The following is a 53,789-nucleotide window of genomic DNA, read 5'->3' as shown; positions in this document are numbered from 1 at the left end:
GATGCACTGGTGACTTCTTCATGATATGTTAGTGATCATAATTTTGAGTTCCTAGCTTAGTTTCATGCTCCTATGAAAAGTGCTTGAACTGTATATGTATAGCCTTGATATCATCATATGCATAATATGATTTTTTTAGAGAAAATGATTTGAAATTTAACTACTCTCAAGTTGAATTAATTACACTAGCAGGTTCAGGTAACTAGTTATTGGCGTGCATTTTTTTTATGATGATAAATATGTGTATGAGATAGGATGCTTTAGTTGTAATGTTAATTTTCTGTCAGATTAGAGATTTTTTTTTATGGATGTCTAGGTTACTTCTTTTAACTAATTGAAGGTCAGATGTATGAAGTCCTGTTGATTAAGTCATTTTGGTTTTGTCTTTATTGATTTTATTACTTTAATTTCTTTAAAATTCTGCTAATATAATAATTTACCTTAGCTTTAAATACCTTGGCCTATAAATTACACTTGTTCATAGATAACATGCTAAACCTTTCATTTGATTCATGGATTTAACAAGCTCATGGATTCTTCAGCTGTCTGTCATTTTGAAATATGTCATCAACCTTATCAGTTAAAACAATGATGAACACACTTGTTTGTTGTAGCAAGAAAGATAAGTTGAGCTGTGTGGACCCCGATCCGAGATAGAGGTGAGGGAACGAGTACCCTAACACCCTCTGGATCATCCACGTGAATGGAGAGCTTTGCCAAGGAACTCTCGAAACGGATGCCACCCTCATAGCATAGCACGAGTGGCGATATAAAAAGAAAGAGATATGTCTTGATCCGGAGCCAAGGCTCGAAACCGAGACATACCTAAAATAAACTCAGAGTCGCCATCCATGGATATGCCATGGAACCCTAAAATCAAATCCTCTGCGCAATGGATAACCAGAAATATATATGGGTTCGTGCCTGGTTACAAATGGAGAAGGTCTGAGAGCACCCCCAATTCGTCCGAGTGCAAGCACTTGGTCTCTTATGCCATTTTAATTAACTCCAAAGAAGTTTGAATAAAAATCATGTGAAATGGGAACAATCCTCAGGAGTCGTCTACCTAAGTATGCATTTCCTGAGAATACAAATAATAAGCACACATAAAATAAAATAAAAGATGTGTCACCTAAGCATAGCTAGATTATGAGTGACATACCTAATGTGTGCCTAAGTTCTGATGTGCAAACACATGCAAGCTATAGCTAAAGGTATAAGATCAGTACAAGAAAGTAAGAAAACACATCAAAAGAAATATAATAACTACACAACAAATCCTAAGACTCTAAATGATTAGCCCGAGTCCTCAGATGACCTAGTATTCATCCAAAGAAGCCTACGTATCCCCGCCTCCACGAGAATCAAGGCAACGTAGTTCTTCGCGCCTATTCTAAGCTAGGATGCCTAAGACACCTAGACCTCTATCATAGACTCGATCTAAAAGACCAGACCAGTTATTAAAATTTCTTGTACGATTATTTAAATTCCAGTGAATTGTGGATTTTAGGACACCCTATATGCCCTAACTAAATGCAGATTAGCCCTAGGCTAATGCAGGTGATTCCTACAACCTATGTGTAACTAGGCTGTATTTTCTAAAGAAAACCAAGGGTGAACTAGCGTATCCTACTTTAGTCATCACTCGGCGATGTAGATCGCCGACTGACCAGACGGAGGCGCTCCTATAACTCTAGGACAGACCCCTAACTCTAAAGCAAGTACACAACAAACAAACAAACAAACAACCTATCAAAAAAACTCCTAACTCTGAAACTCTCTATCTAGGAGAAACTCCTAACTATAGAGGAAGATCTTTTGAAAACAAGATTTTAAAGGTTTTTAAAGAAAGTTTAAAACATTATTTACAAAAAATTTGGCTGGACTTGGGATATGGATCCCAAGCTGCACTACGTACCTCGGAAGAGGATCAAGCCAACGTAGTTTGAATCGAACTCTCCTAATTACTACTTCTAAAACACTCAACACTTTAAGCTTTTTTAAGGTTTTTCAAATGTTTTTGATGTTTTAAATTTCTAATGTTTTTTTTTTAGTTTTGAAATATACAATGTTTTTGGATTTAAAACTATTTCTAATGTTTTTGAAAATACAAAGAGTTTTCACCCTTTTGGTCAAAGACCTAAGTGAATATACAAAGCAAAACCCTAGGGTCAAACCCTAGGGCTAACAGGGGAAACCCCTAAACCGAATAAGCTAGCTATCAAAAGATGACGAAATGATCTAAGACCCAAAAGGCAAAGCTCTAATGAGACTGGACAAGACCTAAGCAAAGAAGAACGAAGATAACACTAAGGAGAAACTCCCAACCATTGAAACTAAAGAAAGAGCTCAAATGAGTCAGAGACTCTCTAATGACACTATCAAAGGGATGAACGAGTCAAAGACTTCCTAATAAAAACCACTAAAGAAGATAAATGAGCCGAAGGCTCTCTAACACTACAACTTAAAGGAGCAATGAGTCAAGGACTCTCTAAAAGGAGCTGCTCTAATATAAGGCTAGATAAGCCTTCTAAAAATAGAAACCCTTAAATGAGACAAGGCTTGTTTCCAAATAGGGGCTCCACAAATAAGGCAAGGCATGCCTCCTAGGGGTACACTGTCTATCAAAATCAAGGCAACCTCTCCGAGGGTAGGCTTTAAATGAGGCTTATCTCCAAAGGAGCAAGGCCTAATGAGACATAGCATGTCTCCTAATAGGGGTCTACTTTCTACCGGCGCCCAAAAGACTAGTAAAGTCTACTATACAAAGGAGGGGAGCTCTACTCGGACTGAGCAAGTCCCCTAAGGATGGGCTTGAGCTAGCGCCTTCATCGCCCTTGCCAACATTCTCCCCTTCTTGAATTTTTTTACTTTTTATAACCTTTAAAATTGCTGATAACGGCACCCCACTAATTGATGAGCGCACCAAACGTGTTGGGCGCGCGAAATTGGCTCGATTTTAGACGGGCTAATCCACCCCCCATCATGGCTTATGTGTAAAAAATGAAATTTTAATCCCCCTCCATTTCATCTGGACAACCCTCTCTATATACATATTTATGACTATCTTTACTTACCAAGGAAGCGGCTCGGGCAAAGTAGATGGGATAACATTCTACCTCTTCTTCATTGTACAATGGATTGATATTAACACACCCCTTGTGCAGATAACTCATCCCTCTTTTCAAACACATTTTCATTCTTACTCGGTGCGCTGGCTAAGTGAATGAGCCCGGATCTCGACGAAATTTTGTGAGGATCTAGACGGGACCATAATCTACGCTGGGGTTAAATTTGGGGCACCCATTCACTCTTTGGACGGGGTTTTGGACAATCAACACGAACCTGGGTCCAGTCAAAATGGGGTGTCTACAGATGCCCCTCTTTGGCAGAGCGTGCTTGTCACTCGAATGGCAAAGCTGAACAGACGACCCATTTTGACTGATCCGAAAGCAAAGCAAATTTTTGGATTTTTGGTTCTAAGAACGGCATTCACAAGGGTAAGACCCTACTAACAATAGAGAGATAGCCTCTCACTGACTCTTAACTCGGCAACTAAGACATCTCAAAGAGATAGTCTCTCACTAATACTCATGACTCAACTATCTAAACTAGTCAGCAAAGATGAACGAACAGTAATAAAAACACAAACACATTTTTATATTTTTTTATCAGGCTAAACCAAAGTAAACATAACAATTGCTCAAAGAGCACCAACCAAACAAACAAACAAATCATTTCAATCACTCAAAGAGTTTTCATTTTCATTTTTTTTTAATTTTTTAGAAACCACGATGCAACTTGTCTAAGACAAGCATAAATCCAAACACTCAAAGAGTTTTTCCTTTTTAGAAACCTGCAAAAATAGGCCAAAGACCACTATAGTGAAACTCGTCCAAAACAAGTTCAAAACCAAACACTTAAAGAGTTAAAACAAAAATTTATCATGCCGATCAGTCTAAAACTTGATCAATTATTAGGATACTCGAATATTTGAGCTAAACTCAAACTTCTTATACCGAGGCGAAACTAAGTCTCAAGCCTGACGATAGATATATAGATCATTGCTGAAAATAAATCTGTTTAACTATCCGAGTAACTCTGACTCTTCTCTTTCAAGGTAGCGAATCACTCCGGATCACGCGGTTCTGTTAAACAGTTCCACATAAACCCAAATTCGTATGTCCTGCTAAACAGTCCCATACAAACCTCTTCGCAGATACGCATGACTCCTAACTCGTTAGGAAGCTGCACATTGCGGAACGATGATTAGGTAAGTCACTACTTGACATTACATTACTAATCATCAGGGTACTAAATACTCGGGCGAAGGAAGGAAAGACCAATCTGCGTAACGCTGGATCGGATATATTTTCCTTATTGCAACCCTCAAAATGATCGAAGAAAATTCCAAACCGTGTAACACAGGTTTAGCGAGTTCCTCCATTAAAAATCTTTCAAAAAGACCAAACCGCGTAACGCAGGTTTGATAATTTCCCTTTCTGTTAAAAACCTTTCAAAAAGACCAAACCGTGTAACACAGGTTACGTAATTTCTATCTCTGTTAAAATCTTTCAAAAGGACCAAACCGTGTTACACAAGTTCGGTAATTTCTATCTTTGTTAAAATCTTTCAAAAAGACCAAACAGTGTTACACAAGTTCTGTAATTTATCTCTGTTAAAATCTTTCAAAAGGACCAAACAGTGTAACACAGGTTCGATAATTTCTATCTCTGTTAAAATCTTTCAAAAAGACCAAACCGTGCAACACAGGTTCGGTAATTTCTATTTCTGTTAAAACCTTTCAAAAAGACCAAACTGTGTAACACAGGTTCGGTAATTTCCATCTCTGTTAAAATCTTTCAAAAGGACCAAACCGTGTAACACAGGTTTGGTAATTTCCAATTCTGTTAAAATGTTTCAAAAAGACCAAACCGTGTAACACAGGTTCGGTAATTTTCATTTCTGTTAAAATCTTTCAAAAAGACCAAACCGTGTTACACAGGTTCGGTAATTTCCAATTCTGTTAAATCTTTCAAAAGGACCAAACTGTGTTACACAAGTTCGGTAATTTCTATTTCATCGATTGGTCTAAAACTTACTCGACCATTTATTAGGGTATTCGAATATTCGAGCTAAACTTAAACTTCTAATACCCGAGGCGAGATCGCTCTATTTCCAAGTTGATGCAAATAAATGGAAGTAGAGATGCAGAACTAGAATGATGTTCATGTATTATGCAACACTTCAAATCATGATTTTAGTATCCATGCTCAATAAGTACAAGCCACGATTTCAACATGCGTGATCTTACAAGTTCCTTTCCAGCCAAAAAATCATATGCAAAAAGTCTTGAGGTCCATTAATCCATAAATGCCGTAAGGCCCAAACCTCAAGTTCATTTTATATTCTCTACCAAACCGAGATGTCCTAATGTAGACACCCCATTTTGACCGTATCCTAAACCTCCCATGTTTGAGCAAAACCTAACCAAACCAATGTTTTAAAATTCCAAAGTTCACCCTAAGCTAGGGTAGGATCCTACCAAGCTCCCTGCAAAATTTTGTCAAATTCCGAGCTTGTTTACCTAGCGAACGAGATGGGAGAGTGTCCGTAGTGTAAACCACAAGAGGGGGGTGGATTATCCTAGATGGGGCTGTCTAAGGTAATAGAGGGGGTGCGAATTTGGCATCTCCTTATATAAAGCCCATTTTCGTTATAACCAGAGGTTTTTTCATTTTTTCTAAAAATCAAAAATCGCAAAGGAGAAATCCCCCAAATTACGAAACCCTAACCTTCGTTCCTCTTCTTCTCCGATTCATCTTCTCCGGCGTACATAATCTCCGGTTGAAACAAATACTTCTTCCGAAAAAAATGTCTCCTCACCGGCCAAGCTCCGACTGGATTCCTAGCTCCGGCCATCTTCTCTGGTCGAAATTTTTGCTTTGGCCAAGCATTTGATTGTCCGATCATCTAATTTTCCTATTTTGTGGACCTCAAAACCAATGCTCTCTCTTTCAACCTTTCTAAACGTAGCTCAAAGCTTCCAAAGACCCTAGAACCTTCATTTTCTCAGTTAAAACCCTAGATCCGTGACATTTCTACTCTAGAAATCCTAACCTGAATTCATCTTTCATTCAAGCATAGAGTTAATAGATCTGTCGTTTTAATCTTCTTCTTTATTGATTTTGATTTAGGATTTATACAAATTAGAAAGAGCAGAGTGTTTAGAGAGGTAGAGAGAGAGAGAGAGAGAGAGTTTCTCACCAAATTTCTGATCCAAACCCTAACCCTCTGTGTCATCTTCTCCGGTCAAGCTCCGATTGAACTTCGGCAAAGCTCCGGTCCGATCTGGTGGATTCTGGTTAGAAGACCTGTGTTCTCTTTGCTATTTGTTATCATCTCAGAGCTTCAGATCTCAGAGCTTCGGATTCTGGATTAGGCCTAAATCGATCGGATCATTGTCGTTTTAACAGGTATTTTTTCTCGCATGAGCGTATTCGAGTAGAGCTCTAAGTTTGTTCCGATGTTGAGAAAATTCTCACTTGGATTATTCTCATTCGAAGCTTATTTTCGCCATATAATTGAAATTCAAATCAGATCCTTTGGCTTGGATATCCTACATCCACAAACCAATTGGCTTTGTAGTTTAGATTCAGGTCAAAGCATTTGATTTGAATTTCTCTTTTCTGGACTAATTGAGCTCCTTGATTCGAATCCTAATAATATTTTTCGAGTTGAATTTATGATATTTTTAGCTCAGTTGTGCATTGAATGTATCATATTTTCTTTTCTTTTTTATTTGGATCTGAATCAAATTCTTTAATTGAATTCGTTATATTGAGGGTTCATGTCACATTATAATTAGAAATTAAGACAAGGCTTTTGGTTGGGTAAAAAAAGAGATAAAAAGGATCTAGTTTAAACATTGAAACTTGGCAAATGTAGATGTCATTAGGTGATATTGTGCTATTCTGAAAAGGGAGTTAGCTCATGCTATTATTTTTCATCACTTCCCAAAGTTCTGTTCATAAATCATATGATTCTCTTTCTAAACGGCTCCTGACCCCATTTTTATAAGGTAGTTACATCATCTTTTTCTCAATTACCATTTTCACTTTTATATTAACAGTTCCTCTATCTATTGAATTTTAGGCCTTGCTGTCATTGTGCTGAACTAAAAATAAGTGTAGCTTATTTCTATTATGTTGAAATGAAAAATCTGTGTATTTCATTGGTATTGTGCTGAATTAAGAGTTCTTGTAGTTCATGTTCATCATGTTCAACTGTATGCTCTTGTAAATCGTTTACATTGTGTTGAGTTGAGACTTTTTGTACCTTATTTATGTGTGCTGAATTATTGGCTGAAGGTCGTTGTGTGAGCTCATGAATTCTGCCTGTCTAGTTCACTGGATGATTATATTGTCAGTGATTCCATCAATTGGTCTCATTGTGTTGACTATGCTAGTTTAGTTTTTGTGAACCCTAGTAATTCATAGAGAAATCATCCATAGAGGACTCGCTTAGTCCAAGTAGCTGTCTCCTCGTTTATTTTCAAGACTTACCCAGTCTTTTGTATATCCCTTAAGCATTAGGAGCCTTTTTTCATTATAAGGGCGATGAAGGTGCTAGCCCAAGCCCATCCTTAGGGGACTTGCTCAGTCCAAGTAGCATACCCCTCCTTTGTATAGTAGACTTGCCTAGTCTTTTAGACTCCTTTTAAATATTAGAACCCTTCTCATTGCAAAGGCTATGATGGCGCTAGCTGGAGCCTCCCCTTTTAGAAGACATACTTTGTCTCAATAGGTTGTTTCCCTCTTCAGAAGGCAAGCTTTTTCTTGTTTAGAAATTTTTTCCTTTTTTAGGAGATCTTCTTGGTCCCATTAATAAATTGTACCCCCTTTATTAAAGAAAGATTAATCAAGTTTTGGATATTCTTACCTTGGTTATCATTGTAAGGGCGATGAAGGAGTCATCCCAAGCCCCTCTTTTAGGAGAAATTGTTTAAGTCCTGTAGCATCCGTTTCTCTTCTTTTTAGAAGACTTTTCAAGTCTTTCAGATATTCCATTTAGACATGTTTTATCTTATTGGCATTTCATTTGTTTGTGATCATGCTAGTTTACTTGTTTGTGACCACGCTGGTGTACCTGTTTGTGAGCGCGCTAGTTTACTTGTTTGTGAATCACACCTGTTTACTTGTTAAACATCTTTATCTCGGAATATGTTTCGAACTACGTTGGCTTGATCTTCTTTCACGAGGTACGTAGTGCAGCTTGGGATCCATATCCCAAGTCCAGCCAAACTTTTTGTAAATAGTGTTTTAAACCTTCTTCAAAAACCTTCAAAATCTTGTTTTCAAAAGATCTTCCCCTAGGGTTAGGAGTTTCTTTTGATATGGTGTTTGATTGTTTGTTTGTTGTGTGCTTGTTTTAGAGTTAGGGGTATGTCCTAGGGTTATAGGAGCGCCTCCGTCCGGTCAGTTGGAGATTCACATCGCCGACTGATGACTAGGTCTTGGATACGTTAGTGATCTCATTACACATAGGTTGTAGGAACCACCTGCATTAGCTTAGGGCTAATCTGTATTTAGTTAGGGCATATAGGGTGTCCTAAAATCCACAATCCGCTGTAATTTAAATAATTGCATAAAAAGATGTAATAACTAGTCCGGTCTTTTAGGTCGTGTCTAGGATAGAGGTTTAGATGTCATAGGCATCATAGCTTAGAATAGACGCGAAGAACTACATTACCTTGATTCTCGTGGAGGCGGGGATACGTAGGCTTCTTTGGATGAACATCAGACCATCTAAGGACTTGGGCTTAAACATTAGAGTCTTAGGGTCTGTTGTTAGCACTTAGGGCTTGTGTTTGTATATCGATTTTTACATAAGATCATGATAGTTTGTGTTCATCTCCTTGCTTACTTACGTGCTTAGTTGTAATATTTACCTGCTTATGTGTTTTACCTAGTTGCTTAGCTATAGTTCTTACCTGCTTAGCTGTAGTCCTCTATTGTTATTAGGTTATTGATTATTATCTTTTACTATCATCTACTGACGTTTGCTCATTGCGCAGGTTTATCTTCTTAGCTGTAACACTTTACGGTATTACCGCATTTCCTATCTGTCATTTACTGCTTTCTAGATGAGATGTGTTAGGATTTTATATTAGGCGCTATGTATTCGCCCCATTGTAGATAAGCGCTATGTGCACGCCATAGGTTTTTATTATTGCAATTGCTATCTGTCATTTACTGCTTTCTAGATGAGATGTGTTAGGATTTTATATTAGGCGTTATGTATTCGCCCCATTGTAGATAGGCACTATGTGCACACCATAGGTTTTTATTATTGCAATTGCTATCTGTCATTTACTGCTTTCTAGATGAGATGTGTTAGGATTTTATATTAGGCGCTATGTATTCGCCCCATTGTAGATAGGCGCTATGTGCACGCCATAGGTTTTTATTATTGCAATTGTTATCTGTCTTTCTAGATGAGATGTGTTAGGATTTTATATTAGGCGTTATGTATTCGCCCCATTGTAGATAGGCGCTATGTGCACGTCGTAGGTTTTTATTTCATTATTCTGCTATTTGCCTGACATTTTGTTTATTCCTTATTTCATTTACTATTCATGATTAACTGTTAATTTTAGATTTACTTTCATGTACAGATCCTATACTTTTAGCTATAGTGTGCATGTGTTTGTCCACCGGAACTTAGACACTCATTAGGAATGTCACTCATAATCTAGCTATGTTTAGGTGGCACACTTATTTCATTTATCTTTTATATGCTTATTATTTCTATTTCTCAGGAAATGCATGCTTAGGTAGACGACTCATGAGGATTGTTCCCATTTCATATGATTTTACCCAAAATTCTTCGGACCTTCTCCATTCGTAATCAGGCACGAACCCATTCATTTCTGGTTATCCATGGTATACAGAGCATATTTTTTTAGGATCCATGGCCGTATACCATGGATGGCGACTCTGAGTTTTGTTTTTATTTCGAGAGCTCCCTGGTAGAGCTCTCCTTCACGTGTGGATGATCCACTCTCCCGGATCGGGGTCCACACCTAATGGCAGCTTGAATTTGTTCAATTAATTGGCAAAAGCTTTGCACGAACTCTTCTTAAAATAATACCTGGAGGACTAGAAGCTTTAATAACTTAGAGACATTTACACAAACAGTGTATGTGAAACACTAAACAAATCCCTTTGATTACACAAATTCAAGGTATGCTAACACATTTTCTATAACTGAGTTTGAAATGAAGCATCACCACCCAAGGATCCATGAAGGTTGATTCCATTCACCAATGCCAATGACTTGAGTTAATGATGACCGAGTGGTTTACTCGTAAAACCCACTCCGATCCATAAGAGTCAAATCAGTTTCTAATTTCCTTGATCGAATATATGAAGGTGGTGACGATCTCTTTGACAAGGACCGGATTTGGAATACAAGCAATTGCATTAAAGAAATGCTTACATGTAATCAATCTACCTATGAAATGGCATTAAAATCCCACAAAATCCTCAATGGATGAATACGTTTCTTTACAGGGGTGTAGGCATCTCCGTCTCAGGTCTTTGCAAAGGAATTTTAATTCCACACAACTTTCAGGAACTTCTCTCCATGACAAGCAGCATGAAAATATCGAACAATCATTTATCAACAGAAAACAACATATGTTCATCTACAATAGATTTAAGTATGGATGGCAAATGAATCACACTCTGAAAATAGGGAATTGAGAGAACCGAAACTCGATATTTACTTTCAAGTGAATCTTACCAAGTTCTTCAAGAGGATATAAATTTCTGCTTGCAACAGGGTAAATGAGAGAATCCTCAGGCAACAAAGCAAGGTTCTGCTCTCCTACTCCAGAAGAGCAGCCCAAATCAAATTCCAAATCCCTATCCTTTTAAATAAAAAGTCCCCCAAATGAAAATAAAAACCCCTATTTATACTAACCCTAGCTAACACCGAAGACAAGAATGCCCTCATATAGGCTATTATATGCACCACACTATAACCCCTTCACACAAGAATGAATAAAAACCACCATCTACTGTCCGAAAAGCAACACTCAGCAAACAAAAAAACAAATCAGGAATAGAAAAAAAAGCCCATTGAGCCTGTGAAGAATTCTGATGAAAAAGACTTGAATGAAGAGCCAATCTTGGCCCCTTATCTGGAGATTGTCATTGTGGTAGAATCTTCTTCATCATTAAAAGGAGTAGTCAAAGCAAAAGGGATTACAGAGAATAGCATTCAGACCCACAATAGTTTCAACTTGTTAGAAGAGCATGAAGAAGAAGAGGGCCAACCCAAAAGCTTTAACGAATACTCTAGTTTAGACGAAGAGAGTGAAGACGAAGACGAAGAGTGTGAAGACAACTCTGGATCAGAGGAACCTTAAGAGACTCTCTCACTTCAAACAAGCATAAAAAGCCCTGGAGTCTCTCCAAAAAAGAATGTATCCTGGGCGGAAGAACTCAATGAAGTCCACCTGATTCAAGCCAAACATGAGGATAACGGTGAAGAGGAGACCCCGGATCCTGGACAATCAAATTGGCAGAAAATTCCCAGGAGAACCTGGCCAAAGCGCTCACAAAGAGCCCATCTCACTCCCTCAAAATTAGATGATTATGTAATTCAGAAGTATTGATCATTTTGTTCTCTTAGGCTTGGTGCTTGTCGCTCTTATTTGTAGAGCCTTGGTTCCCCCTTCTTGCTTCTTCCGAGTTAGGGTTGGTTTGTGATCTTATTGTTCGATCTTTTTCTTTATCTAATAAATCGGTAGGGGTCCCCGTTGAACCCCAGCCTACCCATCAAAAAAAGAAGAAAGTGAAACCCATGTTGTACCCATGCTCTTTGGCTGGGACACGCTCTACGTTACATTTACACCTCATGTTTTTGAGCAGGTGGGGCCCACTATCATGGGCCCAGAATGATATATACCACTACTCTTATTTCTCTTGTTAAATGATTTTGTTCATAAATACTTAAATCTACCTCTCATTTAAAGCATTGCGGATGGTTAGGAAATCATTTATTTTGTCTTATTTTATACTCACACAAGAAAGAAATTAAAAGAGTCTAATGGATCAAATATCAAGGGCCTTACTTTTATCTTACCACCCACACTAGACTTGACGGTCGGGCAATGTATAATTTCTCTTTCGTATCATGTATGTAGAAAGAGACGTCTGGGAAAGTAAAAGAGAATATAATAGAGGAGCAAGCAAACATCTCATCTCACTTATTATTATAGATAGAAGGTAGCTAAAGTACACGCACAAAAGGCTTTATTTACTCTTTCTCACACTAGTCTAGTAGCCTCACAGACAGAAACTAAAAAACACTACATTTCTATTTTCATCATGCAGAAGCCCTACCCCTTCCTTGGGACGAAGAGCGGCTTGGAGAAAGGATCTGCATCTCCTGGTCTCTGTTGTACTTCAATCTCCTTGCATCCTCTCTTGAGATCCTATATGAGTTCATTATCACTTCTTCCGGCATTCCTCGGAGAGCCGACGTCTTTCCGACGATCGGATTGGTCATGGCATTGTCATTGGTTTTGAACGCGATCCACTCCAAGCCATCATTCCCAGCTTGTTTCACGACTGCAAACATTTGTGGGATGATCAGCAGCTGACCTTGACGGAGTTCACCATCATAGACTGCATTCCCCTGGTTTCCGACCACCTGAACTCGCCCATTTCCTCCGGTCACATACACCACACTATGCGCGTTCATGTTCCAATGAGGTGCAACAAGAGCATTCTGCAAAATTTGAGACTACTTTACAAAAAAAATGATAAAAAATGTCGGATTCCACTCGGGTCGGGTGGCCCAAATCCTCAACTCAAACCCTATCCAAACTCAACTCGGGTTGGGAAAACTCGACCCGAACACAATCCTACCTGACTCGACTTTTATTATTATTATTATTTTTTCGGGTTTAACCCGACCCGAGTTGCACCCCTAGGGATACTTATTGTCTCCTCTTTACTCATGACCTATGCAGGACTAAAGTACTTTTAGCCTTCCCATAAGCATTAATTTCTACAACTCCTTCAAACACATGTTCCAAAGAAAAGAACTTTTGATTTTCAAAAACTACTTTCAAAAGAGAGATGCAAGGGCTAAAGAAGGGCTCTTGCATAGATCACGTCATTAAGTGCAACTGAATTCAGTTTCTCAACCGATTTTAAAAATGACATGGATCTATTCAAGGGCCCTTCTCCCACCCTTGCATAAAGAGGACCCTTGCATCTATCATTCCTCCTTTCAAATTACGTTCATTTTTTAAATCTCCAACATAATTCCTACACATTTGATGGTAAATACGAAGACAGGTTGGGTGTTGATAACTTTTCCCAACGGACAAACTAGACAGGTTTTCCCACCGGGCACCGTGGGCACCTTCCTATTAACAAGCCAACACTTAATTACCAAAGAAATGAAAACCAAGAGAATCGAGGCACCGATAAAAGAAAAAAGAAAAAAGAGAATCCTTCAATGTCTATTTGTTCGGTGTTATTTTGATCGTCCAACGTAGATTTTATATCAATCATCTAACCATCCACTTGTCTTTATGACAAAAATAGATGGAATATTTTTAGTAGACTCTTACTTTTCGTCTCTGTCATCCTGCTTAATTAAATTGAAGGGATTTATACTACTAAGACCTGTACCTGTAAAATATATTAATTCCAAGTACTCGTTGTGCAACATTTGGCCAGAAAATAAAATAAAATAAAATCCAATAAGCCCGTACAAGGAAAAATGATTTTAGGCAAACAGTCAATGACTTAAACTAGCGTCCATGGCAAAAGGCCACACAGGCTCACTTTTCAAAAGATTTTGTGGTCATTCACGAGGTGGCTGCTCTGACATGCAACAAACCATCCGTGAAATGCCGCGAAATGCCTTTTGCCATGGACGCTAGCAAATCCCATTTAAAAACATTTTCTTTATTGGCCATTTGATCATTTCCAAAGGGTGAGTTTGTTCGCAAACAAGGGTAGCTTTTGGTAATCCTCTACCAACTGTGAGTGGCATCCGAAACCGGATTTTTATAAAGTGGGCACCTTGTTTTGTTTACTTCTTACTTCTTTGGACTACCCACCATAACTGATTTATCATGCGGCAACACGAGTGCTCAGAGATGCGACAAAGTACCATGCAAAGCACCATGCAAAGCGAAGAGTGGCACCCCATCTCTCACGCATCACCTCTTATGTGTCAATACTCTCCCTGGTTTTTAGCCTATAAATACCACCCCCATCTCAACACTCTCCTCACACCATCATCCCTTCTATCAATGGCTACTTCTTTGTTTCCACTTATTGCTATCTCCTTCCTCCTCATCAATGGCTCTCTAGGCCAGATAGAGCAGACAAGAGAAAGGGAAGGGCAGCAAAGACGACTGAGAGAACAAAGCGAGTGCAGGATCCAGAGTCTGAGTGCTCTCGAACCCAACAGGCAAGTTGAGGCCGAGGCCGGCCTTACAGAGCATTGGGACGAAAATAACGAGCAGTTCCAATGCGCGGGTGTGGCTGCCACTCGATATACCATCCAACCCAAAGGCCTCCTCTTGCCCTTTTTCTCCAATGCCCCACAACTCTCCTATATTGTTCAAGGCACGTCTACTATATATCTCTTAAACATTAATCTTTTTTCTCTATTGTTATGATCCTTAAGAATAATGTAGAAATAACTCTGACCCTTAATTAAAAATATGTTTATATTGATGTAGGTAGGGGAATCAGTGGACCGGTCATACCTGGATGCCCTGAATCATTCCAACAGTTTGAACAATCTAGACAGTCAGAACAAGAACGGGGCCAGAGATACAGCGACCAACACCAGAGGATCCAACATTTCCGAGAGGGAGACATCCTCGCCTTTCCCGCCGGAGTCTCTCACTGGTGCTACAACGACGGTGAGGAACCCGTCGTTGTCGTCGTCGTCCATGACACCAGTAGCAATGCCAACCAGCTCGATCAAAATCTCAGAGTAATTAACCCAAATTAAGACATCCTTTTATTATTAATAGTAGTAGAACCCCATGTGCAATGTCATCTTCATATGGTATCAGACCCACACCATAGGATTATCCAAAAAATCATTTCTATAGTATGATCCTATTCCTAGCCCTCCCATCAATAGAGGAACTGCATATTATGAAAACCTCAGTAGATCGAAGGGCTGAGATGATCCTATGAAAATAATTTTGGGGAACAAGCTATTTACTTTGTCGCCCACTGTATAGTAAATATAAAAATATAATAATAATGGATTATACTATCTTACACCATATAAAACTTCCAAACTCTACAACCTAAATCTTTTTGAGTAATTGGTTTGTTTCATGAGCAAAAGAGACTGATTATTGTTTTGATTAATCTGATGAATTGATGAAGAGATTCCAACTAGCCGGTAACGAACGATATCAAAGCGAGAAATCCCAACAGTACAAACGTGAGCCTTCCCGCCGAGAGAGCTCAGGTAATGACAATATCTTAAGCGGGTTGGACGAACAGACCATATCGGAGGCCTTCGACGTGCCCCTAGACACTGCAAGGAAACTCCAAAACAGGGATGACAAGAGGGGCAATATCGTCCGTGTTGAAAATGGGCTTAGAGTTGCAAGACCACCAAGAAGCCAAGAGGAAGAAGAAAGGAGGAGTCGTGAAAACGGGTTAGAAGAGACATTTTGCAATAGAAGGCTCAGGGAGAACATTGCGGACCCCACCCGTGCTGACGTGTTCTCTTCTCAAGGTGGACGTCTCGCCACCCTCAACAGCCACAAGCTCCCCATTCTCCGAAATCTTCAGATGAGTGCTGAGAGAGGAGTTCTCTACAGGGTAAGTTATTTATTAAGCGCACAAACCCATCTTGTCTTTTCTACAGTAACCTCTGACATCTCTTTAAATAATAAAAGAAGACAAGATGGGTTAGTGCAATTTTCAATACATGGTTGTGGCAATATTAGAAACCTTATTATATCTAAGTAGTATGGCTTGTTCTTGAAAATGACAATTATGTCCCACCCACATTGACCAAAATGCCCTCAATGTGTGCAGAATGCTCTTGTTGCACCTCACTGGAACATGAACGCCCACAGTGTGGTGTATGTGACCAGAGGAAATGGGCGAATCCAGATAGTTGGAAACCAGGGGAACACAGTGTTTGATGGTGAACTCCATCAAGGTCAGCTTCTGATCGTCCCACAGATGTTCGCGGTCGTGAAACAGGCTGGAAATGATGGGTTCGAGTGGGTCGCCTTCAAGACCAACGACAATGCCATGACCAATCCGATCGTCGGAAAGACCTCGGCTCTCCGAGGTATGCCGGAAGAAGTGATAATGAATTCTTATAGGATCTCAAGAGATGAAGCAAGGAGATTAAAGTACAACAGAGATCATGAGATGCAGATCCTTTCTCCAAGCCGCCGCTCTTCTGCGTGATGAAAACGGAAATCTAGTTTTTTTTAGTTTCTGTTTGCGAGGCTAGACTAGTGTGAGAATGTTATGAGAGTAAATAAAGCCTTTCCTGTGTGTACTCTTATGCCATTTTAATTAACTCCAAAGAAGTTTGAATAAAAATCATGTGAAATGGGAACAATCCTCAGGAGTCGTCTACCTAAGTATGCATTTCCTGAGAATACAAATAATAAGCACACATAAAATAAAATAAAAGATGTGTCACCTAAGCATAGCTAGATTATGAGTGACATACCTAATGTGTGCCTAAGTTCTGATGTGCAAACACATGCAAGCTATAGCTAAAGGTGTAAGATCAGTACAAGAAAGTAAGAAAACACATCAAAAGAAATATAATAACTACACAACAAATCCTAAGACTCTAAATGATTAGCCCGAGTCCTCAGATGACCTAGTATTCATCCAAAGAAGCCTACGTATCCCCGCCTCCACGAGAATCAAGGCAACGTAGTTCTTCGCGCCTATTCTAAGCTAGGATGCCTAAGACACCTAGACCTCTATCATAGACTCGATCTAAAAGACCAGACCAGTTATTAAAATTTCTTGTACGATTATTTAAATTCCAGTGAATTGTGGATTTTAGGACACCCTATATGCCCTAACTAAATGCAGATTAGCCCTAGGCTAATGCAGGTGATTCCTACAACCTATGTGTAACTAGGCTGTATTTTCTAAAGAAAACCAAGGGTGAACTAGCGTATCCTACTTTAGTCATCACTCGGCGATGTAGATCGCCGACTGACCAGACGGAGGCGCTCCTATAACTCTAGGACAGACCCCTAACTCTAAAGCAAGTACACAACAAACAAACAAACAACCTATCAAAAAAAACTCCTAACTCTGAAACTCTCTATCTAGGAGAAACTCCTAACTATAGAGGAAGATCTTTTGAAAACAAGATTTTAAAGGTTTTTAAAGAAAGTTTAAAACATTATTTACAAAAAATTTGGCTGGACTTGGGATATGGATCCCAAGCTGCACTACGTACCTCGGAAGAGGATCAAGCCAACGTAGTTTGAATCGAACTCTCCTAATTACTACTTCTAAAACACTCAACACTTTAAGCTTTTTTAAGGTTTTTCAAATGTTTTTGATGTTTTAAATTTCTAATGTTTTTTTTTTTAGTTTTGAAATATACAATGTTTTTGGATTTAAAACTATTTCTAATGTTTTTGAAAATACAAAGAGTTTTCACCCTTTTGGTCAAAGACCTAAGTGAATATACAAAGCAAAACCCTAGGGTCAAACCCTAGGGCTAACAGGGGAAACCCCTAAACCGAATAAGCTAGCTATCAAAAGATGACGAAATGATCTAAGACCCAAAAGGCAAAGCTCTAATGAGACTGGACAAGACCTAAGCAAAGAAGAACGAAGATAACACTAAGGAGAAACTCCCAACCATTGAAACTAAAGAAAGAGCTCAAATGAGTCAGAGACTCTCTAATGACACTATCAAAGGGATGAACGAGTCAAAGACTTCCTAATAAGAACCACTAAAGAAGATAAATGAGCCGAAGGCTCTCTAACACTACAACTTAAAGGAGCAATGAGTCAAGGACTCTCTAAAAGGAGCTGCTCTAATATAAGGCTAGATAAGCCTTCTAAAAATAGAAACCCTTAAATGAGACAAGGCTTGTTTCCAAATAGGAGCTCCACAAATAAGGCAAGGCATGCCTCCTAGGGGTACACTGTCTATCAAAATCAAGGCAACCTCTCTGAGGGTAGGCTTTAAATGAGGCTTATCTCCAAAGGAGCAAGGCCTAATGAGACATAGCATGTCTCCTAATAGGGGTCTACTTTCTACCGGCGCCCAAAAGACTAGTAAAGTCTACTATACAAAGGAGGGGAGCTCTACTCGGACTGAGCAAGTCCCCTAAGGATGGGCTTGAGCTAGCACCTTCATCGCCCTTGCCAACATTCTCCCCTTCTTGATTTTTTTTACTTTTTATAACCTTTAAAATTGCTGATAACGGCACCCCACTAATTGATGAGCGCACCAAACGTGTTGGGCGCGCGAAATTGGCTCGATTTTAGACGGGCTAATCCACCCCCCATCATGGCTTATGTGTAAAAAATGAAATTTTAATCCCCCTCCATTTCATCTGGACAACCCTCTCTATATACATATTTATGACTATCTTTACTTACCAAGGGAGCGGCTCGGGCAAAGTAGATGGGATAACATTCTACCTCTTCTTCATTGTACAATGGATTGATATTAACACACCCCTTGTGCAGATAACTCATCCCTCTTTTCAAACACATTTTCATTCTTACTCGGTGCGCTGGCTAAGTGAATGAGCCCGGATCTCGACGAAATTTTGTGAAGATCTAGACGGGACCATAATCTACGCTGGGGTTAAATTTGGGGCACCCATTCACTCTTTGGACGGGGTTTTGGACAATCAACACGAACCTGGGTCCAGTCAAAATGGGGTGTCTACAGATGCCCCTCTTTGGCAGAGCGTGCTTGTCACTCGAATGGCAAAGCTGAACAGACGACCCATTTTGACTGATCCGAAAGCAAAGCAAATTTTTGGATTTTTGGTTCTAAGAACGGCATTCACAAGGGTAAGACCCTACTAACAATAGAGAGATAGCCTCTCACTGACTCTTAACTCGGCAACTAAGACATCTCAAAGAGATAGTCTCTCACTAATACTCATGACTCAACTATCTAAACTAGTCAGCAAAGATGAACGAACAGTAATAAAAACACAAACACATTTTTATATTTTTTTATCAGGCTAAACCAAAGTAAACATAACAATTGCTCAAAGAGCACCAACCAAACAAACAAACAAATCATTTCAATCACTCAAAGAGTTTTCATTTTCATTTTTTTTTTAATTTTTTAGAAACCACGATGCAACTTGTCTAAGACAAGCATAAATCCAAACACTCAAAGAGTTTTTCCTTTTTAGAAACCTGCAAAAATAGGCCAAAGACCACTATAGTGAAACTCGTCCAAAACAAGTTCAAAACCAAACACTTAAAGAGTTAAAACAAAAATTTATCATGCCGATCAGTCTAAAACTTGATCAATTATTATGATACTCGAATATTTGAGCTAAACTCAAACTTCTTATACCGAGGCAAAACTAAGTCTCAAGCCTGACGATAGATATATAGATCATTGCTGAAAATAAATCTGTTTAACTATCCGAGTAACTCTGACTCTTCTCTTTCAAGGTAGCGAATCACTCCGGATCACGCGGTTCTGTTAAACAGTTCCACATAAACCCAAATTCGTATGTCCTGCTAAACAGTCCCATACAAACCTCTTCGCAGATACGCATGACTCCTAACTCGTTAGGAAGCTGCACATTGCGGAACGATGATTAGGTAAGTCACTACTTGACATTACATTACTAATCATCAGGGTACTAAATACTCGGGCGAAGGAAGGAAAGACCAATCTGCGTAACGCTGGATCGGATATATTTTCCTTATTGCAACCCTCAAAATGATCGAAGAAAATTCCAAACCGTGTAACATAGGTTTAGCGAGTTCCTCCATTAAAAATCTTTCAAAAAGACCAAACCGCGTAACGCAGGTTTGATAATTTCCCTTTCTGTTAAAAACCTTTCAAAAAGACCAAACCGTGTAACACAGGTTACGTAATTTCTATCTCTGTTAAAATCTTTCAAAAGGACCAAACCGTGTTACACAAGTTCGGTAATTTCTATCTTTGTTAAAATCTTTCAAAAAGACCAAACAGTGTTACACAAGTTCTGTAATTTATCTCTGTTAAAATCTTTCAAAAGGACCAAACAGTGTAACACAGGTTCGATAATTTCTATCTCTGTTAAAATCTTTCAAAAAGACCAAACCGTGCAACACAGGTTCGGTAATTTCTATTTCTGTTAAAACCTTTCAAAAAGACCAAACTGTGTAACACAGGTTCGGTAATTTCCATCTCTGTTAAAATCTTTCAAAAGGACCAAACCGTGTAACACAGGTTTGGTAATTTCCAATTCTGTTAAAATGTTTCAAAAAGACCAAACCGTGTAACACAGGTTCGGTAATTTTCATTTCTGTTAAAATCTTTCAAAAAGACCAAACCGTGTTACACAGGTTCGGTAATTTCCAATTCTGTTAAATCTTTCAAAAGGACCAAACTGTGTTACACAAGTTCGGTAATTTCTATTTCATCGATTGGTCTAAAACTTACTCGACCATTTATTAGGGTATTCGAATATTCGAGCTAAACTTAAACTTCTAATACCCGAGGCGAGATCGCTCTATTTCCAAGTTGATGCAAATAAATGGAAGTAGAGATGCAGAACTAGAATGATGTTCATGTATTATGCAACACTTCAAATCATGATTTTAGTATCCATGCTCAATAAGTACAAGCCACGATTTCAACATGCGTGATCTTACAAGTTCCTTTCCAGCCAAAAAATCATATGCAAAAAGTCTTGAGGTCCATTAATCCATAAATGCCGTAAGGCCCAAACCTCAAGTTCATTTTATATTCTCTACCAAACCGAGATGTCCTAATGTAGACACCCCATTTTGACTGTATCCTAAACCTCCCATGTTTGAGCAAAACCTAACCAAACCAATGTTTTAAAATTCCAAAATTCACCCTAAGCTAGGGTAGGATCCTACCAAGCTCCCTGCAAAATTTCGTCAAATTCCGAGCATGTTTACCTAGCGAACGAGATGGGAGAGTGTCCGTAGTGTAAACCACAAGAGGGGGGTGGATTATCCTAGATGGGGCTGTCTAAGGTAATAGAGGGGGTGCGAATTTGGCATCTCCTTATATAAAGCCCATTTTCGTTATAACCAGAGGTTTTTTCAATTTTTCTAAAAATCAAAAATCGCAAAGGAGAAATCCCCCAAATTACGAAACCCTAACCTTCGTTCCTCTTCTTCTCCGATTCATCTTCTCCGGCGTACATAATCTCCGGTTGAAACAAATACTTCTTCCGAAAAAAATGTCTCCTCACCGGCCAAGCTCCGACTGGATTCCTAGCTCCGGCCATCTTCTCTGGTCGAAATTTTTGCTTTGGCCAAGCATTTGATTGTCCGATCATCTAATTTTCCTATTTTGTGGACCTCAAAACCAATGCTCTCTCTTTCAACCTTTCTAAACGTAGCTCAAAGCTTCCAAAGACCCTAGAACCTTCATTTTCTCAGTTAAAACCCTAGATCCGTGACATTTCTACTCTAGAAACCCTAACCTGAATTCATCTTTCATTCAAGCTTAGAGTTAATAGATCTGTCGTTTTAATCTTCTTCTTCATTGATTTTGATTTAGGATTTATACAAATTAGAAAGAGCAGAAAGTTTAGAGAGGTAGAGAGAGAGAGAGAGAGAGTTTCTCACCAAATTTCCGATCCAAACCCTAACCCTCTGTGTCATCTTCTCCGGTCAAGCTCCGATTGAACTTCGGCAAAGCTCCGGTCAGATCTGGTGGATTCTGGTTAGAAGACCTGTGTTCTCTTTGCTATTTGTTATCATCTCAGAGCTTCAGATCTCAGAGCTTCGGATTCTGGATTAAGCCTAAATCGATCGGATCATTGTCGTTTTAACAGGTATTTTTTCTCGCATGAGCGTATTCGAGTAGAGCTCTAAGTTTGTTCCGATGTTGAGAAAATTCTCACTTGGATTATTCTCATTCGAAGCTTATTTTCGCCATATAATTGAAATTCAAATCAGATCCTTTGGCTTGGATATCCTACATCCACAAACCAATTGGCTTTGTAGTTTAGATTCAGGTCAAAGCATTTGATTTGAATTTCTCTTTTCTGGACTAATTGAGCTCCTTGATTCGAATCCTAATAATATTTTTCGAGTTGAATTTATGATATTTTTAGCTCAGTTGTGCATTGAATGTATCATATTTTCTTTTCTTTTTTATTTGGATCTGAATCAAATTCTTTAATTGAATTCGTTATATTGAGGGTTCATGTCACATTATAATTAGAAATTAAGACAAGGCTTTTGGTTGGGTAAAAAAAGAGATAAAAAGGATCTAGTTTAAACATTGAAACTTGGCAAATGTAGATGTCATTAGGTGATATTGTGCTATTCTGAAAAGGGAGTTAGCTCATGCTATTATTTTTCATCACTTCCCAAAGTTCTGTTCATAAATCATATGATTCTCTTTCTAAACGGCTCCTGACCCCATTTTTATAAGGTAGTTACATCATCTTTTTCTCAATTACCATTTTCACTTTTATATTAACAGTTCCTCTATCTATTGAATTTTAGGCCTTGCTGTCATTGTGCTGAACTAAAAATAAGTGTAGCTTATTTCTATTATGTTGAAATGAAAAATCTGTGTATTTCATTGGTATTGTGCTGAATTAAGAGTTCTTGTAGTTCATGTTCATCATGTTCAACTGTATGCTCTTGTAAATCGTTTACATTGTGTTGAGTTGAGACTTTTTGTACCTTATTTATGTGTGCTGAATTATTGGCTGAAGGTCGTTGTGTGAGCTCATGAATTCTGCCTGTCCAGTTCACTGGATGATTATATTGTCAGTGATTCCATCAATTGGTCTCATTGTGTTGACTATGCTAGTTTAGTTTTTGTGAACCCTAGTAATTCATAGAGAAATCATCCATAGAGGACTCGCTTAGTCCAAGTAGCTGTCTCCTCGTTTATTTTCAAGACTTACCCAGTCTTTTGTATATCCCTTAAGCATTAGGAGCCTTTTTTCATTATAAGGGCGATGAAGGTGCTAGCCCAAGCCCATCCTTAGGGGACTTGCTCAGTCCAAGTAGCATACCCCTCCTTTGTATAGTAGACTTGCCTAGTCTTTTAGACTCCTTTTAAATATTAGAACCCTTCTCATTGCAAAGGCTATGATGGCGCTAGCTGGAGCCTCCCCTTTTAGAAGACATACTTTGTCTCAATAGGTTGTTTCCCTCTTCAGAAGGCAAGCTTTTTCTTGTTTAGAAATTTTTTCCTTTTTTAGGAGATCTTCTTGGTCCCATTAATAAGTTGTACCCCCTTTATTAAAGAAAGATTAATCAAGTTTTGGATATTCTTACCTTGGTTATCATTGTAAGGGCGATGAAGGAGTCATCCCAAGCCCCTCTTTTAGGAGAAATTGTTTAAGTCCTGTAGCATCCGTTTCTCTTCTTTTTAGAAGACTTTTCAAGTCTTTCAGATATTCCATTTAGACATGTTTTATCTTATTGGCATTTCATTTGTTTGTGATCATGCTAGTTTACTTGTTTGTGACCACGCTGGTGTACCTGTTTGTGAGCGCGCTAGTTTACTTGTTTGTGAATCACACCTGTTTACTTGTTAAACATCTTTATCTCGGAATATGTTTCGAACTACGTTGGCTTGATCTTCTTCCACGAGGTACGTAGTGCAGCTTGGGATCCATATCCCAAGTCCAGCCAAACTTTTTGTAAATAGTGTTTTAAACCTTCTTCAAAAACCTTCAAAATCTTGTTTTCAAAAGATCTTCCCCTAGGGTTAGGAGTTTCTTTTGATATGGTGTTTGATTGTTTGTTTGTTGTGTGCTTGTTTTAGAGTTAGGGGTATGTCCTAGGGTTATAGGAGCGCCTCCGTCCGGTCAGTTGGAGATTCACATCGCCGACTGATGACTAGGTCTTGGATACGTTAGTGATCTCATTACACATAGGTTGTAGGAACCACCTGCATTAGCTTAGGGCTAATCTGTATTTAGTTAGGGCATATAGGGTGTCCTAAAATCCACAATCCGCTGTAATTTAAATAATTGCATAAAAAGATGTAATAACTAGTCCGGTCTTTTAGGTCGTGTCTAGGATAGAGGTTTAGATGTCATAGGCATCATAGCTTAGAATAGGCGCGAAGAACTACATTACCTTGATTCTCGTGGAGGCGGGGATACGTAGGCTTCTTTGGATGAACATCAGATCATCTAAGGACTTGGGCTTAAACATTAGAGTCTTAGGGTCTGTTGTTAGCACTTAGGGCTTGTGTTTGTATATCGATTTTTACATAAGATCATGATAGTTTGTGTTCATCTCCTTGCTTACTTACGTGCTTAGTTGTAATATTTACCTGCTTATGTGTTTTACCTAGTTGCTTAGCTATAGTTCTTACCTGCTTAGCTGTAGTCCTCTATTGTTATTAGGTTATTGATTATTATCTTTTACTATCATCTACTGACGTTTGCTCATTGCGCAGGTTTATCTTCTTAGCTGTAACACTTTACGGTATTACCGCATTTCCTATCTGTCATTTACTGCTTTCTAGATGAGATGTGTTAGGATTTTATATTAGGCGCTATGTATTCGCCCCATTGTAGATAAGCGCTATGTGCACGCCATAGGTTTTTATTATTGCAATTGCTATCTGTCATTTACTGCTTTCTAGATGAGATGTGTTAGGATTTTATATTAGGCGTTATGTATTCGCCCCATTGTAGATAGGCACTATGTGCACACCATAGGTTTTTATTATTGCAATTGCTATCTGTCATTTACTGCTTTCTAGATGAGATGTGTTAGGATTTTATATTAGGCGCTATGTATTCGCCCCATTGTAGATAGGCGCTATGTGCACGCCATAGGTTTTTATTATTGCAATTGTTATCTGTCTTTCTAGATGAGATGTGTTAGGATTTTATATTAGGCGTTACGTATTCGCCCCATTGTAGATAGGCGCTATGTGCACGTCGTAGGTTTTTATTTCATTATTCTGCTATTTGCCTGACATTTTGTTTATTCCTTATTTCATTTACTATTCATGATTAACTGTTAATTTTAGATTTACTTTCATGTACAGATCCTATACTTTTAGCTATAGTGTGCATGTGTTTGTCCACCGGAACTTAGACACTCATTAGGAATGTCACTCATAATCTAGCTATGTTTAGGTGGCACACTTATTTCATTTATCTTTTATGAGAGAACTTTTCCTACACACTGGAGTAGGTAACGTTCCTACGCACTACTCCAGCAGCCGTCGGATGATTTCATCGCACGCGTCCATTCCAAATGAGAGAGAAAACGTCGCTGGTCTCTCAAAACTCAAAATCAAAACCCAAATCCGAATGCGATCTCCCTCTCAAAACTCAAAATCAAAACCCAAATCCGGCTGCTGGTCTCTCCTTCCCCCAAAATCAAAACCCAAAATCGCGTTCCTACGCACTCTCAAAACCCAAAATCATCGGCTGCTTGTCTCTCCTTCCCCCAAAGCAGATTTTCCAAGCAGATTTTGAGAAAACCCAAATCGATGGTCGCTGGTCTCTCCTCCCCCAAGCAGATTTTCCGTCGGAGCCGGTCTCTCCCTCTCACAGGTATTTCTCTCTCTCTCAGACACTCTATTACTCTCTCACGGTTTTTGGTTATGGATTTTCTTCGATCCTTGCTGCCTAGAACTTGTTGAGGACCAAATTAGGAAGAAAATCTGCTGAAAACCGTAACTACTTTGCTCATTTGATTTAATCATAGATTTTGGGCGGATTTTTTCTTCTTAATTTCGGATTTCTTGAACCGAAATATGATTTTGAAATGAAATGTTTATTCTGATTTTAGGGTTCTTATTTTCTGATTTTAGGGTTCTTATTTGGGTTGAAATCTGATTTAGGTTGTTGGGTTGGAATTTAGGGTTCTTATTTTAGGGTTTTGGGTTCTTTTTTTTATTTGAGTTCGAATTTAGGGTTCTTATTATTCGGATTTAGGGTCCTTTATTTTTTGATTATAATTCCCTTGATTAGAGTATTTTCAATGTTCAAAGTTGAAACACATTTTTTTTTTGTGTTTTTTTTGTAGAATGTTGGCTGGTGTGTAATTGTGTTTTTTTTTTAAGGAGTTTAAGCATAGATTTTGTTGGGTTTTGTGGTCTGGCGTGTAATTGTGTTCTTTCTGTGTGTCTTGTTTATTTTGTTGGGTCTTGTTTATTATGTGTTGCAGAAAATATTTTTGTTCAATCATTCAAAAGTCTTCTGCTTTATTTATTTTGTTAACAGTTTTGTAGAATGCAAACTTTCTACTTCTTTCTTCATTTCTTCTTTACTTTTCAGGGGTTTTACATTATGTCTCCATACATTGCCATTGCATTCACCTGTGGATTTAATTTATGAAATTCTAATCAGCTGCCTTATTCGTTTTAATAGTTAATTTTGTTTGATGTTTCTAGGTTCGATCTTTGGTTTACTCGTTGAGTTTATATTTTTTACGTAATGGATCCGTTAGGGCTATCTATTGTAGAGGTCGACGCAAATGGGTTAATTCCGCTTGATGATACATTGTCGCAAGCCGACGGATTATATGTGGCTGAGGGTAATAGATTAGAGTTGGTTGATGAGGAAGAATGTCAAGAGGCTTCAGTTGAAGTTGGTAGTGGTGACGGATGTTGTGATGGTTTGGAGACGCCTATTAAGGAGGATTGTGGGAGCATAGGAGCTAACAAACCATTTGAAGGCCAGCTTTTTAATAACTGTGAAGATGCATATGAATTCTATAATCTTTATGCTTTGGCCACAGGTTTTGGAATCAGAAAATGGAGGACCAATAAGTCGATGAAGACAGGGGAACCTATACGGAGGAGTTATGTTTGTGATAAAGAGGGGAGGAAAAATGAGAATGACAAGAGAGACATTGATAGGGAAGTGAAGCGACGTCGAATTGTAAGAGAGGGGTGTGAGGCAAAGATGGACATCAAGTTGACAAAAGATGGAAAATGGGAAGTGAGATGTTTTGTAGAGGATCATTGTCATGATCTTACTTCTCCTAACAAAGCACGTTTGCATCATTCGCATACTACATTCCATAAGAAAGCATCATGTAAGAATTTGATGGAGAAAATGCATAGTGAAGGGTTTGGACCTATTACTATTGCAAGGGCAATTAATATTGCATCCGGTGGTTCATGTTCTGATATCACAACAGATCAGGTGTCGTCTCATTTGAGAAAACAAAGGACTAACAATATGGGGAAAGAAGCTGTCACAGTAGTAAATTGGTTCCAACAAAAACGAGCAAAAGATCCGGATTTTCAGTTTGCCGTGGAGGTAGATGTTGAGGACAACTTGAGATCGATGTTTTGGGCGGATTCGAGAGCGAGAGAGGCATACCTAACCTTCAGTGATGTAATTGTATTTGACGTCACGTACAAAACAAACAGGTACAGGATGCCATTTGCACCATTTACCGGAGTCAACCACCACAGACAGTCTGCACTATTTGGGTGTGCCCTACTAGCAGATGAGAGGGAAGAGACATTCATTTGGTTGTTTAGGGAGTGGTTAAAATGCATGTTTGGCAAGGCTCCTGGTTGTATCATAACTGATATGGATGTGGCCATGCGAAATGCGATTAGGATTGTTTTTCCAAATACCAGACATCGCTTTTGTAAGTGGCATATCGATAGGCATCTAGTTGAGCATGTTCCAGCCATGAGAGAGGAAGACAGTGACTTTGCAAAGGCCTACCATCATTGGTTTTATAGGAAACATAAAATCGACAGTGAGAGGGAATGGAGAACTTTGGTGGAGAACTTTAAAATCGAGGAAAGAAGTTGGTTAAGTAAGATGTGGGATTTACGATCGCACTGGGTTCCTGCTTATTTTAGAGACACATTCACAGCTGGAATGACCTCTAGTTCCCGTAGCGAAAGCATTAATGCTTTCTTCGATGGATTTGTTAATCAGAGTACCACTTTACAAGAATTCGTGGTACAATATGAAAAGGCCGTTGTGGATCGCAGGAAAAAGGAAGCTGAAGAAGATTGGAGGACGAAACAATCACGTGCTGTATTGAGGACAAAGAGCACATTGGAAGCAGATGCTGCAAAGTATTATACCAGGGTAATTTTTGACATGTTCCAACTTGAGTTTGTAGCCAGTATTGATTGTTGGGAGGACATAGAGAGTGAGAATGGGAACATGACGGAATACAAGGTAGGAATGCGAAATGAGGAGGAGTGGCGAAGGTACAAGGTTGTATATGATGCATCCACAAGGTTGTATATGATGCATCTGAAGGTGTTAATGCTACTTGTGAGTGTGCGATGTTTGAAACCCAAGGAATTTTATGCAGACACATACTTCGCGTAATGGATATGAGGCGTTTACGTACCTTTCCCGAGCGATATCTCTTAAATAGGTGGACAATTGGGGCAAGATATCGAGTGAATGTTTTGGAATCTACAAGTAAAGGCGATAGTAATGAAGTAACTCCATTTGAGAAATGGTGCATTACATCAAAGGTTCAGAGAGTACTAGATGAACATCCGAGAAAAAAGAGTATTTCTAAGAAGCTTGAAGAAGACTTAAATATATGGTTGGCGGAATGTGAACAGTCAACGAAAGACAGAGAGATTGTCTTGGAAGGCAGTGGCAGTCAAGTACAGTCCAATCATCTGATTGAAACATCCGAGATATTTATTCACGACCCCAAAGTTGTGAGAACTAAGGGTCGACCAAAAAATGCTACAAGATTTAAATCTCCATTAGAGGTGTCACAATCTCAACCCAAGCCAAGGACGTGTAAAAAATGTGGAGGAAAAGGGCATTATGCAAGCACGTGCAAAAACAAACCCAAGGGTGACGATGATGGAGAGAATTTGAGTGCGCATTGAGGTAATCAAGATCATTGTAATTTCTATACATTTTATATTTGTCTTTATTCAATTTGTTTCTTCATGTAGCTTCTTCTACTAGGCTGGACAATTTGTTTATGTATATATAGTTCTCTAGGTACAAATGTATGTGTAAAAACACTGTTGCTTGAGGGTCCCATTATTGATTACTATTGTGAGTTATTGGTTTGAGTGGCTCCTCCCAAAAAACATCAAAAGGTTAAGATTGACACATATATTGTTGTGATCAGGACCATTGATTTTGTATTTATATTTATGCAATGTTTTTGTCATTATGCATTCCATATAATTTTGATTCATCTGGAATGCTCACTTTAAACTCTCATGCAGTTCCCCTGTACTGTACTAAGAAGGCATGCAAAATTACTCTCTTTAGTTGGCTACCAAAACTGGTGTAGATGTTCAATGGTATGAGTACTCGTCTCACATCAAAACTATTCTCTTTGTATGAGTACTCGTCTCACTTCATTTCTCTTACAGTTTTTTTTATTGACAGGGTTGGACATTGTTTTTACTCGTACTTGATCATGGGATGCATGGAGTTGAGGATTTCTCTTACAGTCTTTATAGTTTTTACACTGGAAGGGGGTGGAAGAGTTTCTTTACACTGTATTTGTGGCTTTTCATATGGAGAGTTTCTTTTTTTTTTCTTTTTGGATTGTCAAACCTGGTGGCATTAGAGATGTATTTATCTTTAATTATCTTGTCTAAAGCTGGTAAACCCTTGATATTTCCGACCCGAGTCATGGCTGACTCTTATGGAAAGGTGACCAGAACTTATGGAAAGGTGTTGATTTTGTAATCTTTTATTTTTTTGAATGGTAGTTGGTTTTGTAATCTTATGTGACCTAAAGCTGTGGCTAGGTAAAGTTATCATGTATCGGTGCTGGCATTGAAGAGGGATATCAGTGAATTGAAATGCCATATAGATATATTATGTGCTTTTCTTGAATACGATTAAAACTTAGTCGTCTGCATCAAGTAGCACTGTAAGATATTATGCTTTCATTTTTTTAAGGTTAAGCTATTATGCTTTGTAGTTTATTGTTTTCTTTTTATGCCTCCTTTGAATGAAGTAGACTGTCTGCTTCAATTTGAATCTCTTCATTGATGAACTCCCCCTAGATTGAAGGGATTTGTTGCTGATTTTCCATGCAGGATTGCTTTCGTTGAACAGTTTTTTGAGACAATTGTGTAAAAGAAGTGAACGCAAAAACAAAAAAAAGGACAATTGTGGAAGAGAATTGAAACGCTCCAAAGAGACTTACTTTGGTAAGGGAAGGATGAAAAAAAGTGGATGGAGCACTTGGAATTCTAATTTTTGATAGTAATTCTAATTTTTGCGAGAATAGCTGTGAATTTATAAGAAAATCTCTTCAAATGCATGCCATCAATGAATATAGGGGTTGCTCTTTTTTATTCTGTGCATTGTTGCTGGATAATTTTGTGGAGGTTGGGAGAGGAATGTGATGCTCTTTGGAGAAGAATCAAAATGGGGAAATACGGGGAGTAATGATCCGGACCCTTGTAAAATAATGAGCCAGATTTCTTCAATTTTGATAAATCATGATTTTGGTTTCAATGTCTTATTGCGATGTTGGCTTAACAGGCCTCGTCATATTTCAAACTATTATCAGTTGCAAAGACGCAGATACACTTGTAAGGGCGAAGAGTAGTGGCAACTACTGTTCGGTAGTCAACTAAAGTACTTTTATGGTGTTGATTGTCACTATCAAAATAAGTGGCAGTAGGGGTGTCGTTAGTTTAAATTAAAAAGCACTAGTAGATGACTTGGTAACCCAAAACCAATCCGCATAATCAAAATGGGAAAAAATTTCCCAAGGAACAATGCCCTCTCTACTCAAGTGGTTGAGTAATGACTCCCTTGGCAGATTTTGAGAAAGTTATGCTTGTGAAATAACTCCCTTGGCAGATTTTGAGAAAGTTATACCTTCGCACTGTGGGCCTTCCACAGATTACTAATGCCATCCATGTGTGGACCCCGATCCGGAGAGGACGAGTGTGGCGAGGGACGCGAGGTCTCCACAGCAATCCTCTAAGATCTCCACAATGTGAAGGAGAGCTCTGCCAAGGAACTCTCGAAACGGATGCCACCCTCACAGCATAGCACGAGTGGCGATACAAAACGAATGAGATACATCCTGATCAGGAGCCAGGGCTCGAAACCGAGATGTACCTAAAAAGAACTCAGAGTCGCCATCCATGGATAGGCCATGGAACCCTAAAATCAAATCCTCTGTGCAATGGATAACCAGAGATATATATGGGTTCGTGCCTGGTTACGAATGGGGAAGGTCTGAGAGCACCCCCAATTCGCCCGAGTGCAAGCACTTGGTCTCTTATGCCATTTTCATTAACTCCAAAGAAGTTTGGGTAAAAATCATATGAAATGGGAACAATCCTCAGGAATCGTCTACCTAAGCATGCATTTCCTGAGAATGAAGAAATAAACACATAAAATGAAAATGTGTCACCTAAGCAAAGCTAGGTTATGGGTGACATGCCTAACTCTAATGCAAGACTGGACTCGGACCAGAATGGCCATCCATCCTAGCTGCACTACGTATCCCGGCCTCGGGAAGAATCGGAGCCCACGTAGTTCGATGCCCTATTCAAAATTATGATGCCTAAGACACCTAGACCTCTATCCTAGACTCGATCTAAAAGACCGGACTAGTTATTAAAGCTTCTTGAACTATTATTTAAATTCCAATGAATGGTGGATTTTAGGACATCCTATATGCCCTAACTAAATGCAGATTGATTAGCCTTAAGCTAATGCAGGTGGTTCCTACAATCCTATGTGTAACTAGGCCGTGCAACCTAATGAAAACCACGGGATGACTATATGCCTAGTCTAGCCATCGGTTCGACTAAATGTCTAACCGATCGACTCGAGGCCTCCTAACTCTAGGGACACTCACACGACAGGACATACCATATCAATACAAATCAAGACAAACTCCTAACACAACCTAAACAGCTAGGACATACTCCTAACTCTAGAGGAAGATCTTTTTGAAAATGGTTTGAATATTTTTGTAACTTTGAAAGATTTAAAATTTTTATTTTTAAAGGTTTGGCTGGACTTGGGATGTGGATCCCAAGCTGCACTACGTACCTCGTGGAAGAGGATCAAGCCAACGTAGTTCGAAACAAACTCTCCTAATTACTGATTCTAAAACACTCAACACTTTAGGCTTTTTAAGGTTTTTCAGTTGTTTTTCATATTTTTAAAGTTTTTCAAAAGTTTTTAAAGTAAAGAGTTTTCACCCTTTTGGTCAAAGACCTAAGGGAAAACACAAAGCAAAACCCTAGGACCAAACCTTAGGGCAAATAGGGGAAACTCCTAAACAAGGCAAACTAGACTATCGATGACAACAAAAATGATCTATGATCTCAAAAAGCAAAGCTATAATGAGACTGGGCTAGTCTCCAAAGAAGAAGAAATGACAACAAGACTATGGAGAAACTCCTTACTAACAGCACTCAAGAAGACAAATGAGCCACAGGCTCTCTAATACTACAACTTAAAGGAGGAATGAGTCAAAGACTCCCAAATAACACCAACGGAAGAACCAACGAGTCAAAGACTCCCTGGTAATATCACAAAAGAACAAATGAGTCAAAGACTCTCTAATGATACCAACTAAGAAAACGAAGTGAGTCAAAGACTCTCGAAAAGAAATGGAAACACGAGTCAAAGACTCCAACAATACCAACTAAAAGATAAATGAGTCAAAGACTCTCTAAAAGAAAAGAAACACGAGTCAAAGACTCCACTAACACCAACTAAAGGATAAATGAGTCAAAGACTCTCTAAAAGAGATGAAAACACGAGTCAAAGACTCCACTAACACCAACTAAAGGATATATGAGTCAAAGACTCTCTAAAGGAAAAGAAAACACGAGTCAAAGACTCCACTGACAACAGCTAAAGACAGATGAGTCAAAAGACTCTCTAAAAGATATGGAAACGCGATCGAATCATATAATAGAAGATTGAAAATCTGTGATCAAGATGAGATGAGATAGCATAAGATTGCTTTCAACGGATGGATCATGAATGACTAATCCTATGAGATCTTTGGAAATGAATGGGATTTACATCCTAACCCCAAAGGAAAAGTTTTTTAATCTTCACACATTTTATCAGTGTTACCTGAAGGCATCAACCCTAACCCTAATCTAGCGGAGTGGAGAAAGGATCTCGACTCATGACTTTGTTTGTGTACCTAGGACCGATCGTAGCCATTGGAAGATGGACTACGGCCTAATCTAGACACAAATGGGTAGGATATCCTAAACTAGGCTCACACACGTGATGCACATGTGTTCGTATACTACATGCATGTGTGGGTTAATCTAGGGGTAAGGCCAAGAGTTCCCTTAGCGCGAATCCATGTTCGATATACTGTACCAGTGTCCGGCGTATCAGTACGTGAACAAGAGATCCGTTTACGTACCATAAAGGTACTAGGCTAAGGGTGGAATGCTTCTCTAGCACAGAGGCACCAGGTGATGAAATCCCAGTCAACCATGCTAGATAACACTCCGGGTTCCTAAAATAGGACGTGTGTGCATGTGAGATGCAGGGGTTTAGATGCAAGTGATGTAAGTGTGTGCGATAAGTTCGCGCAATCTATGATGCCTTCAGGTTTTGTTAGATTAAGTTTGAGTAAATGTGATGAGAAAATAAAACATACAAACTAATCACAGCATCAGGATTTTACAAAGGAAATCAGTGATTCATAAGGTTTCTATTTTGATAATTTAATTATTGAATATGTGATGGAATATTATGATCTGGAAATTTTTAAAACAATTTGATTTTAATTCAATTTACTCAAGGATTTTAAAAGGTTTCAATTCAGATTGTAGATTTACACATCAACATATAACAAATCTTTTCAGAACAAGATGAAATTTTTACAGTAACTTCTCCTTAATTATATAAGATTATAATAAAAATTTCATAGATTTTAAATGTGGTTTGCTATTAGTTTTTCAATGTTGAAAGTTTCTGTCCAGATTGTGAATTAACACAGTAACGTATAGCAAATCAATTCAAAACAATATGAAATTTCTATAGTATGTTTATTACAATAAGAAAGGATTACTGTAAAAGTTTCATAAATTTTAAAAATGATTTACTATTAATTTACGATTTTACAAATATCCATCCAGATTATGAATTAACAAAGAAACACATAGTAAATCAAATCCAAATCAGTTTAAACTTTATGAAAACATGTAATTCCAGTAGTAATTATCAAACAAATATTTTCAGAAGTTTTCATTGCAATTTACTATTTGTATCAGATTTAATACAGCATGCATGATTTTACGTAAAAAATCATAAACAAATATCCAACAGAAACCAAAAATCTTGAAAAATTCACGGGAGATTAGATTAGATTTAATTTGCATCTCATCCAAATTTCACTTTTGAAAACATTATAGAGTTTTTGAAAATTGGTTTTTTCCAAAAATACCCCTAGAGTTAAATGAATTTTTAAACCCTTTAAATCAAATCAAGAATTCATAAAGAAATTCGTACTAATTCAAAATCTTACAATTATATTATGTTTAAATTTTCATTGATTTTGGATCTATGTTGACATCTTCTTAAATTCAATCTTTAGAATTTTACCCCTTTGAGGGTAAAGTTCAAAAGGTCAAATTACGGTCAAAACGAAGTCAAAATTCTTCGAAATTCCAGATTTCTACACTTCTTAATGTGCAAAACACTCAGAGATTGAAAAAAACATATTTTGAATAACAATAAGAAAAAATAAAAATAAATCACAAATTCTATCCTAGCATGCTTCTAGTTTAAGATATATGAAAGAGGGTTTTGGAATACCAACCTTGCTAGCTCTCCTTGTCTCTAGGGTAAGTAATCCTCGGATATACGCTTTGTCTTACCCTTTCAATTAGCAAAGAAAACCCCCAAAAAAAAAAATGTTGCCGCCGATCCGTTCCGCCGTCTTTCACTTTCTCTTAGAGGGAAGGATTGGGAGGTGATTGGGAGAGATAATGGAAGAAGAATATAGGGAAAGGGATTGGAGGGAGTGATTGGAAGAGATAATGGAAGAGAAAAAGATAATGGAAGATAAATCTCTCCTTTTCTCCTCTTTTTTATGGATGGGAAGGAAGATATATATAGGGAGAGAAAGAGAGAGAGAGAGATGTGTTGGTGGAGAGCTCATCATGTTGTCCCTCTTAGTGGAGAATCCATCATCATTCTTCTTAGTGGAGGGCCCATCATGTTTCTTAGTGGAGAATCCATCATCATTCTTCTTAGTGGAGGGCCCATCATGTTTCTTAGTGGAGAATCCATCATCATTCTTCTTAGTGGAGGGCCCATCATGTTTCTTAGTGGAGAATCCATCATTATTGTTCTTAGTGGAGGGCCCATCATGTTTCTTTAGTGGAGAATCCATCATTATTGTTCTTCATAAGAGGCCTCACAAGAGGCCCTACTGAGGCCCCACAATGTGGACCCCACAACGCGGGCCCCACAACGTGGGCCCCACAATGTGGGCCCTCGGTTGATTCGAATTTTAAACAAATGTTTAATGCGGGCCCACCAAACGGGTCCAAATTCTCCCTCGCTTGGATTCTTATGAATAATCTCTCTCAACCTCTCAACACTAAACGGAAAAATGCGAAACATGGCGGAAATGATCGGATGGGGTTTCTCCCAAGCATAGCGAACTTGGGTCCGGTCAAAATGGGGTGTCTACACCATGCTGATGCTTCTCCCAGAAAGATGCCAAAATCTGCAAGTCTGCTTGTGGCAACACAGAACCATGTACAAGTGGTGCAACTTTGATAACTCAAAAACCATGATAAATCTAAGCCTTTCCCAAGTTGTACTATCTAATAGTGTGACACTTAGGAGACTGGCTTGGTTCTTCCCTAAGAAACCTCTTTATGCCTTCTGCTTTGAATTAAAAAAAAGGTCCGAACAGTGTCTTTTGCAATGAAAATGCTTTAGATGTCATATGTTAGGACATGGAGGAATAAACTCCAGACTGAACAGAAGGAAACTTAAGAACAGAATAAGACATCGAAATTCACAAAGTTTCTAGGAATAAACTCTTACCATCTGAAATATCAAGGCTTGAACAGACTATCCCACATATGCATCTTCAACAATCCCACACATTCACTTTGACATATAAAAAAGGAAAAGGGAAAAACACACTGCAACTACAAGTACTTTATTCCAACCATTTCTATTCTCTTTTACTGCCAAGCGTTGGATGACGACCTTCAATTTCGAAACCTCTCCCTTCATCTGTTGTGTTAACCCCTTCAACTCAGATACCTCATCCTTCAATTTGGAAACCTCTCCCTTCGTCTGTTGCATTAACCCCTCCAACTCAGATACCTCATCCTTCAACCTTCGCAGACGATTGAATTCTCTCTGGGGCCCAAACTCGCGACCGGATAAAACATCCTCTAACCATACAAAATAAGAGCACCTCCAAGTGATACCATCCTGCGTGTTTTATAAATGTTAGAAATTATAAAGAGATTATAAATTGCTACAAACAAAATTTCACTCAAACAATGTCTACTTACATTGAAGTGGCAAGAGTAGAAGACCCTCTCTTGGTTATCGTTGATATCCGTATCGGTTATCTTCAAAGTGGCTTTCTTCTTACAATGACATTTTAGATGACGCCATTATTTTCTTTTCTCAACCTGCATCAGTTAAATACCCCCAAAGCAGGTACAGGAAGTAACGTCAAGAAACACATAGCATAATGACAAATACAAATGCGTTAATGAAATTACAATGATTATAAAAATATCCCAAAAGTATTTTCAGTTACCCCCTGTGGTTTCAATTTGTATAAGGTAGGCACCCTCAGTTGACGGTTCGTCCACGGTTCAACTGCGGGGGCCTACATTAGGGGTTAAGTTGAATGTGTCAGAAGCCACAGGGGGTCTAAGTGTATTTTTCCCTAAAAAGAAAACATACTACAGCTACTGTTGTTTCTCATAAACAACCATTAATAATTAACTGAAACCTCATCATGCTCAGAACCTACAATCAGTCCAATCCAAAAAAATCTATCAGATAAATCCTTAATTGCCTTGCCTTGCCTAATTCCTATTCCTATACCTCATTCCATTTCTCCTTCTGCATGTTTCCTACATTGATCATTTGCATTCCAATTAGTTCCTACAAGATCTACTACTGACTACTTTGTATTGAACAGATGTATTTAAGAACTTCAAAGACAAGGTGAGATTTGGACTGAATGTAGGTAAAGACATAGGGGGAATGATGGGTTTATATGAAGCTTGACACCTTAGAATAGATGAATGTCCACTTGTCATCCCACGGGTAGGCCATCGCATGCAAAGATCGAACCATTTCCCTCAAATTACTAGGTTAGAAGTGAACTAAACTTTTAGCCAACATTCTACAAAAAAAACACAAAAAAAAAATGTGTTTCAACTTTGAACATTGAAAATACTCTAATCAAGGGAATTGTAATCAAAAAATAAAGGACCCTAAATCCGAATAATAAGAACCCTAAATTCGAACTCAAATAAAAAAAAGAACCCAAAACCCTAAAATAAGAACCCTAAATTCCAACCCAACAACCTAAATCAGATTTCAACCCAAATAAGAACCCTAAAATCAGAAAATAAGAACCCTAAAATCAGAATAAACATTTCATTTCAAAATCATATTTCGGTTCAAGAAATCCGAAATTAAGAAGAAAAAATCCGCCCAAAATCTATGATTAAATCAAATGAGCAAAGTAGTTACGGTTTTCAGCAGATTTTCTTCCTAATTTGGTCCTCAACAAGTTCTAGGCAGCAAGGATCGAAGAAAATCCATAACCAAAAATCGTGAGAGAGGAACAGAGTGTCTGAGAGAGAGAGAAATACCTGTGAGAGGGAGAGACCGGCTCCGACGGAAAATCTGCTTGGGGGAGGAGAGACCAGCGACCATCGATTTGGGTTTTCTCAAAATCTGCTTGGAAAATCTGCTTTGGGGGAAGGAGAGACAAGCAGCCGATGATTTTGGGTTTTGAGAGTGCGTAGGAACACGATTTTGGGTTTTGATTTTGGGGGAAGGAGAGACCAGCAGCCGGATTTGGGTTTTGATTTTGAGTTTTGAGAGGGAGATCGCATTCGGATTTGGGTTTTGATTTTGAGTTTTGAGAGACCAGCGACGTTTTCTCTCTCATTTGGAATGGACGCGTGCGATGAAATCATCCGACGGCTGCTGGAGTAGTGCGTAGGAACGTTACCTACGCCAGTGTGTAGGAAAAGTTCTCTCATCTTTTATATGCTTATTATTTCTATTTCTCAGGAAATGCATGCTTAGGTAGACGACTCCTGAGGATTGTTCCCATTTCATATGATTTTACCCAAAATTCTTCGGACCTTCTCCATTCGTAATCAGGCACGAACCCATTCATTTCTGGTTATCCATGGTATACAGAGCATATTTTTTTAGGATCCATGGCCGTATACCATGGATGGCGACTCTGAGTTTTGTTTTTATTTCGAGAGCTCCCTGGTAGAGCTCTCCTTCACGTGTGGATGATCCAAGAGGCCGCTGGGGGCTCGTCCCCCACCTCTCTCCCGGATCGGGGTCCACACCTAATGGCAGCTTGAATTTGTTCAATTAATTGGCAAAAGCTTTGCACGAACTCTTCTTAAAATAATACCTGGAGGACTAGAAGCTTTAATAACTTAGAGACATTTACACAAACAGTGTATGTGAAACACTAAACAAATCCCTTTGATTACACAAATTCAAGGTATGCTAACACATTTTCTATAACTGAGTTTGAAATGAAGCATCACCACCCAAGGATCCATGAAGGTTGATTCCATTCACCAATGCCAATGACTTGAGTTAATGATGACCGAGTGGTTTACTCGTAAAACCCACTCCGATCCATAAGAGTCAAATCAGTTTCTAATTTCCTTGATCGAATATATGAAGGTGGTGACGATCTCTTTGACAAGGACCGGATTTGGAATACAAGCAATTGCATTAAAGAAATGCTTACATGTAATCAATCTACCTATGAAATGGCATTAAAATCCCACAAAATCCTCAATGGATGAATACGTTTCTTTACAGGGGTGTAGGCATCTCCGTCTCAGGTCTTTGCAAAGGAATTTTAATTCCACACAACTTTCAGGAACTTCTCTCCATGACAAGCAGCATGAAAATATCGAACAATCATTTATCAACAGAAAACAACATATGTTCATCTACAATAGATTTAAGTATGGATGGCAAATGAATCACACTCTGAAAATAGGGAATTGAGAGAACCGAAACTCGATATTTACTTTCAAGTGAATCTTACCAAGTTCTTCAAGAGGATATAAATTTCTGCTTGCAACAGGGTAAATGAGAGAATCCTCAGGCAACAAAGCAAGGTTCTGCTCTCCTACTCCAGAAGAGCAGCCCAAATCAAATTCCAAATCCCTATCCTTTTAAATAAAAAGTCCCCCAAATGAAAATAAAAACCCCTATTTATACTAACCCTAGCTAACACCGAAGACAAGAATGCCCTCATATAGGCTATTATATGCACCACACTATAACCCCTTCACACAAGAATGAATAAAAACCACCATCTACTGTCCGAAAAGCAACACTCAGCAAACAAAAAAACAAATCAGGAATAGAAAAAAAAGCCCATTGAGCCTGTGAAGAATTCTGATGAAAAAGACTTGAATGAAGAGCCAATCTTGGCCCCTTATCTGGAGATTGTCATTGTGGTAGAATCTTCTTCATCATTAAAAGGAGTAGTCAAAGCAAAAGGGATTACAGAGAATAGCATTCAGACCCACAATAGTTTCAACTTGTTAGAAGAGCATGAAGAAGAAGAGGGCCAACCCAAAAGCTTTAACGAATACTCTAGTTTAGACGAAGAGAGTGAAGACGAAGACGAAGAGTGTGAAGACAACTCTGGATCAGAGGAACCTTAAGAGACTCTCTCACTTCAAACAAGCATAAAAAGCCCTGGAGTCTCTCCAAAAAAGAATGTATCCTGGGCGGAAGAACTCAATGAAGTCCACCTGATTCAAGCCAAACATGAGGATAACGGTGAAGAGGAGACCCCGGATCCTGGACAATCAAATTGGCAGAAAGTTCCCAGGAGAACCTGGCCAAAGCGCTCACAAAGAGCCCATCTCACTCCCTCAAAATTAGATGATTATGTAATTCAGAAGTATTGATCATTTTGTTCTCTTAGGCTTGGTGCTTGTCGCTCTTATTTGTAGAGCCTTGGTTCCCCCTTCTCGCTTCTTCCGAGTTAGGGTTGGTTTGTGATCTTATTGTTCGATCTTTTTCTTTATCTAATAAATCGGTAGGGGTCCCCGTTGAACCCCAGCCTACCCATCAAAAAAAGAAGAAAGTGAAACCCATGTTGTACCCATGCTCTTTGGCTGGGACACGCTCTACGTTACATTTACAACTCATGTTTTTGAGCAGGTGGGGCCCACTATCATGGGCCCAGAATGATATATACCACTACTCTTATTTCTCTTGTTAAATGATTTTGTTCATAAATACTTAAATCTACCTCTCATTTAAAGCATTGCGGATGGTTAGGAAATCATTTATTTTGTCTTATTTTATACTCACACAAGAAAGAAATTAAAAGAGTCTAATGGATCAAATATCAAGGGCCTTACTTTTATCTTACCACCCACACTAGAAAATAAAATAAAATAAAATCCAATAAGCCCGTACAAGGAAAAATGGTTTTAGGCAAACAGTCAATGACTTAAACTAGCGTCCATGGCAAAAGGCCACACAGGCTCACTTTTCAAAAGATTTTGTGGTCATTCACGAGGTGGCTGCTCTGACATGCAACAAACCATCCGTGAAATGCCGCGAAATGCCTTTTGCCATGGACGCTAGCAAATCCCATTTAAAAACATTTTCTTTATTGGCCATTTGATCATTTCCAAAGGGTGAGTTTGTTCGCAAACAAGGGTAGCTTTTGGTAATCCTCTACCAACTGTGAGTGGCATCCGAAACCGGATTTTTATAAAGTGGGCACCTTGTTTTGTTTACTTCTTACTTCTTTGGACTACCCACCATAACTGATTTATCATGCGGCAACACGAGTGCTCAGAGATGCGACAAAGTACCATGCAAAGCACCATGCAAAGCGAAGAGTGGCACCCCATCTCTCACGCATCACCTCTTATGTGTCAATACTCTCCCTGGTTTTTAGCCTATAAATACCACCCCCATCTCAACACTCTCCTCACACCATCATCCCTTCTATCAATGGCTACTTCTTTGTTTCCACTTATTGCTATCTCCTTCCTCCTCATCAATGGCTCTCTAGGCCAGATAGAGCAGACAAGAGAAAGGGAAGGGCAGCAAAGACGACTGAGAGAACAAAGCGAGTGCAGGATCCAGAGTCTGAGTGCTCTCGAACCCAACAGGCAAGTTGAGGCCGAGGCCGGCCTTACAGAGCATTGGGACGAAAATAACGAGCAGTTCCAATGCGCGGGTGTGGCTGCCACTCGATATACCATCCAACCCAAAGGCCTCCTCTTGCCCTTTTTCTCCAATGCCCCACAACTCTCCTATATTGTTCAAGGCACGTCTACTATATATCTCTTAAACATTAATCTTTTTTCTCTATTGTTATGATCCTTAAGAATAATGTAGAAATAACTCTGACCCTTAATTAAAAATATGTTTATATTGATGTAGGTAGGGGAATCAGTGGACCGGTCATACCTGGATGCCCTGAATCATTCCAACAGTTTGAACAATCTAGACAGTCAGAACAAGAACGGGGCCAGAGATACAGCGACCAACACCAGAGGATCCAACATTTCCGAGAGGGAGACATCCTCGCCTTTCCCGCCGGAGTCTCTCACTGGTGCTACAACGACGGCGAGGAACCCGTCGTTGTCGTCGTCGTCCATGACACCAGTAGCAATGCCAACCAGCTCGATCAAAATCTCAGAGTAATTAACCCAAATTAAGACATCCTTTTATTATTAATAGTAGTAGAACCCCATGTGCAATGTCATCTTCATATGGTATCAGACCCACACCATAGGATTATCCAAAAAATCATTTCTATAGTATGATCCTATTCCTAGCCCTCCCATCAATAGAGGAACTGCATATTATGAAAACCTCAGTAGATCGAAGGGCTGAGATGATCCTATGGAAATAATTTTGGGGAACAAGCTATTTACTTTGTCGCCCACTGTATAGTAAATATAAAAATATAATAATAATGGATTATACTATCTTAAACCTTATAAAACTTCCAAACTCTACAACTTAAATCTTTTTGAGTAATTGGTTTGTTTCATGAGCAAAAGAGACTGATTATTGTTTTGATTAATCTGATGAATTGATGAAGAGATTCCAACTAGCCGGTAACGAACGATATCAAAGCGAGAAATCCCAACAGTACAAACGCGAGCCTTCCCGCCGAGAGAGCTCAGGTAATGACAATATCTTAAGCGGGTTGGACGAACAGACCATATCGGAGGCCTTCGACGTGCCCCTAGACACTGCAAGGAAACTCCAAAACAGGGATGACAAGAGGGGCAATATCGTCCGTGTTGAAAATGGGCTTAGAGTTGCAAGACCACCAAGAAGCCAAGAGGAAGAAGAAAGGAGGAGTCGTGAAAACGGGTTAGAAGAGACATTTTGCAATAGAAGGCTCAGGGAGAACATTGCGGACCCCACCCGTGCTGACGTGTTCTCTTCTCAAGGTGGACGTCTCGCCACCCTCAACAGCCACAAGCTCCCCATTCTCCGAAATCTTCAGATGAGTGCTGAGAGAGGAGTTCTCTACAGGGTAAGTTATTTATTAAGCGCACAAACCCATCTTGTCTTTTCTACAGTAACCTCTGACATCTCTTTAAATAATAAAAGAAGACAAGATGGGTTAGTGCAATTTTCAATACATGGTTGTGGCAATATTAGAAACCTTATTATATCTAAGTAGTATGGCTTGTTCTTGAAAATGACAATTATGTCCCACCCACATTGACCAAAATGCCCTCAATGTGTGCAGAATGCTCTTGTTGCACCTCACTGGAACATGAACGCCCACAGTGTGGTGTATGTGACCAGAGGAAATGGGCGAATCCAGATAGTTGGAAACCAGGGGAACACAGTGTTTGATGGTGAACTCCATCAAGGTCAGCTTCTGATCGTCCCACAGATGTTCGCGGTCGTGAAACAGGCTGGAAATGATGGGTTCGAGTGGGTCGCCTTCAAGACCAACGACAATGCCATGACCAATCCGATCGTCGGAAAGACCTCGGCTCTCCGAGGTATGCCGGAAGAAGTGATAATGAATTCTTATAGGATCTCAAGAGATGAAGCAAGGAGATTAAAGTACAACAGAGATCATGAGATGCAGATCCTTTCTCCAAGCCGCCGCTCTTCTGCGTGATGAAAACGGAAATCTAGTTTTTTTTAGTTTCTGTTTGCGAGGCTAGACTAGTGTGAGAATGTTATGAGAGTAAATAAAGCCTTTCCTGTGTGTACTTAGGCTACCTTCTATCTATAATAAAACAGACTTTTGCTTGCTACATCCTATCCTATGTATAATTTTTTCTCTTTTCCTTTGGTATACATCTCTTCCTACTTACACAGAACCCCTCTTTTAATTTATCCGTCTCGTGTGTAAAATAAGACAAAACTAATGGTTTCTTAACTGTCGTCAATGTTTGCATGATTGCCGCTTCCGGACCTGGGGAAGCTGAAAAATTATGTTCCAGAGATGCTTGCAGTTGAGAACATTGAAGCCGGGAAGTTCGATGCGAAGATGGCCAGGCAGGCTCTTTATTCGTCATCCGATGAGCTTCATGTGGTGGCCCACCCGATCAAAACATGATGTGCAAAATGGCAGACCCACATTAATGCAGAGGCTTGGTTTAGAGATGGTTGGCCAGACTTAGATTTGATAACATCTTCAAGTAAAATCAACTATGTTCTATATTGTTCATTTTTCAAATATTTCATTTTCATCTATGATTGGCCAACACTTCGAATTTATTGCCAACACATGTGTGGTATCGTGTTCAACACGACACCCGTGTCCACACGTGTCGACACTCCTTTAGACACTTTTAGATGTGTTGTTAGAAGTGTAAGCAACTTTATATGCATGTGTGTATGAGTGTGACACTATTTCTAGTTTTTTAGGGGTTTTCATGTCAGATACCTCGGATCCGTGTTGAAACTCGGTCGAAACACAAATCATGAGTATATGTACTATCTATTTTAGACGCGTCCCCGTTTCTAAATTTTGAGAGTTTGCCGTGTCTAATACTCCGTGTTCGTGTCGAGATGTGACGCTCGTGTCCGTGTCCACAAATCTATGATTTTCATGGAATTAGTAGAGAGCTTTTGGCCTCTACTTTTAGGTATCAGCAGACCAGGTTCATGACCCTCAAGCAGTTTTTTAATGCAACTCACACAAAACAGTCAACCCATCTTTATATGATAGTCTTTTTCTTCCTTCATTTAGGCCCTGTTTGGGTTGTAAGAAAATATTTTTTTGTGAAAAATGTTTTCAGAAAAATTTAAAGATACGCTTGGATTGGCTGTGGCAAAAGTTTGATCATCTTAACCACGTGTTTAGAAGCTTCTCTAACTCAAGCCTAGAACATGGCATTAACATTGCATGTACATATCTTTTGCCCTTCAGATTTTGAACTCTTATCTATTTCTGTTTTTTTTTTTCTTCATTCCCAAAAACAGACCACCCATTTTCTCTCTCCCTTTTTCCTTTTCCTTTTATGTTTGCCACAAACCTTCGGGTTTCCCGACCCAGGAACTCTAACCAGGAATGCAAACTGAACAGAGCCCAAAGAAGCATGGCACTGCCAAAAGGGGTCCAAATCACATAAAAATCAGTAACAGCTTACTTGTACCAACAACAGCCTACAGTAGGATATTTGATTTCCTAAATATCAGTTCATAACCTAAGAACTTGTTCTCAATAAATTAAAAATGGGATCAGCAAACTCAGGTTCTTGCCCAATTCTTTGTTCTCAATAAATTAAAAATGGGACTCGGACAGTACCGGAAAGTTCAACAAAGACCAATGCTTCATGAAATCTTGCCATCTCATCAAGATCCAACTCCACTGCTAACACTGGGTAATTAATCATATTGCATCTCGAAATCACTGATTGATGCAGTTTCAATGAAGGAAATACAAATTAAAATTCCTGTATTTTTAAAATTCTGGGACAATAAAAAAGGATCTTAAAACAGAAAGGAAAATGAGTAGCTCACCTGTTCAACAAATAACCATGATCCTCAGCGCTTCGAAAGGAATAAAGAACCCTACCAGCAATGCTTGTCATAGGAACAGGGCCAAATCTCCGACTATCCCTAGTTTCTTGTCAAAAGAAAGAAGAGACCGAGATGTTTAATACAAGAAATATCAATTGTGTTACCCATATACAAAAAAAATTTACAAGAATTAGTTATTTGTAAAGCTTGAAGCAATTGAGGGAAAACTAAAGATGGAAAGAACCAAGAGCTTAAAATGTACGAGTTCAGTACTCAAGTGGTCATTGTTAAGATATGATATTAATGATCAATCTAGGGTTCCTCATAGAATACGTGTGATCAAGACCATTAATTTGGTGGATCCCCCATGAGGGACCTACTCGATCCTTGTCTCTCCACATGCACACCCAATCTGTAAGATTTTCTTTTGAATGGTGAAGCTTTATTATTAATAACAAACAGAAAATCATTGACCGAGCTAGTCAAGGGCTAATCCCAAACAAGAGCAAGAGATGCACAAACCTCTCACAAAGGAGGTGATAAAAAACCTCAAGGTCCATCTTCCCACCCCGAATTGAGCTAGCCGATCCGCCTCGATGTTGGATGAACAGAGGACACGTTGAAAAGACGGCGCATGGCCCTTCACCATATCCATAACTCCATAGTGTCGGAAAATCTCCAAAGGAAACCCCTTTCCCAACTTTCACCCAATAAGCGAAATTGAGTGAGTTCCTTTCCACCACCGGGAAGTCAAGGAGGAAGATCACCAGATGTATCCCACTCAAAAAAGTTCAGCTTAGCAAACCCAGCTCAACAAGAACTTTTCAAATCAATCTTGTTGATCATGCTAGAATAAGCTCATCTAATAACACTCATCAGACGATCAGAATGCACTACGCTCAAACGACTCACATACCAGGCGAAGCAAATGAAAGATTCTAAGAAATCTATGAAGTCGGGGAGAGCTACAGCCAATCGAACCAAAGAAGAGAAAGCTTGTTGTTGGACAATAGACACCCCTCTGTTTGACCCTTGAATATCCTATTATTCCTCTCCTGCAAAATCAACCACATAAGTGCCAAGGAGTAGACATCACATCCACAAAAGAGAAGAAGCTTTTAAAATCTTTGTTTAATCATCAATCTCATCATCTTGATACCTTAAGGAAGATCAAGGCATCACACCCTGCCAAGGAGTAGACATTACATCCACACTAGAGAAGAAGCTTTTAAAATCTTTGTTCAACCATCATTCATTTCATCATGGCTAAAAAGAAAAGTGCCCCCGAGGCTACAATTATATAATATAAAAAGAGAATTGGAAACTTCTAAAACCCTAAACAGAAACCTAACATTTTTAGACTAAAATACCATCTAACGACTTAAAAACTTGCTCTCCACTTAAAATTCCTGTAATATATGTGTGAGGCCTATTTAGAGCACTCAAAACTCAAAGAACTTAAGTGGTTTTTATGGGAAAAAATTCTAATACTCTCCGATAACTTAAAAAGACTTAAAGAACACACTGAAAACTAAATAAAACTCTTTTAATCTCAACAATCGGTCCCATCTTAACTCCTTGGTTCTTCATCGCCATGCTCAAACAAATTGCATATCAGAAGAAAAAAACGAAATACTGAGAGAAATCTCTGAATTCGATGAGAACTGCATCCAATCGAACCAAAGAAGAGAGAACCTGCTGCTAGATAATACACAACCCTTTGTTAGACACTTGAATATCCTATTATTCCGCCACTTCCAAATCAAACACAAAAGTGTCGAGAGAGATAGGCTCCAGAGAATTCTACCCTAATGTGCCAAGACACGAGAGGCCAAGCCTCACAAAATCCACGATGATTTGGGAAGGCCTAACCAACCCAAAACGTACATAGAATGAAAAATGATCTCCCCTATAAAGCTACAGTGGATGAAGAGATGGTCCACTGTCTCCCCAGCAGCACCACACATCCAATATCTGCTGATAACATCCCTCTCACAATTACACAAATGCTCTACCATAAGAATCTGGACAGCCAAGCAGTCCAACAAAAAGCACAAATATGGTACGAAACAGGAGGCCTCTATACCCTCATGGTTGGAGAGGGAAAACTGAGCCAAACATACGAATCTTGTACATACAAGTGGTCCAACAAGCACAAACAAGGTATGAGGCAGGAGACTTCCACACCATCCTGGCTGAAGAGGTAGAAGGGAGCGGGATCAGCTGACAAAAGAATGATCTGACCATGAACTTCCCACTGGTACTCCCCATTCAAACTCGTCTGTCCTCAGCATGTTTTCTGACAAAGACTGAATCCAATTTGTCATAAATGAGTGCACCGTGTCAAGCTCCCAGTCAAAGAAATTTCTTCTGAAGTGAACTGATGGAGGATCGTCCTCACGAAAACAGAAAAGAGGGGAAAAAATATTTCCAAAACAACCAAGGTAAAAGAATTCAACCCCAAGCTTGGTTGGAGTTTAAAGGAATGGGTCACACGTAGGAGTTAAATGAGTGACTAGACAGTGTTTTATGAAATCATTAAGTAATAGGGAAAATGGGGTCTTTTCTACTTAAATTCACTTAAGTTACTTGAGTTTAAGAGTGTTTAGAATGGGCCCCACCCATGTATTATGAGATTGTAAAAGGAGGGCCCACTTTCATGAGTTTTGAGGGGGAAGTTTTCTAAAGTGGGTGTTTTAAGTCATTATGACTTGATTTCTTTAGGTTAGGGTTTTAGAACTTTCATAGTTCTTTTCTCTTCTTATATATATATATATATATATATATATATATATATATATATAGAGAGAGAGAGAGAGAGAAAAGTGTTTCTAGTCCGGCCGACTAGAGATCATTCTCTAGTCCGCCACCCAAAAACACATGGGTCCCACATATTTTGTGGTGATCTAAAGCATTCATTTGATAGGCCTCATCATAGATAGGATGTCCACAAAAATTCAGCTTCATAGGATCTTCTTAACCCTTCGATTTGTGGAGTTAAAAAATGGACAGATTTGTGGCGGTTTATAGCCGTCCATTTTAAGCTCCACAAATCATAGGGTTGGGATGATCCTATGAAGCTAATTTCTTGTGGACACCGTCTCTATGTCAAGCCCCATCAAATGAATGCTTTGCATCACCCAAATATGTGGGACCCATGTGTTTTTGGTCGGCGGACTAGAGAATGATCTCTAGTCGGCCGGACTAGAAACACTTTCCTCATATATATATATATATATATATATATATATATATATATATATATATATAGAGAGAGAGAGAGAGAGAGAGAGGAAACTGTTGGTGAGCTTAAGCGCATCAAACTTATGGTGCGCTTAAGCTCCCCAATCACATGGGTCCCACAGCTCCATAGGTGATCCAAACCATTCATTTGCAAGGCCTAATCATAGATAGGTTGTGTACCAAAAATCAGCTCCATAGGATCATCCTAACCCCTCCATTTGTGGAGGACAAAAATGGGCATATTTGTGGACAAAGACTGTCTGTCTATTTTGTCCTCTACAAATGGAGGGGTTGAGATGATCCTATGGAGCTGATTTTTGGTACACACCCTATCTATGATAAGGCCTTTCAAATGAATGCTTTGGATCATCCTAACAAAGTGGGGCCCCATGTGATTGGGCGCTTAAGCGCACCAACAGTTTCCTCATATATATATATATATAGCCTCAGGGCATTTGAATCCAATGATGATGAATGATATGAATAAAATCCATTTAAAACAATGATATGAATAGAATCCCCTTTGCTTTGTGCGAGTCTTGGATGAGTGATTCTCAGACCAATCGATGACTCGATCAACCTAAGGTGCAATGCCTTACGATACCTCAGTGTGATTCCCTCTCCAACCGATCCTGGTGTGATGCCTCGATCAACCTAAGGTGCGATTGGCCTATGGGCCTCGAAATGAGAGTCCAAGCTAAGCGATGAGAATAGACAACCTTTAAATGGTGACATCTGTAAAGGGTCCCACAATGGTCCCATATATTCGAACATTTGGAGTTCTTAATGTCTTGAATGTTATGGTTATTTTTTTATGTAATTTAGAGGTTTCTACATGGGGCTCTTGTGGGTAGAAATTTAGGAAGTAGTTTTTTTCTTTATCAAGTTACATTGTCTAAGTTAAATTAGCAGCTAGTTTATTAGTGTTACTAAGCTGTTTTAGGCTAGGACACTAGTCTAAATGTAGTAATTTCTGGAAGAGGAGTTGGGAACTCTATTATATTATAACATGTGCAAAAGTTTCAGAATTGAGGTGTCTTTATGTGGTTTTTTTTTTTGTTCTTTTTATAGGTAAGCTGGGGTTAGGCAAGACCCCTACCAGATATCATTAAAAATAGGGCTGCAACTCGAGTCGGGCGGGTCGGGTTTTGGAGAACCCAACCCTACCCGAGAAATATCTCGGGTCGGGTCGGGCCGGGTCGGGTTTTTTTTCGGAAAACCCACGATTCCCAAACCCGGCCCTACCCATGATAAATCTCGGGTCGGGTCGGGTTTTTTCACGTTGACGCAAAATTTTAAGGAAAATTCTTGTTTGGCAAGGCAACTCAACTCATAGAAGCAGAAATTACACTCACATTACACTTGAATCAAACAATGATGTAATTACACTCACATCACACTTGAATCAAACAATGTTGTAATTACAATCAAACAATGCTGAATCAAACACTTGAATCAACTCAACTCATAGAAGTAGAAATTACACACACATACAGTAACAGTGGGTGCGTGGGTTTTCACTTTTAACTTTGGGATAATTACATTTACACCCCCTCTACTTTCTGACACATCCACTTCCACCCCTATAGTTTAAAACGTGACAAATACACCCCTGTAGTTTCAATTTGTTTAAGGTTTGCCCCTTCAGCTGAAGGTTCGTCCATAGATTGAAGGGTTAAGATGATCCGATGGAGCTGATTTTTTGGGCACACCATATCTATGTCAGGACCCATCAAATGAACGCTTTGGATCATCCAAATAATGTGGGCCCCTACCCGAATCCAAACACTACCAAAAAATCATCCAAATAATGTGGGCCCACATTGTTTGGATGATCCAAAGCGTTCATTTGATGGGTCCTGACATAGTTAGGGTGTGCCCAAAAAATCAGCTCCATCGGATCATCCTAACCCTTCAATCTATGGACGAACCTTCAGCTGAGGGGGCCTACCTTAAACAAATTGAAACTACAAGGGTGTATTTGTCACGTTTTAAACTATAGGGGTGGAAGTGGATGTGTCAGAAACTAGAGGGGGTGTAAATGTAATTATCCCTTTAACTTTTAACTAACAATAGAAAAAAAATGTACATACTATAACTTATGTAACTCGGGTCGGGTCGGGTCGGGCCCCTTCAAACCCGGCTCGACCCGAGATTCATGCGGGCTTTTGAATGTTGAACCCGGCTCGACCCGAAACCCATGAAACCTGAACCCGACCCAGGCTATTTTCGGGTCGGGTCGATGCGGGTCGGGTTTTACCCGGCTCGAGTTGCAGCCCTAATTAAAAAGATAGAAGCATAACAAGGGGGGCCAAGAGGCCAGAACAAAAGGGCCGACAGGCTGGGCTGTAGCCCTTACAATCTAAGATACAATGATCCATTCATGTCTTTATGTGGTTCTGATCCCAAGAGGCTGTACAAACAGTCTTGTGGAGTTTTCTAACAAATATTCTCTATTTTTTTTTCTTTTTTTCTGATATTTTACAGGTATATTCTCTTTTCTGAATGGTACAATTATATTCTCTTTGGTGCTGTATTGCTTCTTTTTTTTAATGGTAAAGCTACATTACTTCTTAGCAGCAATAATGATCTATTAAAAATCTCTTCTCTATCAATGTAGACAAAAAGGAAATCTATGAGCTGGAATTGCAGGCTATTGAAAGAGGCATCGACCTTGCCCTGTCCATGAACTGTCTGAACTTATGGATCGAATCGGATTCAAAACTCGCGGTGGACATCATCCTTGGAAATGTACTTGTCCCTTGGAAGCAGAAACAAACCCTTAGACAAATCAGAAGCTATCTGGAACATATGAGCTGGCGAATATCCCATTCTTGGAGAGAAGGAAACTGCCATGCGGATCAACTGTCAAAAAGGAACTACCCACATAAAGGCTTTCCTTCCGTTGTTTTTTTGGCTACTCAAAGCCTCCTCTCAGCTGTAATTGAAGACAGGAATGGATCATTGTATCTTAGATTGTAAGGGCGGAAGCCCGGCCTGTCGGCCCTTTTGTACTGGCCTCTTGGCCCCCTTTGTTATACTTCTATCTTTTTAATGATATCTGGTAGGGGTCTTGCCCGATCCCAGCTTACCTATCAAAACAAAAACAAAAATTAGGGAAACCAAGCACAAAAAAACTTCCATTGTGCCGACGATTTTTAGATCACAAAACTAATTTTTGAACATAAATACATAAACAACGAAAGTTGACAAGAAGTTGGCCAAAACTAATATGGTATAACAATTTTGAAAAAAGCTAATGCAGGAATCACCTCAAATGTTAACACCCAAATTTATTCTATTAAAAAAAGTGCACCATACATGAAATAGAATATTCAACAGAATAACATCAAATTTGAGCATTGCAATATTAATTTTGAAACATGAACAATATAAAATTTTCTTGGGTATCAAGATTGTGCAATAACTTGGAGGGATTAATGAAATTATGAAATAGGAAAAGTGAAATACAAAGGATCTGGAGATGGTAATTTCTGAACAAGGTCAGTGCTGCTCTTCCCTGTTATTCCTCTGTTCACATGAAAGCATGTCGTCAACTTGTCTTGAAATACATTTTTCCATATTTTGCCCATTGTATTGCTCTGCATTAAAGTGAAAAAAACTTTCTCAAGACTTTTCTTAATCTTTATTGAAATCAGAATGCTGAAACTTCTCATTATCTACAACAGAAATATTGAAAAAAAAAAAAAGAAAAAAAAAAGAAAAAGGAAAAGATATACAGCAACAAAGAGCATACATATATGAGAAAACAGGCAAAACCCAAGGTTAAAAAGAGAGTAAATCAGAGACACCCAAATAACATAGTCAAGAAAAAAAAAGTAAGAATATGAATGGGAAAAGAAGAGCAGAAAAGCAAAACCCACAGAAGAGGAGCGAATAATCGCCAGATGGGTGTGAGGGCAGGAGAGAGAGCGGGAGTATTCAAGCTTTTGTCCTATGTAACGAAGCCATGTCCATGGAGGAACCATCAATCTCTCTCTCTCTCTCTCTCTCACACACACACACACACACACACACACCAAATAAAACTCAGACATTCATAAGCGGTTTCTTGGACAAAAGGGTTACCTCTAAAGTGCGCCAGTAGGGTCTTAGACTCTCAGTTTCGAAGCCAATGGGCTTGGACTCAGCTGGGCCTACTTGAGGTTTACGTGGATCTATTTTACAATGTCCACGTTGGTGAATTAACAAGCACGTGATGGTTTTTTCTTCCAAGCCTTAGCCTCTCCTGTTTTTTATTGGAAAAATACTATCAAGATGGGTGATGAGTTTTTCCCTCCCATGTAGGATTATGCGCCCCAACTTGTAACGTGATTTGACGTCAAAAAAGCGTTAAGTCTGCACAATTCACATAACAGGGGTGGGGGCATAATCCTTTATGCTCTGTATGGTTGTCAGGTTTTTTTTGTTCCCGGGAGTTATGTGGGAGAAAAAAATACCCTGGGAGATAGGTGGGAAAAAAAAAGTCCTGGAAGTATCCTGGTAAAATAAAAATCCCATGTTTGGTTATGTGGGAGAAAAAAATACCCTGGGAGATATGGTGGAAAAAAAAAACCTTTGTTTGGTTGCTTGAACTGTTGGGTAGAAAAAAAAAATCTTCTCAAGCTTATTTTTGGTTCCTGAGTTTATTTTTGTTCCTGGGGTTATCATGGGATGGGATGAAAAGGCAATCATTACAAAAGTGGGATTAAAAAATTCACCCCACAAGTAATCATTACAAGAGTGGGATTAAATTAAACCTAGTGCTAAAAGGCAACCAAACATGGGATGGGACCAAAATTTAACTTACTCTCCCACAAAACTCCCAGGAACAAAAAAAACCCGGCAACCAAACAGAGCAAGGGGGGCAAAAAATCATCTCCCTGTTGCACTAACTCAGCTTGTCTTTTCTTTCTTAATTAGCTTGTGAGAGCTAACCTTTTGACGGTTGGAAGATGATTTTTTCACCCCCCCCCTAAGGATAATACACCCTCCGTTAACGTGATTTGGCATCACAAAGCGTTAAAGTCTGCCCACAATTAAAAGGGGGGTGTTATCCTATAGGGGGGAGCGAAAAAATCATTGCTCTTCTTTAAATAATAAAAGACAATAAGAGTTAGTGCAATTA

The 53,789-nt window shown here is 39.0% G+C and overlaps 4 protein-coding genes, 1 long non-coding RNA gene and 1 pseudogene across 5 annotated transcripts; 4 read left to right on the top strand and 2 right to left on the bottom strand.

The window, feature by feature from the left end:
* Positions 1–12,396: 12,396 nt before the first annotated feature.
* Positions 12,397–12,774, bottom strand: LOC143861263 (13S globulin basic chain pseudogene; annotated as a pseudogene).
* A 1,538-nt stretch (positions 12,775–14,312) lies between these two features.
* Positions 14,313–16,650, top strand: LOC143860131 (cocosin 1-like). The gene is made up of 4 exons (XM_077370664.1): positions 14,313–14,663; positions 14,780–15,039; positions 15,447–15,890; positions 16,110–16,650. The coding sequence occupies exons 1-4, from the start codon at positions 14,345–14,347 to the stop codon at positions 16,491–16,493; spliced, it is 1,407 nt and encodes a 468-aa protein (XP_077226779.1). The 5' UTR covers positions 14,313–14,344; the 3' UTR covers positions 16,494–16,650.
* A 10,024-nt stretch (positions 16,651–26,674) lies between these two features.
* On the top strand, positions 26,675–28,549 carry LOC143861262 (protein FAR1-RELATED SEQUENCE 5-like). Its single transcript, XM_077372207.1, has one exon. It carries the CDS (start codon positions 26,675–26,677, stop codon positions 28,547–28,549), a length of 1,875 nt encoding a protein of 624 aa, XP_077228322.1.
* On the top strand, positions 28,549–29,073 carry LOC143861261 (uncharacterized). Its single transcript, XM_077372204.1, has one exon. It carries the CDS (start codon positions 28,549–28,551, stop codon positions 29,071–29,073), a length of 525 nt encoding a protein of 174 aa, XP_077228319.1.
* Positions 29,074–41,386: 12,313 nt separating this feature from the next.
* LOC143860271 (cocosin 1-like) lies at positions 41,387–43,704 on the top strand. The gene is made up of 4 exons (XM_077370840.1): positions 41,387–41,735; positions 41,852–42,111; positions 42,519–42,962; positions 43,182–43,704. Exons 1-4 carry the CDS (start codon positions 41,417–41,419, stop codon positions 43,563–43,565), a joined length of 1,407 nt encoding a protein of 468 aa, XP_077226955.1. The 5' UTR covers positions 41,387–41,416; the 3' UTR covers positions 43,566–43,704.
* Positions 43,705–45,016: 1,312 nt separating this feature from the next.
* LOC143861803 (uncharacterized) lies at positions 45,017–52,675 on the bottom strand. The gene is made up of 3 exons (XR_013240025.1): positions 52,546–52,675; positions 52,133–52,263; positions 45,017–45,524 (listed from the first exon to the last, which is right to left on the bottom strand). It is a non-coding gene; the product is annotated as an uncharacterized LOC143861803 (long non-coding RNA).
* Positions 52,676–53,789: the final 1,114 nt, after the last annotated feature.

The sequence above is a fragment of the Tasmannia lanceolata genome, unplaced genomic scaffold (genome assembly GCF_043159265.1).
Source record: "Tasmannia lanceolata isolate RefF3 unplaced genomic scaffold, GAP_Taslan_0.1 ptg000037l, whole genome shotgun sequence".
Classification (NCBI taxonomy): Eukaryota; Viridiplantae; Streptophyta; class Magnoliopsida; order Canellales; family Winteraceae; genus Tasmannia; species Tasmannia lanceolata.
The sequence above is the reverse complement of the archived record's forward strand: the minus strand, read 5'-3'. Positions and strand labels throughout refer to the sequence as shown.

Excerpts from the sequence above, each read along its gene's own strand:
- LOC143860131 (XM_077370664.1), top strand. The coding sequence starts at position 14,345 with ATGGCTACTTCTTTGTTTCCACTTATTGCTATCTCCTTCCTCCTCATC. Across the intron at positions 14,664-14,779 it reads ACTCTCCTATATTGTTCAAG|GTAGGGGAATCAGTGGACCG; the intron begins GCACGTCTACTA and ends ATATTGATGTAG. Across the intron at positions 15,040-15,446 it reads AGCTCGATCAAAATCTCAGA|AGATTCCAACTAGCCGGTAA; the intron begins GTAATTAACCCA and ends GAATTGATGAAG.
- LOC143861262 (XM_077372207.1), top strand. The coding sequence starts at position 26,675 with ATGGATCCGTTAGGGCTATCTATTGTAGAGGTCGACGCAAATGGGTTA.
- LOC143861261 (XM_077372204.1), top strand. The coding sequence starts at position 28,549 with ATGGATATGAGGCGTTTACGTACCTTTCCCGAGCGATATCTCTTAAAT.
- LOC143860271 (XM_077370840.1), top strand. The coding sequence starts at position 41,417 with ATGGCTACTTCTTTGTTTCCACTTATTGCTATCTCCTTCCTCCTCATC. Across the intron at positions 42,112-42,518 it reads AGCTCGATCAAAATCTCAGA|AGATTCCAACTAGCCGGTAA; the intron begins GTAATTAACCCA and ends GAATTGATGAAG. Across the intron at positions 42,963-43,181 it reads AGAGAGGAGTTCTCTACAGG|AATGCTCTTGTTGCACCTCA; the intron begins GTAAGTTATTTA and ends CAATGTGTGCAG.